At 40.8% G+C, this 72,089-nt stretch overlaps 2 protein-coding genes across 7 annotated transcripts in view; both read left to right on the top strand.

The window, feature by feature from the left end:
• meaf6 (MYST/Esa1-associated factor 6) overlaps positions 1-5,315 on the top strand; it is a 16,103-nt gene extending 10,788 nt beyond the window's left edge. For 2 of the 5 annotated variants that reach the window (XR_009508680.1, XR_009508681.1), the window contains exons 6-8: positions 403-436; positions 606-707; positions 4,472-5,315. Coding sequence is in view for 1 of the 5 variants with exons in the window: in XM_059954368.1 (XP_059810351.1) it covers positions 403-436; positions 4,472-4,480 (43 nt within the window). In the remaining 4 variants the exon portion in view is untranslated. The other 3 variants (XM_059954369.1, XM_059954370.1, XM_059954368.1) reach the window with 2 other exon arrangements.
• A 6,137-nt stretch (positions 5,316-11,452) lies between these two features.
• On the top strand, positions 11,453-67,323 carry LOC132383423 (uncharacterized). Of its 2 annotated transcripts, XM_059954366.1 has the most exons (10): positions 11,453-11,624; positions 17,463-17,559; positions 18,219-18,385; positions 19,968-20,015; positions 29,348-29,438; positions 30,525-30,706; positions 33,990-34,140; positions 45,292-45,466; positions 50,093-50,332; positions 63,942-67,323. In XM_059954366.1, exons 3-10 carry the CDS (start codon positions 18,308-18,310, stop codon positions 63,997-63,999), a joined length of 1,023 nt encoding a protein of 340 aa, XP_059810349.1. In that variant the 5' UTR covers positions 11,453-11,624; positions 17,463-17,559; positions 18,219-18,307; the 3' UTR covers positions 64,000-67,323. The 2 variants fall into 2 exon arrangements, with proteins under 2 accessions (XP_059810349.1, XP_059810350.1); XM_059954367.1 differs by lacking the exon at positions 17,463-17,559.
• The last annotated feature ends 4,766 nt before the right edge of the window (positions 67,324-72,089 follow it).

Here is a 72,089-nt window from a genome sequence, read left to right as displayed (position 1 = left end):
TTTCTTCTTCTCCTGTGTGCTACTTTTTCAACTCTTTGGCTTTAGTCCTGTCAGTTTCAGAAAATGTAAAGCATAACAACTTTTGGCCCTAACTATAAATTTGATTTATATAATTGACAGAATTTATCATATTCTCTTCTCTCAACATTGTGACCCAACTTTCGATTTCGAAAGGTGACAATGAAATAGCTTTAAACATTAAGTTTGTGCAAGATGCTGTTTTAGTTCCAGGGCTGGTAAGAGGCCAAGAAATAAACTGAAATAGAATAACCATTTAAAGAGAAACAAGTTATAAACTGAAATAAATGCTTTGATGTTCTGGTTGTTGCTGTTAATATCAGTGGATGGTAAGTGTTGTGATTTTTCAAGTAACAGTGTCAAATATTCTTATTTTACTTATAGGATTGATATCAAGCTGAATAAAAAGCCAAGAAGTGTAAGTACAACTTGTATTATTTTTCTTGCCACATGTTTTACAATGTTGTGGAGTATCTCTGTCATTTAAAATGAGGGAGTGAATTGATTTCAGATGGAAGTATCTGAAGGTGAAGCATGTTACCTAGTTTATAATCTAACAGTTGGAGATAACAATGCTTTCTCTGTAGCCCAGTAGTGAATAGCGGTGGATATTTAAGCACCTCAGAAGTGGACAGATTTCAAAGGTAGCGGAACACCCCAGCTTTGTTGCAGAAGACCAGGATGAAGAAGTACGTGAAACTGCCCTGGGCAAGGAGAACTGATCAATTCACCTCTGTTGTTCCTGAATTTCCGCTGTGTTTCACAGCTGGTCATCTGCCAAATTCAGTTCAGTCTGTGATACCGAAAAACAACTAGAAGCAGTGGATACCCCAGAACTAGTTACAGTTATAGCCACATTACAGCAGAACAATTATATTTATGATATGAAATGATGCCCAAGTATGTCCCATCCAGAAAGCCAGAAAATCAAATCCAGCTAATTATTGTCCCATTGGCAAAGGTATCAGCAACATTGTTGTCTGCCACCATTTTCTCACTAACAGATCTAACTAACGCTACCTGTTCTGCCAGCATGCGTTATTTCAGGCTATGATGCAGAGGAACTTAGTTCCAGAGGTAAAGTAAGATGTCCTTGGTATTTTGGCATAACTCAATTGAGTAACATGAAGGAATCCCAAGTAAAACTGAAGACATTTGAAACCTAGGGGAAAATCCCCTACTGTCTAGCATTGTATCTGGCACATAGGGCAATAGCTTAGTAGTTTTATTTAATATCAGAGAAATGTATGCAATATACATCCTGAAGTTCTTGTTCTTCACAGACATCCACGAAAACAGAAGAGTGCCCCAAAGAATGAATGATAGTAAAAATGTTAGAATCCCAAAGCCTCTCTCTCCTCCCCAACAATTGTTGTAGCAATTGAAATGGATCATTTCATTGTTAATGCTATCTTCTGTCAGAAAGAGACTATTCAGTCCATTTAAAGAGCAAACACGAGGAAATCTGCAGATGCTGGAAATTCAAACAACAACACACACAAAATGCTGGTAGAACACAGCAGGCCAGGCAGCATCTATAGGGAGAAGTGCTGTCGACGTTTCGGGCCGAGACCCTTCGTCAGGACTAACCGAAAGGAAAGATAGTATCTGTTAGTCAGTTAGTCCTGACGAAGGACCTCGTCCTGAAACGTCGACAGCGCTTCTCCCTATAGATGCTGCCTAGCCTGCTGTGTTCTACCAGTATTTTGTGTGTGTTGTTATTCAGTCCATGCTGTTTTTTAAAGTATTCTGTTAACTCCACCCATTTCTCTGCAATGTACTCAACACCCTATTGGCTCACTTGCCCTGACTCACTTGTACAAGGTCTGTTAGCTAGGTAGCCAGCAATCAGCAGGTCTTTGTAATGCAGGAGGAAACAGGAGCAGTCGGAGGTATTTCATGTGGTAACAGAGCAATGTGCAAACTCGCCCAGAGTCAGAAATCAGGATCAAGAAATAATCATAACATCTTGTGCCAGAGAATGAGCAGAATCAGCAAGGCAGAATCTGTCAAGCTCTTTAAAGACTTACCATCACCAAATCTTCCATTATCAATGTTCTGAGGATTGCCAATAACCAGAAGTTTAATTGGATGAGCTTATATAAAGACTGAGTCTGCAAGGGAAGTTCAGTGACTGGGTATTTTGCAGAGTATGGCTCCCACAAAGCACAAGCCAGGAGTATGATGGCATACTCTCCAATTTTTCTAAATGAGTGCAACAGGATGAAGAAACTGCTACCATCCAGAGCAAAGTAGCAGCATGATAGGCTGCCATTCCACCACCCAAAACAATTCCCTGACTCTACCAAAGCAAGCTTTCATTTTGCATATTGTATCTTGGACAGTATACCTCAAACCTATTGTCTGATTGATTCTAGAGTAAAGACATCAGCCATAAGGGAATGTCAAAGTTTGTGTGTTACCCTCCAAACTGGGAAATATGTTGCACTTTTGTCATTAGGTGCAAATACTGGAAACCCTAATCCAATCTCACTTGAGGACCATCAACAGCACATGGATAGCACTAATAAATATTAATTATGCATTTTAGGTTAATTTAGTGAACAAAAAATGCAGTGGCATGCAAAAGATTGGGCACCCCTGGTCAAAATTTCTATTACTGTGAATAGTTAAGCAAGTAAAAGATGACCTGATTTCCGAAAGGCATAAAGTTAAAGCTGACACATTTCTTTAAATTTTGGCAATATTACTTCTTTATTTCCATCTTTTACAGTTTCAAAATAACGCAAAAGGAAAAGGGCTCAAAGCTATGGCTTGTTCACAATCATCGTTAGGAAAGGCCAGGTTATGCACATTTCAAAGCCTTATAAATTGACTCCTCAAACCTTGTCTCAACATTCGGCAGCCTTGGGCTCCTCTAAGCAGCTGCCTAGCACTCTGAAAATTAAAATAATTGATGTCCACAAAGCACGAGAAGGCCATAAGAAGATAGCAAAGCGTTTTCAGGTAGCCATTTCCTCAGTTCGTAATGTAATTAAGAAATGGCAGTTAACAGGAACAGTGGAGGTCAAGTTGAGGTCTGGAAGTCCAAGACAACTTTCCGAGAGAACAGCAGGATTGCTAGAAAGGCATGTCAAACTCCCCGTTTGACTGCAAAAGACCTTCAGGAAGACTTAGCAGACTGGAGTGGTGGTGCACTGTTCAACTGTGCAGCGACACCTGCACAAATATGACCTTCATGGAAGTGTCATCAGAAGAAAACCTTTCCTGCATCCTCACCACAAAATTCAGCATCAGAAGTTTGTAAGGGAACATCTAGACAAGCTTGATGCATTTTGGAAACAAGTCCTATGGACTAATGAAGTTAAAATAGAACTTTTTGGCCACAATGAGCAAAGATAAGTTTGGAGAAAAAAGGGTGCAGAATTTCATGAAAAGAACACCTCTCCAACTGTTAAGCAGGGGGGTGGATCGATCATGCTTTGGGCTTGTGTTGCAGCCAGTGGCACAGGGAACATTTCACTGGTAGAGGGAAGAATGAATTAAATACCAGCAAACTCTGGAAGCAACATCATACCGTCTGTAAAAAAGCTGAAGATGTAAACAGGATAATGATCCTAAATACACCTCAAAATCCACAGTGGACTACCTCAAGAGACGCAAGCTGAAGGTTTTGCCTTCCCTCACAGTCCCCCGACCTCAAGATCATCAAAAATCTGTGTATAGACCTCAAAAGAGCAGTGCATACAAGACAGCCCAAGAATCTCACAGAACTAGAAGCCTTTTGCAAGGAAGAATGGGCAAAAATCCCCAAACAAGAATTGAAAGGCTCTTAGCTGGCTACAGAAAGCGTTTACAAGCTGCGATACTTGCCAAAGGGGGTGTTACTAAGTACTGACCATGCAGGGACAGTATGGTCAGTACTTAGCCTGAACAAGCTAATTAAGGTTAATTAAGGACCTTGGGAAAAGTCTGAGTGCTCAAATCTCTTGGGCTTGGGCCCAAACTTTTGCATGGTGCTCCTTTCCTTTTCTTCACTCTAAAATTGTACAAAACAAAAATAATAAACTAATCTTGCTTAAAATGATGAAAAGAATGTTTCATCTTAACTTTATGACTTTTGGAGATCAGTTCATCTTCTACTCACTTAACTATTCACAGTAACAGAAATTTTGAACAGAGGTGCCCAAACTTCTGCATGCCACTGTATATAATTTTCCACTGACAATGAAACATAAATTAAGTTGGAAAGAATTAATTTGGAACCAGTTTTTACATAATTAGATGTGCTGTTAAATTGGTCTTTCACTGATAAGTGCAAGTCACCATTTAACATGCAAAGTGAATATCCAAACTTCAGTAGAAGTTCAATGTAAAATTGTTCTTTCACTCTTAGGTCATTTTATCTGATCTGGATAATATGCTTAGTTGTGAAAATATGTTGGGTATTTTGATTCTTGATGTAATTTTTAAAACTTTATCATTTACATAGGATTACTAAAGGACCTTTGCCAGTTGCAGATGCCAAGATCAAAGTTTAAGGAACATGGACATAAAACATTAAAATCGAGTTGCTTCAGGCATTTGCCATGATTTTAACAGATCTCTACTATATGAAGGCAGCCTTGCCTCCTCCTGGTGTTCGAGGCCACACATTGCGTCTTTATCAGCTACATCTGATTTGTGTTCATTTGGACGTCACTGATTACAGCCCATTTGTTTGTTATTTGTACAAGTAAGGCATCCATTGGGTTTTATAACCAATTTAAATTGTCATGGGGTGAGGGGAAACTGGGGAATTAATTGGTCGATTTTATGTCTGTTGTGACTCAGTTTAAATATTTGATGTTACCTGTGACATTTATGTGAGATTGTATTCTACATAAAGTGTTGTGTTTCATTTGGTAAAATTCAAATTTTAAATCTCTTATTGGAAGTTCCTGTTTCACTTTGAGTACAAATGGTGGTTTATTTTGCTTTGTCCTGAAATTAATTTGAAATAATTTCTTCTGTGCTGGATTGTGCCTTGACAGATTTTGTATGCAGGCACATTGTTCTCATTTTGGGGTCAAAGCCTTGTGTAGCTGTGAGTGTGAGAAAAGCACAGAAGGCCATAATCTCCAGATATTTCTAAATGGACTCAATGGAGTTAGATTTAATAGCAACATGTGGTTTTATTTTTTTGAACCCATTATATTTTTTGTGCTTTGGATATTGTATGTATAAATATTACCTTTTTAATTTGTACAATTATGACATTTTTTGGACACATGGCTTTATTATTTTTTTTAAAGAAGGAAAATGGATTTGTGACCATTTTGTATTAAAGAACTTAAATATAATTTGTTGTTTATTCAGTTATTGAACGTTTTTCATCCTAAAATCTGATGGGAAATACTTGACCTAGTTGATAAGTATAAACTTACTATGTCAAAGGATAGCCAGCTGGTGGTATTGTGGCATCCGCATTGGACGTCAAGGTGAGCGGTTCCGGGTTTGAATTCGGCTGGCTCCTTGCACGCTTTCCATCTGTGTTGGGTTGAGCAGCAGCAATGTCATAGGCTGACATGAGCTTCAGCAGTGGGTGTAGTTTGCTTGAATAACTGGATATGTACAATAGTTCCCTGGCCACGAGTGAGATGACAGGTGTAATTCTATCTCTTGAATGCCTAATCTTAGCTGATTCTTTATTACAGACTGATGAGCATTGAAGTGCAGAAAATGTATTCTTTTGGGGATGGATTTTGGAGTCTTGTGGGGTCTTGTTGTTTAGCTCAATGTAAAAGATAACATTGCATTGTTTAGAAAATTAAGCATGCAATTTCTCCCAAAGTACTTGACACTTTATTCTAGAATAGTTCAACCTATTAGACTGAATAATTTTTCTCATTGCTGGTTTTGAGTTTTGCCATAAGTAGATTGTCCATCATGTTTGGCTCTGTGGTGGTAACTGCATTCTGAGATTTAATATATAGTATAAAAGAAAAATTACTATATTGAAAGCATTGTTTTCGATTTGACAGTACCATCACTGTAGGGGTTAAGAACAGGGCTAGTGGCTTTTCTCCGTTAAAGGCTTTGTGTGAAATGAACTTTTAAAAATTACAAATATGTTACCCTACATTACACACTTAACCGAGTTTTTTGATTGAACACTAAAATATTTAAAATAGCATAAAAGTTGGAATATTTTAAACAAAGTAACGAATAACCTGCAACAACATCAACCTCAAATGAAACATCTTCCATGGCAATGGAAAACAAATCTGTGAATATTCAATTTTAGTAAACCATAGTTACAGGAGATATGTGCTCGAAGAAGTCCATTTTGAAGACCTCCACAACTATTTCTGATGTGGTAGCCCTGGACGCCATCCTTAAACAGCCTGTTAGGATCAATGTTCCCATCACTCCTGATCAGTAAGAAACAGAAAAGGCCATATCTTTTTTTTTAAAAAAACAAGACCCTTGGAGCCAATAATTTGAGAATTTCTAAAACTTGGGTGGTAAGGAGTCACAAATCCTCATAGTCCACATCTTAGAAGAGAATAATAAATCATTGCTAGAGATGAAACTTCTGACTGTTGATTAAAGAGGTCCCTCTTCTGTTAAATAGAAGGGAAGTCATTGCCAGGGTCTTCCTCAACTATCTTCCACTAGCCAATGAGCAGCTCCCTGAATCACAGTGCGTAATCCATCCATTTAAAGAAATGACAGATCTGCACTTCCCTGAATTACAGATTCAAGAGGTATGCAGGAAGCAGTAGCAATCATTGTTTATAGCTCTTTTAAGCCTTATTAATGTTTTTGACTCCAATTAGAAAATATGTTGGAGCACGATCTTCAAATTAGATACATTACCCACAGAAATGTGTACCTTTTCATTTTGATGGTATGCAAAATGTAATCCTAATCAACATGCCTGTGACAGCAATCTAAATGAAGACTAGTGTCAAACAAAGCAGCATTATCCATCCTCCCCTCCCCCAATTTTATGTCAATGCTACATCTTTCCTCTAAACAGCTTGCAGGAAAAGAGCTAATCAAGCTACAGTATTGTATGTGTGCATTCTGTATCTGCAGATCAAAAGGTCAATCTACCAAACTGCCCCTGATCTACCATATTGCCTTCCAAACAAAAAAAAGTTCATGAGCACGAGCAAATCTGCAGAAAAGTTCATGATCTGGATTACTTCTACACTCAGTGATCACTTTATTACATTCACCTGTACACCCTAATTGGCCAATTGTGGCAGCAATTCAATTCATAAAAGCATGCAGAATATGATCTGGGATTCCCCATGCCTAATGCTATTGGCCCATGGCATAAAGAAGTTTGGAAACCCCTGGAAGAGGTTTAGTTGTTCAAACCTCGCATCAGAATGGGAAGAAACGTGATTTTGACTGGTGGAATGATTGTTGGTGCCAGATGGGGTGGTTTGAATATCTCAGAAACTGCTGATCTGGGATTTTCAAACATAACAGTCTAGAGTTTACAGAGACTGGTATGAAAAACACATCATTCAGTGAGCAGCGGTTCTATGGGTGAAAACACATTGTTAACGGGAGAGGTCAGAGTGGTTCAAGGTGACAGCAGCTCAAGTAACCATATGTCACAATAGTGGTGTGCTGAAGAACATCTCTGAACTCACCAGACATTGAAGTGGATGGGATACAGCTGCAGAAAGCCACAAGCATGCACCCAGCAGCCACTTTATTAGGTACAGGAGGGACCTAAGAAAGTGGCCACCGACTATATCAGGAGCCACCTCTTGAGAAAGGCAGACTTTGATGAAGAAATTCACCATTGTCCTCAGTACTCCAGCACAGCTTTTGAGGAAAAGGACGTTTGACATTCACGACCTGGGACTAAGCTAGTGGCCTACAGGCCAACGGTGATCCCTCTCCTTTATGCTTCATATTACCTGTTACAACAATGGAAAATCCGATTTAATGAATTTAAAAGTTAACTTATCTCATGTACATCGAAACAAACAAAAATCTGTCACTTTGCTTCAGCAACCAACACAGTCCAAGGGTAGGGCCGTGCTCAGCCCACAAGCATCAGTGTGCTTACGACGCCAACAAAACGTGCCCTCAACTTACTAACTCTAAACGTACATCTTTAGTATGTGGGAGCAAACCAGAGCGCTAGGAAGAAATTGATGCGGTCAGGAAAACGTGCAAGCTCCTTACAGACGGCAGTGGGAATCAAACAGCTTTCAGTAATCGCCGGTGCTGTAAAGCGATTAGGCTAAATGCTACTCTGCTGCGCCTCACTTTGATGATGTGAGCTAGTGTCAGTGTAATGTCTCAGGCCAACATGCACAGCAGTGAGGTTTTTATTGCAGTCCCAGTTCTGACAGGCAGGCCACGTTGTTTGCAGAGCCAACACCAAAATATCAAAACAGGAATACTGAGCCTAGTTATGTCACAGTAAGAGATTACTAGGAATATATAGAAAAGGCTTCGAGGGTGTACTCAAAGCCTTATAGAACTTATAAGAGAACAGCACAGGAAAATAACCCTTCAGCTTATGATGTTATGTTAAGCTAATTAAATGCTAAACTAATCTCTTCTGCCAACACAATGCCCCTTCATTCTCTTCATATTTGTACAAACCCCATTTCCAGAAAAGTTGGGATATTTTCCAAAATGCAATAAAAACAAAAATCTGTAATATGTTAATTCACGTGAACCTTTATTTATCTGACAAAAGTACAAAGAAAAGATTTTCAATAGTTTTACTGACCAACTTAATTGTATTTTGTAAACATACACAAATTTAGAATTTGATGGCTGCAACACACTCAACAAAAGTTGGGACAGAGGCATGTTTACCATTGTGTGACATCACCTTTCCTTTTAATAACACTTTTTAATTGTTTTGGAACTGAGGATACTAATTGTAGTAGATTTGCAATTGGAAATCTTGTCCATTCTTGCTTGATATAAGACTTTCAGCTGCTCAACAGTCCGTGGTCTCCGTTGTCTGATTCTCCTCTTCATGATGCACCATACATTTTCAATAGGAGATAGATCTGGACCGTCAGCAGGCCAGTCAAGCACTCGCACTCTGTGTCTACAAAGCCACGCTGTTGTATCCTGTGCAGAATGTGGTCTGGCATTGTCCTGCTGAAATAAGCATGGACGTCCTGGGAAGAGATGTCACCTTGATGGCAACATATGTCTCTCTAAAATCCTAATTTACGCCTCAGAGTCAATGGTACCTTCGCATACATGCAACTCACCCATGCCGTGGGCACTGATGTACCCCCATACCATCACAGGTGTTGGCTTTTGCACCTTTTGCTGATAACAATCAGGATGGTCGTTTTCATCTTTGGCACGGAGAACTCGACGCCCATTTTTTCGAAAACTAGCTGAAATGTGGACTCATCTGACCACAGCACACAGTTCCACAGTCTTTCGGACCATCTGAGATGAGCTCGGGCCCAGAGAACTCGCCGGTGTTTCTGCATAGAGTTGATGTATGGCTTTTTCCTTGCGTAATACAGTTTCAAATTGCATTTCTGGATGCAGTGTTCTGGACTGTGTTAAGTGACAATGGTTTTCCGAAGTACTCCCGAGCCCAGGTGGCTATAATTGTCACAGTAGCATGACGGTTTCTCAGGCAGTGCCGCCTGAGGGCTCGAAGATCACACACATTCAACAGTGGTTTCCGACCTTGCCCTTTACGCACTGAGATGTCTCTGAATTCTCTGAATCTTTTTGCAATATTATGTACTATAGATGTTGAAAGACCTAAATTCTCTGCAATCTTGCATTGGGAAATGTTTCTTTTGAACTGACTAACAATTCTCTCATGAATTTTGGCACAAAGGGGTGAGCTATGACCCATCCTTGCTTGCAAAGATTGAGCCTTTGATGGACGCTACTTTTATACCCAGTCATGATACCTCACCTGCTACCAATTAGCCTGCTTAATGTGGAGTCTTCCAAACCGGTGTTACTTGAATATTTTGAGCAATTTTCAATCTTATTTTAACTCTGTCCCAACTTTTGTTGAGTGTGTTGCAGCTTCCAAATTCTAAATTTGTGTATATTTACAAAATACAATTAAGTTGGTCCGTAAAACTATTGAAAATCTTTTCTTTGTACTTTGGTCAGTTAAATAAAAGTTCACGTGAATTAACATATCACAGATTTTTGTTTTTATTGCATTTTGGAAAATATCCCAACTTTTCTGGAAATGTGGTTTGTATATTTAAGAGCCTCTTAAATGCCTATATCATATTTGCCACCAATACCATTCCAGGCAGTGTATTCACATTTTGACTCTGAGAAAGAAACTGGTTGTCTGTGCTTCTCATAATTTTGTAAATTCTATTGGGTCTTCCCACAGCTTCTGCTGCTCCAAAGAAAACGTTAAAGAAATGCCCCCTTAAAGAAAATATAACTTCCATGTCAACTTAAAAATCTTTGGGCATTGACCAATCAAAATGGAGAGGAATCATCCACAAAACATGAGAACATCAGGTCCACACATCAGGAGAATGTACAAACCCTCCTCAAGTGGCTGAAGGAATTAACTACCTCACAAACTGGCCATTGGCAAAAAAAAAATTACCAGATTAACCAAGTAATTATCTTCCATCTTTTACAAAACAAAGAAGGGAGGGTTTCTTTGGCCTTTGACAAGCAGAACCTGCAGAACTCCAAAAGGCATGTTTGACTAGTGTGAATCTGCTAAAACCTCCATGCCAAATTGAAGGAAATACTTTATCATGCCTGCAGCAGGAGCTTTTTTTTAAAGGGGTACAGTTTCAAAGATGAGGATACAAGTGGCCAAGAAGATTATACCCCATTTTCCTTTCCAGTGAATCTTCCCTCACTGGAAAGAAAGATGGTTCCACCATCTTCAAGGTGCACAAAGTTTATTCACTGCTGCCTTTTTCATCCATTAGAATATTGGCTGCTGAATGGATATATCTATTTGAATTAATACATACGCAACATTATTTGTATCAAGTTAACTTATCTCTGCAATTTACAACTAACAACAAAAGTAGTAAAACAACTTGGACTCCAAGATGAGTTTAAGGTTGAGTGTGCTTTTGTTGTATGCATATCTTACAATTAACATATTAACTATGGGGATGTATAGCTTTAAAAGGATCTAATGGTGGAGCTGTTCACTGTCAAATTAAAGCTCATAAATGTATTTGAATTAGGCAAAGCTACTGAACAATGAACAAAGTTACTTGAGGCCTAGCAATATTTTAGAAACAGAATAAAAGAGAGTATTTAAATATTAAGAGGATTAGACTGGTAAAATTGACAACATTCCAAGATTTATTTGGTCAACAAAGCAGTATTTTCATGAGACGGATTAAAATAATGTTTAAATGTCAAGAACTGGATTACAATCTGTTTCCCCTTGCGTTTGTTTACACATCAGATCGGCTGTGCAGTTACTAAGAGAGACATGACAACATTAGGTGGTATGTGTACACAGTTGGAAGTCTCATAATATTAACAGATTGAGAGCTGGACTACTGCTGATCAGAATGATCATGTACTCAGGCAAAAAGTGACTTTGCAGTAACCTGCATGGGATTCTGATATGAAAGAATAAACAAGATTTGCTCACGTTTCCATTTTTGTTCAACTGAAATTGAAAGGTAGGAATTCTTATTTTGTTTTAGGAGATTACACATCTTCATCCTGCCTGGATGAGGATTGAAGTTACCGGTAGAAATGTGGTATTGGGGACTTTCATGTCTTTTGTTGTAGTTTTATATTCTATTCTCATCAGCATCTCCCTTGTAAAACACCAGCACTTTATTGTATTACATATTGTATCAGTTGCTAGCAGGACATTTGCAGTAAATGAGATAGCTCACTGCTTAGTTAAGCTCAAAAATACAATGTATTTTGTTTTGCTAGTATCCCAGCTGAAAACATGAAGCAGTGGAATTAAATGCTACAGTATATAGAGTACAAATATTCTGCATGTATTGTTTTAGTCAAAGTGCTTATTGTTTTTTTCAATATACCAGTTAAGATCTTAACATCAACATAAGTTTAGCATTAGATTGATTATCATATGGAAATGATCAGATAAGATACTTCTTCTTTTGAGATATAAATGACAAGTTTTTGCTAATACAGTATATCTGTAAGTGAACATGTTCAGGACATCGGAAGAAGATAAATAGGAATTCAGGGCTACTTGAAGAATGTCAAATTGTGTGCTGGTTTATATCTGTCGTGTGCATCAAGATAGGGCAGTTAGGGGGGAGGGGTTAAGGGGAGGGGGTATGGGTTATATACATTGATTTTTCATTCTTTGTAATCATTTAAAAATGCAATAAAAAAAGTTTAAAAAAAAAGATTCAGTGAAGAATGTTTATTTGAGTGCCAACCAAGCAGATCATGCCCCACATGATCAAGTGCAGCAAGATAGTGATAAAAACTGAATGCCATATATAGCATTGCAGCTTCAGAGAAACTTCAATGCAGGTAAATGAATAAAGTGCAAGGGCCATTATGAGGTAGATTGAAAAATTAAGAAATCATCTTTAGCATTTGAGAGGTTAATTCAAGAATCTGAAAACAGTGGCGTAAAATCTGTTCTCTAGTCTGGTGATGTCTGCTTGGATCAAATAAGCTTTACTTAGAATTTTACATTTAGTTTTTCCTTGTCAAGAATTGATAAGTGTAAATATAAATTTTATTCTTTTTAGTTAAATCATATTTGTCATTTTTTTGTTACCTTCTGATTTAAAAGTTATTTTTTAGAGGAAATCTGAAAGTGTGATGAGGGTGGTAGGGGCCTAGGGAGTCTCGTAGGTGGGAAAAGAGGCAAATAAAACAGGAGTGTTATGATGAAATCACTGTGTGGATGTTTAAAGTTGGACCACGGCTAACATATATTCTTGAGCCAAACCTGTCACTTCTCCACTTGCCTCCTACCCAATGTCTCAACAATGATTTAATTTGTCATAAAATATAAGGTGGCTATTAAATACAGATAATCCTGTATGGAGAAATCCAATTAATTTTACAGATCTTTGAAAGCAATGCAAAGCATGTTAAGAGTTAAATGTAAGTGCTGCCAGCACAGTCAAGAAGAGAAATTTTGCTTTCAGTTCTTTAAAATGTAACTAAAATGAGTTACAATAGCAGTACACCAAATTGCTGTTGATTTAACTCCTCCAAGTCAACAGGGAGTGGAAAATAACTTGTGTGCACTTGTGTTTTACCAACAGCACTAACTTAGTCCAAACTTGTTTCTGCGTGTCCCATTTCTGCATCATATCTAAAACTCTTCCCTTTGGCAAGACCTTTCTGTAAAGGCATCAACCTTATTGCATCAAACTTGTGGTACTCTTGTATATTATATCCATAAATTGAATTTTTATAAAACATTTGAAGTATACCATGTTGGAAAATAAGAATGAACTTACAGTCAGAAAGTTCAAAACATGCCCATGAGTAGTGTACCGCGCCATGCACTGTAAGCGGCACAGTAGCGTAGTTGTTAGCGCAATGCTTTCCAATTCTGGTGATCATCAGTCAGGGTTCAATTCCCACTGCTCTCTGTAAGGAGTTTGTATGTTCTCCCCATGACTTCGTGGGCTTGTTCGGGGTGCACTGGTTTCCTCCCACTTTCCAAAGACACGTAGTTGGGGTTAGCCTGCCATGTTGCCACCAGAAGTGTGGTGACACTTGTGGGCTGTCCCCAGCACAGTCTTTGGATGGTGCGGTCATTGCTGAAACACATTTCACTGTCTTTCAATGTTTTGATGTACATGGGATAAATAAAGTTATTTTTTTAAAAAGCCATCAGCAATTAATCAGCCATAGATAGCAAAAAAAAAAGCAAAATAGAAATCCAACTTACTTATCAGGAATTATATTAGCCCTTGATTTCTTTTTTACCAAAAATAAGTGTAAGGACTGAGATAGGTCAACAGTCTTATGCCTTACTGGATATGCTTTACTGGACTTTGCAGCAGCAGAGTATTCCTTCCCCACCAAGCCAAAATCCATTTTAGACTGTGTAAAGATGTAGTGAATGGGATTGAATCTACAGCGTTCTGATACAGAACTGTGAGATACCTGCTAAGTCGCAACTGGTTCTTTCATTCTTTTGTTTTTTTTTATTATTTGTGGTGTTTAGTCCTTGCTGGCTAGGCCAATATCCAACCCAAGTGTCCTTAAGGTGATGAGGAATTCTGAAGAGTCAGCTAGATCTTAGCAATAGGGACTTGGCAAAGTTAGTACCGTTGACTATGTAAGGAAGTAGAGTTTCCCTTAAGGGATATAGTTATTTTCTGCCATTTGTGTGGCATCAACATTGGCCAATTCTGCTACATGCAGCCATTGACTGCTTCATTTACTGAAGAACTGCAAATGGAATTAGCATTGTGGGATCATCAGCAAACATCTATGATAGAAGGAAACTCGTTGATGAAGCAGCTCTAGATAGTTGGACCAAGGGCACAATCTTGAAGAACACCTGCTGGAATATCCTTTGGCTGAGATGCTTGACCCTCAACAACTACATCATTGTCTTTTGAGCAAGGGATGATCCTAATCATTGGTGAGTTTTTACTCCTAATTCCCATTGACTCTAGTTTTACCAGTCTCCAAGATGTCACACTTACTTGAATGTTATCTTTATGTTAAGGGAAGTTTCACCCAGAACCCCCTCTCCTCTGGAATTCAATACTCTATTCACATTTTGCCTTAGGTTATGAGGAAGCATGGAGCTCAGTGGTCCTAACAAAATCCAAAGTGATCATCAGTAAGCAAGTAATCTATGAATCATAGCACTATAAACAACACATCCCTTAATTTTTCTGATGATGGAAAGCAGACTGATTGGGTTTAATAGCTTGAATGGGCAGCGTAGTGTGTAGTGGTTAGCACACCGCTTTATGGTACAGGTGAACCGTGTTCCATGTCCACCGCTGCCTCTAAGGAGTTTGTATATTCTCCCTGTGACTGCCTAGATTTCCTCCAGGTGCTCTGGTTTCCTCCCACAGTCTAAACATGTACCAGTTGGTACTTAATTGATCATTGTAAACTGTCCTGTGATTTGGCTACAACTAAATCGGGGGATTGCTGGGCAGCATGGTTTGAAGGACTGGAAGAGTCTATTTTGTTCTGTACTCATTAGATAAACAAGTAAATTCTGCCTTTTCATGACAACGACATACCTGGGTGTGTACTGATTTATTGCAAACTATTATAACTGTACCAGAACAGTGTGATTGTAGACACGTCTAGTTCCAGAATGTAAATTATCAGGACTCTGATGTTGCTCACAGAGTCTTTGCTCAATCCAGCGTTCTATATAATTTCTTGCTACCACATGGAATAAATTGCATTGCCTGAAAATTAGTTTTGTAATGGTAGAGTTCTCGAGATGAATCTGAGATGACTCATTTATGGTGCTTCTGGATAAGGTTGGTGCAAATTTCAGTCATGTATTTGGCATGTACCAGGTGAGTTACCTTGAAACCATGGAGTTCCCCGAAATTTTCTCTTAGCTTCTAATTGTTCACCATCATGCTGAGAGAAGTAGGATTGAATACATTGGCTGTGAGATTGCTAAACTCTATTAGACCTTGCTTTTGTAAATGAAGGTATATACAATACTTAGTTGTGTCTCTACTAGACTGGTACGTCTCACTATTACTTTCATTAGCTTTAGTATGCAAAGCAACTTCTCATGTGGTCCTCACCAAGGTCTCCTAATGTGGCTTCATTTGGCTTTTTCAAAGTGACGTACCATTACTCTACTGGGGTAAGGGAAGTCTAGTCTTCAGAAGCCATTTTGATCCAAACTTTCCTTGAGCTATATCAATTTGGATACTAATATATATTTTTTAATGTAAGTGACGTTGATAACTTTACTTTTTCTAACCTTCCCTATTTTAACATGTTTGAGTGGAAGAGGAGATTTTCAGCTGTCTTCCTCCTGCGTTCATAAAGATGTGTTGAAAGTTGCCTCCCCTAGATAATCCATATCATTAAGCCACATTCCGTTCATAGTTTTGCCTCTAATCCTATTAATCATGACTGAATGCAAGAGTTTAAACAATATGGGGAGATGGAAGTGGAATATTTCTGTACCACTTCAGTTACTTGGTAATTGGTAACTACAACAGTGAAGTGATAGTCATCCAGCAGGGTGAGCTATGCTCAAATTCAATTCTTTTGTGACAGGTACACAATAGCTCACTTACAAACAAAATTTTAGTGGCTTATAGCAAGGCTTTGGTCCAATTGTGAAAATTGTTGATTCCACAAATGTAACCAAAGTCCCAAAGAGTTGGCTAAAAACTAGAGGGAAGAAAAAGTAAAGCAAAAACTTTTGTCCTCTGTTAATATAAAATTGAATTTCAGAATTTCAACTTGCATGTACTACTTAGTTTCTCACAATATACACAATGTGCTGGAGGAGCTCAGCAGGTCAGGCTGTGGATGGGAATAAATGTGTCAACGTGTTGGGCTGAGACACTTCATCAGGACTGGAAAGAAAGAGAAAACAAGTCGGATAAGAAGGTGGATGGAGGGGAGGAAGAAGTAGCAAGGTGATAGGTGAAACTGGGAGTGGGGAACGGGGTGAAGTAAAGAGCTGGGAAATTAATTTGTAGAAGAAATAAAGGGCTGGAGAAGGGGGAATTTGATAGGAGAGGACAGAAGACTATGGAAGTAAAGGAAGGGGGAAGAGCACCAGAGAGATGATGGGCAGGTAAGGAGAGAAGGTGTAAAGATGGAAACAGGAATAGAGAATGATGAAGAAAATGAGAGGGTAATTATCTGAAGTTTGAGGAATCAATGTTCATGCCATCAGGTTGGAGGCCACCCAGATGGAATATAAGTTATTGCTCCTCCAACCTGCCACCTTGTACTCCCTCCTCCCCTCCCTCCACCTTCTTATTCTGACTTCTTCCCGCTTCCTTTCCAGTCCCGATGAAGGGTCTCAGCCTAAAATGCCAACTGTTTATTCCCTTCCATAGATGCTGCCTGACCTGCTGAGCTCCTCCAGCCCGTTATGTGGACTGCTCTAGATTTCCAGCATCTGTACTACCTCTTGCGTCTTACAATCCCACATTTTGCAAATACAACGGAAAAAGAATTTCCAGACTTCTACAGTTTTCTAGTTGAGAGCAAGGCATGGTGTCTGTGTCCAAGTCTTTAATGGCTAATTTGGGCTTTCTGACGTCCTGAGGAAAGATGTTACATTGTTTCTTTCCTATGTGGTCTCAGAACACCATCTTCCACTGGAAGCTCAACTCCAGCACTTCAGCTTGGCTGAGTGTAGCATAGGGTCTGGGTGTAAGATAACCCCATAGCACTACTTTTGGAAGAGCAGCCAGAATTTCCTTTCAATTTTAATCCTTCAATAAACAGGTAATCTGGCCATGATCACAATTCTTTTTGTGGGGGACTTGCTGTGTGCAAACCAACAGCTTCATTTCTTACGTTGCATTTTTAAATAGCTTCTCACTGAAGATAAGAAAAACAGCAAATGTTGGAATCTGGAATGAAAACAACACTCTAGAAGAACTCAGCAGGTCAGCTGTGAAGGCAAAAATTGTAAGTCAACATTTCAGGTCAAGAACCTGCATCAGGACTGGAAGCAAGAGGCAGTGTGTAGCAGAACGAGGAGGCAGTGGGGCTGGGATAGTGGCTTGTAGGTGCCAGGTAGAACCAAATGTAGATGGGATGATGAACAGATGGAAATGGAGGGGGTAGGGGTGTGAAACTAGTAGGTGGTGGGTGGGATCAGCTGGGGGTGGGGATAGTGGATAGATGGAACCAGGTTGGGTCAGGGAAATGGGAGCGGTGAACAAAAGGAGAAGACTAGGTGTTTGTGGGTTATCTGCAATGGAAAACTCAATGTTAATGCTATTTAGCTTGTAAGCTACCTAAGAGACCATGAGATGGTATTCTTTCAATTCATATTTGGCCTCTCTGTAGACAGACAGGTTGGTTGGGGAATAGGAAAGAGAATTAAAATGAAATGCACCCAGAAGCTTGAGATGATCAGTACAGGACCCACTAACTGTGAAATACATTTGGATCTCCCAAGAATGTGAAGGACAAATCTGCTTTCATTCATTTGCACCTCATTAAGGAACTGAGAGGCTACCCAGCATAATTATTACATAATTATAAACCTGGATGAACATGTTTATCTTACAATTTGAATTAGTGTTACATCATGCTGGACTTTGTGTTTACCTTTCTTTCAGCTTCAGATTCCCCATTGTGAAAACGATACTGCTGACATTTATCAGTCTGGGAGTAGGCGCATAATTGAGACCACAGATGCCCGACAGACATGGCTCTCCATTCCACATGGTCTGCCTTATGGAAGATTCTCAACAGGGTCTTAAACTGGTGGAGACTGATGCTGGTGGTACTGATTTCCTTTATCTTTCCAAATTTCAGTTTCTAATGTGGCTATAAAATATTTTACTAAAATAGACCTTTTCTTTTTACATCTTTTTATGTTCCTATGTCCTGTTTAGATAGTTGGTCATTTGTCTGTTTACAAAAACATTGAGAACAGAAACAGGATTCACTTATTCAGCCCTTCAACCTTGCTCCACCATCAAGACATGTCATCATTGAAATTCAGTGCTCTAATCCAGGGATTCCCAACCTGTGGTCAGTGGACCCCTCAGTTAATGACAGGAGTCCATAGCATAAAAGCATTTGGGAATCCTTGCTCTAATCCAGCTTTCTCCCCCTAAATCTTCATATCTCTGTGGCCCTATGAACACTAACTGACTTTATCTTGAGTATGTTCAATGATAAGGCATCCAATTGTTTTCTGTGGTAGAAAATTTCCACAAGTTCAGCACTTTCTTGGAAAAGAACTGCTTCCTCATCTCAGCTTTCTGATTTATCCCTTAACCTTAACTATGACCTCTGGTTCAGGACTCTACAGCCATCTGGAATATTTAATTCATTCAGCCATATTAGAATTTTTTAAAGATTTCTATGTGATCCCCTTTAATTCTTCTCAACTCTAGTGATTATATACTTAATCGACCCAATCTCTCTTCATAAATCACATACAAATATGTCTTGTCAAATGTCTTTATTGGTGCAGAAAGCAGGTACATTAACAAAACAAAATTATTGAGGTTAATTAATGAAACATGGATTTGTTTTATTGAACATGCTTCATTAATCATTGCATTTATGACATAATTTCTGATGATTATCTACAGCAGCTTTATACAGTTTGAATGTTCCTCAGAGATGTGTCGTGGCTCAGATGTTATGCTGTATTTGATGGTAATGTGGTCAGATCTCATCTGAATTACTGCATTCAGTTCCAAACACTGCAACTCAAAGATGTTGAAAATCCATAAGCTGCAAATGCTTGGAATCTGAAATTAAAACTTCAGAATTACTCAGCAGGTCAGGCAGCATTCCAGTATCTTCCAGTTATTGGCCTTGGAAAGCATGCTTTGTAGATACATCAAAATAATAACTGGTCTGAAACTTAGTATCCAAGGATGGAATTTGGACTTTGGAGTTTGGAATCTGGTGGAGGGACCACTGAAGAGCATTGCACTGCCACTTTAGTTCAGCAACATGAGTGGATCTGACTGTACTCTCCTGACTTTAGAAGTTTGACAGTTAATCCAATTCTTGCACTCAAAATGTCAAAAGAGTTGGTGGAGTATATAGAAGGATTTTATTTGCTCTGATGGCCAAACTAAAATCAAGGGAGCATCAATGATCTCAGGAAACGTTGCGAATCTGGAGCTTCTCATTCGAAAATGTTCACACGTCAGATACTTGAACATTTTGTAAACAGATTATTTTTGTTGTTGGGGGGCATGGAGTGGAATGGTGCTGAAGGTTATTGAACCTAGGCAAAGCCAAAGTCATAATTTAACTAGCAGAACAAGATCATGAAGTCAAGCCATCTACAATGATCCCCTGAACTTTATAAATGTCAGTATTCTTTTACATGTTCACAGCCCAAACTGAAACCAACGATCGAGCCTCTCTCCTACTGGACAACTAAAGTGAGTACTTCTTATTTTTAATGGTGCTGGTTCAAATGAATGGATAGGAAATAACATGTGGAATTTTGCATTTATTGTTAAATCCGGTGGTCATGATTTAAAAGGGAGTGGACATCTCCTAGTTTTAGCTCCATGATATGACTCACGATCATGTCCACCAGTTTACTCAGTTTGAGTTGCTTGTCGGATCTGAAGCCAACCGGACTTCAATAAGGATTTTCTGAGGATAGTATGTGTGTGCTGGAATAGATGGTCAAATGTTTAAAGATAGCTACACACAAAATGCTGGAGGAACTCAGCAGGCCAGGCTGCATCTATGGAAAAGATTAAACAGTCGATATTTTGGGCTGAGACCCTTCATCAGCACTGGAAAGGTGGGGAGGGATGGAAGAAGTTCCAGTAATTGCCTCCCTCCCCATTCCTATTTCCCTCTCTCACTGTATGTCCTTACCTGCCCATCACCTCCCTCTGGTGCTCCTCCCCCTTCCCTTTCTCCCATGGTCTCTTACCCTCTCCTATCAGATTCCCCCTTCTCCAGCCCTTCATCTTGTTCACCAGTTAACTTCTCAGCCCTTTACTTCACCCCACCCCCTCTCCCTCTTTCACCTGTCACCTTGGCACTTCCTCCTCCCCTCCCCGCACCTTCTTGCTCTGACTTCACCCCTCCCTTTTCAATCCTGAAGAAGGATCTCAGCCTGAAATTTCGACTGTTTACTCTTTTCCATAGATGCTGCCTGACCTGCTGAGTCCCTCCAGGATTTTGTGTGTGCTGCTTTGGATTTGTGGCATCTGAAGATGTTCTTGTTTTTATTAAATAGCTTTGGCCTGTGTGCAAATGGTCAAGTGTATATCGAGTGATATGATATTTTGCTGTTGTGTGGCATTGGATGGAAAATGCTGTTGATAACTACAGTATGGTGTTGGCAAGGGTGAGCAATATTTAGGAAAGGAAGGATTAAATAAAGGTGTCGGTGAATGAGAACTGGAGAAATGGAGAAAGTGTAAATCAAAGAGAAAAAGATTATAAGTTGAAAAGATTAATGTAAACTGTACAACTACATCTGTTTGATTTCACTGTTATCTAGTTTACTGATGTCTATATTGATGGGAGTAAAGGTGTTTTCTGTTTCCATGTTAATGAGATACAGTACATAAAGATAAAGATTTGAGATTTCCACAGACAGATAATTCAGGATGGATTAAATTTAAAGAAAGATTAGCTCAACAAAAATAGTGGTTACAATGTCAGAAACGATAAAAGGGCAGAGTAGATGAAAGGAAATTTTCTTTACGGAATGTCAAACAGGAGACCAGGCTCAGAACCAAGACATCTTAAAAACAAAGAGGAAGGAATTTACGTCCACAGAGATTTATGACAAGTCAGTGGTTGAGCCAGAAACTTTGTCCATGTTTAGAATTTGAATGAATGGGTGGATGTTTTGTTTTGTCAGAATATGACCTTAGACCAGGTAAGTGTGATTAAAAATTGCTTGGTTAGCTAAATAGTCTGTACAGCTAAGCTGTATTTAGTTTGTAGTTTATTACGTGTAGTAATAGTTCACCTTTATAGTCAACCTCAAAAATAATGGCAGTGTTGCTTGCTACACTGTTTGCAATAGTGACTTTTTTATTGCCCATGGTGGGTTAAAATGTAAAAGACATGTTCAGGTGAGTTTAACAGGTGTCATTCATTCATCAGCATAGCTAACTTTATTTAAACTAGCTGGCTAGCTGCTAAGGAGCTACTCTATTGATGTCCTACATGCTGAGGCTGACCTCCCTGTAGACTTGCTTAAAGTCATAATATAATAAAAAATGACTCCATGATAATATAAGTACATATTTTAATGTCACATTTTCTGCATATATCCAACTTGGTTTACAGATTAGACAAAATCACTAAGCAAAGTATTACATACACCTTTGGGGGTCAAGGGGGGTGGGGGTGGGGAGTGATATGGTGGGGCGGGGGTGCTACCTCCCTGAAATGAGATTTTGTAGGGTGGGATGTCTGTGTTTATTTCCCTCTGTAAGTGCTGCCTGACATACTGCATTCGTGCGGCATGTTGTATGTTGCTCAAGATTTCTAAAATCAGCAGAACCTCTTGTGTACTGGTGCTTCTTGGCTGTCACCGTGTAATCCTTCTCAGCTCAGTACCCTGACCTATTCAGTGCTAATTGCCAATCTCATGAAGCACAAGACAAGTAGCTGTGCAGGTGACTCAGGCTTCAGATGAGGTGTTTCAGTCTACTTAATGGTTTCAGAGCTGACTAGCAGGGAATGTGTCCCGAGGGTATCTTCGGTTAGGGTTGGTGTTACACTGCGGAGAGTGGGTGATGTTCATGTGATTATGCATTTGACTGTGTGAAAGTGAATGAGCAACATTGTAAATATTAGGAAATGAATGGCACTTACCTTGAAGTGTTCAGATATCTTGTATTCTGTCGCTTCTTAATACTCTTCGATTGAATGGAATATAAAATGGGACGTACAGTATATTAAGTTCAATGGATTTTGAATATTATATTCAAATTGAATATTAAATGAAACATTGAACTATATATTTGATGTACATGTGATGAATATATCTGAATCTGAAACATTGCATAGGTTCCTTACTTATTGCCGGTTATGTTGCTGGTGTTCAGGGCAGCAATGAAGGTCCTCCATCTCTGGTGGTGTTCAGGGCTTCCTTCATCATGTCAGCAGCTTCCTCTCAGTTTTCACTACTGTCAGTCGTGCAAGTCCCAGGTGGAGACTCAGGAATACCGTTGCACTCAGACGTAGAAGGATTCTTCATTGCTGTTTCCGTAACAATTTTATTTTACCAGTCAGGGTTGTTAGCCCTGAGCTGAACCCCCGGACCTGAATGACTGGTGGACCACTCTTAGCCTGCCTCTGCTCTTTAACCGGTTTGGCATGGGTGACCCTACCAAGAGCCACCCAAGATAGCTCTCCGGGTCATTGAGGCAGGCAAGCCTCCAAACCCAGTGACGAGGTTGTGGTCCTCTTGGAGGTTTGTGTATGTTGCATTTGAACAAATGCCCAGTTTGAGTTCAAACAGTATAATGTGCTGAAAGATTCAAAGAATATTTGTAAATGAGTTGCATTGCATAATAGACAAAAATTTGAGACATGCACATTTGGATCATCTACATTCTAAGTCATTGCATTGGATAATTGTTCCTAGATAGCTTTCTGAATTGTGCTCTGCCCTGTGTTGCAATCAGAGGGGAAAACCAAGTCGTGGCTATATCATCTGCCCTATCTGGATGAACAATCACCCACTGTGTAGTTGCACACAGGATAATTTTTCAGCCCCAGCCATTTTATGTGTCCTCAGAACGGAGTTATTTTATGTGCTTCCTCAACCCCTTCTGTTCCTTCAGCCAGCTGAGCAAATTATTTTTGCCTTTAGAAAGTGCTTGAAGAGTTGAAAAATAAACTTTAAAGTATTGCATTGGCTGAAGTCATATATAATAGGCATCTGTTAGTCTCGAGAGACCATGGATTTGCGCCTTGGGAAGTTTCCAGGGTGCAGGCTTGGGCAGGGTTGTATGGGAGACCGGCAGTTGCCCATGTTGCAAGTCCTCGTCTCCATGCCACGGACGTTGTCCAAGGGAAGGTCAAGGGCCAATACAGCTTGGCACCGGTGTCATCGCAGAGCAATGTGTGGTTAAGTTCCTTGCTCAAGGACACAACCAGCTGCCTTAGCTGAGGCTCGAACTAGTGACCTTCAAATCACTTGGCCACGTGCCAACACTAAATCATAAATAGCCTATGTATAATTACTTACCCTCAAATGACAATATCTCTGTAAATTATGAATAGAAAAAAATGAAAATGCTGGAATTCTGAGGAAAAGATTATTTATTTATTTGTTGTGTTATGAGTGATGAACAGACCTGATGGACAATGGCGCGCAGAGTTAACCATTCCCAACCCCCCTCCTGAGAACTACGAACTATTGCTGTTGCTATGCTGCTATTGAAAGAGAGATAAAGCCCAGGCAAGAACATCTGCTGCAGATAAGAGGGGGAGAGAGACTGTTGATTTATTGTATTTTGACTCTTCCTGGATTATTTACCTTCCACTACAAGGACTGTACTTTGCTCGTTAACATTCCTCAGGAGATAGCAGGAGTGGCCTGATTTGATGAACATGGTCATTCAGAGTTGATGGATAGCTGAGACCCCGTGAGTGGGGATAAAAGACAAGTCTGGAGAGACACCCTTCAGACACACCAGTGGACACTGACTGAGTGTTGGGAACCCACAGAAAGGTGGGGGCTTCGGAGACCGAACCAGGAGATCGGTCAGTAAAGCTCACAGTGTTACAGCAGGGCCAGTGGGGACTTGTGTGTGTGTGTGTCCACTCATGCCAGAGTGATGAGTCCACCACAGAAGGATGGTCTAGCTGAAGACCAGAGGGGTCATAACTGAATGGCCACGACTACACGACGGATTAAGAAAGCCACAAAAGGTTTGTTTGCCACAGCTGTTGCTGTTACATCTCGCTCGCTCTCTCTCTCCAACGATTTCAATACAACAACCATAACCACCTCAGCATTTATGAACTGAACTCTATGCTTTCCTATGAGAATTTGTTTACCCCTAGACATCGATAGAGCTTGTTTATTATTGATTATTATTATTTCTACACTTTTAGGTTTATTACTGCTAACTTGTTTTATATGTATATTTGCATCTTTGATATTGTATTGTGTAGTTCACTAATAAACACTTTTAGTTTGGTACCACCAGACTCCAATGGATTCTTCTTTCTCTGCTGGTCAGACACCCAGTTACGGGGTATGTAACAGTTGAGATAGGGTACTTTGGGCCTTTTGAGACACGCCACTGAGCAACCCCCGATTTAACCGTAGCCTAATCACAGGACAATTTACAGCAACCAATTAACCTACCAACCAGTAGATTGGGGGGTGAAACAGTAGCAAATGGAGGAAACCGATGCATTCTGTGTGGAAGCATTCAAACTCTTTACAGGCAGTGGTGAGAAATGAACCCGGGCGGCAGGTTCTGTAAAGCATTGTGCTGACCTCTGTGCTACCACGAATACATGGCGCTAGGAAAATCTCAGAAGGTGAAGCAGGAGAAATAAAGTTGACCTTTCAGGTCTAGGACCCCTTGCCAGAACTGAGTAGTAAGAAGCATGTTAAGGAGAACAAGTTAGACTAAGTTGTGGAGAAAGTGGGGGAAGGCAATGGATGGACCAAAGGGGATGTCCCCAATGGGGTGTACTAATAAACAGCAGTTAATATCAGGTTAAGTTAATTTGTAATGTGTTGCTAACGCTGTCCACTGGGATATACCCGTCAGGACAGATCATTCAAAAAAGAAAAGAAAAATAATGGTGGGCAAATACAGCCAATATTTGAGTACACAGAAAGAAAGAGTAAATTATCTAGAGTAGGAGAATATGACACTGGGTACTGCAGCCAATCAGGTGTTGTTCCTCAAGCCTGCATTTTAACAATAGAGGATGGCATACACAGCGAGATCCAGGGAACAGATGTCCCTGTGCTCACCCATTTCATGGCAATCCAAGGTCACAGGCACTTCCCCAGAATGAAGAATACACAAGGAAAGAGATCATTCACGTGCCTCTGATGGTGAAATCAATGGCACAAGAGCAATTTTTGGTCAGTAAAGCATTTAGCATTTCATTCAGGAAAAGATCAATTGCAACAGCTTCATCAAACTGGTTAAGATGAGCTACAGTAAGTGTGCAACAACTCTCCAGTAGTCAGAAAGCTAAAAACATCAATAAAAAATACTTCTCTGAGGTAAATTGTGTCAAATTGTCACTGCAAACAGTGAAGGGGGCAAGCGATGGTGAGGTGAGTACGGGGCATAAACTGAGCTGGTGTGTTGCAGATGGATTCTGACGCCCGTACAGCTGGGCCAGGAGTGAGGTTGAATTGCTGTAGGCACAAAAAGGAGAAGTTAGGGCTTGTGCAGAGGAGATTCAGTGCCCGTACAACTGGTCCGAACGGATTTGAAGAGCTCAAGAGCGGCTTCGGGCTGGGCAATGAAATCTGGGGCTGGAACAAATCATTGGGTGGTGTGGTCTAGGCTTGGAGCCTTTCACAGGAGTGGTGCCTGGGTCTTAGTGCAAGGTATGATACACCGTTTAGACAATTTAAATGCCAGCCCAAATTGGAGGCGAGAGCTGATTTCACTCACTCTCTAGGGCGCTGGGGCCTTTTGCTGTTCCAGTGCTTGGTCAATTTAAATGCCAGCTGAGATAGACTGAAAAAGACTGGTCGGGACAAAAGCCAATTTTGCTCGTTCTCTGTGATGGTCATCTCCATGGCGCTGTGGCTATAAAGACTGCCCGGCTGCTGTTCTTTGCACCTGAACTGATGAACTGATAACTGAGGCTTTGGGCCTACTCCAGGCTGCTCTAGGGTTTGTATTTGCGGACTCAGTTTTGGTTCAGGATGCTGTTGTTTGCTTCTATTGTTTGCATGATTTATATTTATTTCATTCTCTTACACATCTCGTGTTGGTCTTTTATTTTTATTTTATTCTTTATTTTTCTTTAATTGATTTCTCCTGGGTTTCTTTCTTTGTGTCTACCTGTGAGCAAGCAAATCTCAAGGTTGTATAATTTGTACATTCTTTGATAATAAACGTACTTGAATCTTGAATAACCGGACAGAAAAATTCACAGCGCCTGGTAATTAAGACTTTTTTGTTCAGGATGATAAGGAAAATTCAGAGACTTCTTCAGCAATTCCAGATGATTAGTAGATTAATACCTTGGAATTTAAAAATCGGAGCCTGGTAGATGGAAGGCTTAACGTGATTGGTGGATGTATTTGGAACAAACAATTGGATCTTTGAAGGTTCTCAATCATCCAGGACATTGTGTATCAAGCAGTCGTAAATCAAGACAACAGGAGGGCGAATACCTCAGCTGTATATCTACACCTAATGGACAAGGGACCCTCCTTTGATGATATCACCATGAACATTTTGGACAGGGAGGACAGGTGGTTTCAAATAAGGGTTAAAGAAGCACCTGTGTTAAACTGGAAAACCCATTCTTGGACAGGGGTATGACACCACCTATCAGCTACTTACAATGCAGTCCTAACATCTTTACCCTGGCATCTCCATAGCCATTCACACCTGCATTCATGCAAAGGTAAGACTAATGACCCTCTCATTACCTCTACGTCTCTTAATGACACTCACGTGAGTGCTATACCTTTAAAAAACTCACAGAGTTTATAAACCGGAGAACCACCCACCATGGATCAGAACTGAAGATGCCTCTTGGATGAGTGGTGAAATGTCATCTAGACAACACAACAAACAAGGGAAAATCTGCAGATGCTGGAAACCCGAGCAACACACACAAGATGCTGGAGGAGCTCAGCAGGTCAGGGATCATCTATGGAAAAGTGTGCAGTCAACGTTTTGGGCCAAAGCCCTTCAGCAGGACTAGAGAAAAAATTGCTGAGGAGTAGATTTAAAAGGTGGGGGGAACGGGAGCGGGAAACACAAGGTAATAGGTGAAACCTGGAGAGGGAGGGATGAAGTAAAGAGCTGGGAGGCAGATGGTCATGGAAGAAATAAAATGGGCAAGGAGCACCAGAGGGAGGTGATAGGTGGGCAGGGAGATAAGGTGAGAGAGGGAAAAGAGGATGGGAAATTGTGAAGAAAAAGAGGGTCGTGGTGGGCATTACCAGTAGTTTGAGAAATTGATATTCATGCCATTGGGTTGGAGGCTACCCAAATGGAATATAAGGTGTTGTTCCTCCAACCTGAGTGTGGCCTCATCACGATAGTGTAGGAGGCTATGGATGGACATATGGGAATAGGAAGTGGAATTAAAACGCAAGTCCATTTGCTTTGATTTAGGACTGCTTGATAAACAATTAAGCAACTTGAGAGCTGTACAAAGGGCTGTAATAAAAGCCAATCACTCCATAGAACAGTGACTAGAATGATAAGGATCTGGTTCTTAAAAGCTCTGAATGAACAAAGTGCAGGAAGTAGGCTTACAATTTCTGCCTGTTTCCAATTCAAACTCATTAATATTGTGTACCTGTTTCAATTAAACACTGTACAAGCAAGATTAAAAGCAGGTTTCTTGTCTCGGTCTAATTCACCAGTAGTTGCACCTTGCACTATTTTGTTTCCAAATATAATAATGTATCATTTTGTGTAATTATATTGGTGTTTATATGTTACTTTACAACTTTATATTTTGGTTTACAGTAATTTACTGTCATAACCTTGAAATGACAAGGAAATCTTATTGCATTTAACAAACATAGATTAGCCATGCAAGTATATGCAATCTGTATACAGTCCAGCACTCAAATAAAGTTTACGGTCTGATGTTGCTACACCGCTAGGATATGGAATAAAGATATGACAGAAAATACTATCAGATATTTTGTGTCTCTCTTCAACAGAAGAGGACAAAGAAATCCACCTGGAAATAGCAATGGCAACCATTTAGAATAAGCGATGAACTATAAAGAAATTGGCATTAGTATAAAGTATATCAGAGAATGTTCTGGCCTCGAGAGGTGCAGATTGTATGAATGTCACTTCCTGTATGTAAGCTGTTTTTTATATCATCTCCTGTGTGGGTTAATTTGGATTCAAATTGAAGCACATGATGGGAAGACATCTATCTCCATCCTCTCTTTATTTGTCTTCAAAACAACTATATAATTTCTTAATTAAAGCACTGAAGGAAGATTCTGTTTTGGGGTGATTTTTGAGAAGCTGGTTAACTCACTGCATAGCTTTGTACATACGTACTGTGAGGGCAGTAGAGAGGAGTTAATCAGATTTGAGTTAGTGCAGAAAAGTTAAGCTGATCTTGTTGTTACTAATGGAGCAGGCGTAATGGGCTATTTCTTGCAAATAGTAAAATATTGGCGGATACAAGAAAGGGAAAATACTTAATAACAAAGAATATTACATATCCATTTATAAGTGACAATTTTGCAACCTAAAAAGGATATAGTGCGGATGCTAGAAATCTGAAAGATAAAAACAACAAGATGCTGAAAATGTATAGAAGGTCAGGCAGCATCTGAGGAGAAAGAAACAAGGTTATTGCTTCATGCTAATGACCTTTCATTATAAACAATTCCTTCCAGAAATTATTTTAAAGGAAAAATATTTATTACTTCTTTCCAGTCTATAACAAATCTGTAGGGGTTTAAATCAATGAAATCACACAGTTTATTACATTGCTTATTAATTACTGATACATGTTGGTGAATGATGTTACTCATAATTTGCAAAAAGAATATCTGACGAACCTTTTTGTCTTTCAGGTTGAGTTTCAGGAGCCAATTCCAATCTCAACAAATGGAAAACTGTATGCAAGCCTCACCATCCCCTCAGAGACTGGCCACAGCCAGATAGGTGTGAATTTTATGATAAAAGTACAAACACCATCTGATTAATGAAGTCTACCTTAGGAAAATGGTCTTTTTCTACTCTTTGAAATTGGGCGAGAACTTACTACAGAATTATCAATTTGCAATGTCTTGAATATAGTTTTGCTTCTAACAATCTGAAGGATTTGAAAAACTCATCTCAGGTTTAAGATGCAGAATAGTGTGGTCTCTTAATTTTTCAATATAGATAGAAAATGCAGGAAACTCATAGCAAGTTGGATTGCATTATTTCAATGGAGGAAGAGGATTCACATTTCAGGTCATTGTCCTTTAATCATGATGAGATCTAAAATAGTCACTTTGATTATCTCTTTACATTAATCTCTGACATGCTGAATAGTTTTGCACATACATGTGATGTCTGATTGGTAATCGCTCCCTGTCTCTAGCTGAGGAATTTAAGTACATTCCCTGTTTAATTTCTTTCTCTGGTGGTATCATAATACTTTATTAAAAGATTAGCTGTATTTGTCACATGTACATTGAAACATCAAAACATAAAGCTGAATGTGTTGTTTTGTCAATGACCAACACAGTCCAAGAGTGATTCTTGTGATGTTCACTCCAAGGAACTTGAAGCTCTCAGCCTCAGCTCTGTCGATGTAGACAGAGGTGAGCACCACCCATTCCCTTAATGAAGTCAATAACCAGATCATGGGCTTGGCTGACATGGAGGAAAGATTATTGTCTAGATACCATGTTACTAAGCACTTCATTTCCTTCCTGTAATCTGATTGTCATTTGAGATACAGCCCAAAATGTTACTTGTAGATCAAGTTTGAGTAGTTCCTGCTTCCAGGTATTACCACATTGCAATGGATAACCTATTTATGTATTTTAGGTCATATGTAATATATAGTTGTGGGAGGTACCTGTTATGACATGGTTGAGCTCCCGCGTGCCAATTAAACCTGAAGAACTGCTTTCAAAGTGTTATTTTTGGAAATGTATAAATTGAACAATAAGCTCAGTCTTGTGTATATATAGTTTATTCAGAACAATATTGTTTTTTTTACTGGAAATTTAAGTGACTTGTATTTGTTTAACATAGCTGCAGATCAGATTATTCAGAAGTTCATTAGACTGCAAGAAGAAAGCAAAGAATCAACAAAGAGAATTATTATGATTGAAAATGACATTGAGTCTATTAAATTAGAAATAGCCAAGATTCAGACAGAATGGCAAAACCGACAGCAAGAAATACCAACAGAGTACAGTAGGACCAAGGGTCAGGTAAATAGAACATTTAATCTTTTTCTTCTTTAAAGTGTCTCGATGTTGCACTTTTTCAATTAAGATCGAAATCTACCCGCTGAAAGCTATCAGTAACAATTGTACAACAAAGCACAGATACAAGAGTATTTTTATTGAGACCTGTTTTATGCAAGTTAAAACCAAACTATAGGCTGGAATGGCAACCATCCCTCCCCGCAGGCAAAAGCACACACACCTGGAAGTGTACATCAAACACGTAATTCAATCGTGATCAGGACTAAATGACTGGACTTTTAAAGTAAAGACTGCCGGACTCATTGATTATGCATTTTTATGATGAATTGTGTTAGTAACCAATTTCACACTGACATGATTCAAAGTTTAGAACAATAAAGTTCAATGATTTTCAGATTGAAGTAACTGTGCAGTACTGTGCAAAGGTCTGGGTCACATATACAGTTGAAATCAGAAGTTTACATACACCTTAGCGGAATACAGTTAAACTCAGTTTTTCACAATTTCTGACATTTAATCCTAGAAAACATTCCCTGTCTTAGGTCAGTTAGTATCACTACTTTATTTTAAGAATGTGAAATGTCAGAATAATAGTAGAGAGAATGATTTATTTCAGCTTTTATTTTTTTTATCACATTCCCAATGGGTTAGAAGTTTACATACAACTTGTTAGTATTTGGTAGCATTGCCTTTAAATTGTTTAACTTGGGTCAAATGTTTTGGGTAGCCTTCCACAAGCTTCTCACAATAAGTTGCTGGAATTTTGTTCCATTCCTCCAGACAGAACTACTGTAACTGAGTCAGGTTTGTAGGCCTCCTTGCTCGCACATGCTTTTTCAGTTCTGCCCACAAATTTTCTATCGATTGAGGTCAGGGCTTTGTGATGGCCACGCCAATACCTTGACCTTGTTCTCCATAAGCAATTTTGCCAGAACTTTGGAGGTATGCTTGGGGTCATTGTCCATTTGGAAGACCCCATTGTGACCGAGCATTAACTTCCTGGCTAATGTCTTGAGATGTTGCTTCAATATATCCACATAATTTTCCTTCCTCATGATGGCATCTATTTAGTGAAGTGCATCAGTCCCTCCTGCTGCAAAGCACCCCCACAACATGATGTTGCCACCCCCATGCTTCACAGTTGGTATGGTGTTCTTCCGCTTGCAAGCCTCACCCTTTTTCCTCCAAACATAACAATGGTCATTATGGGCAAACAGTTCAATTTTTATTTCATCAGACCAGAGGACATTTCTCTAAAAAGAAAGATCTTTTTCCCCATGTGCACTTGCAAGCTGTAGTCTGGCTTTTTTATGGCAGTTTTGGAGCAGTGGTTTCTTCCTTGCTGAGCAGCCTTTCAGGTTATGTCGATATAGGAATCGTTTCACTGTGGATATAGATACTTGTCTACCTGTTTCCCCCAGCACCTTCACAAGGTTCTTTGCTGTTGTTCTGGGATTGATTTGCACTTTTCGTGCTGAAGTACATTCATCTCTAGGAAACAGAATGCTTCTCCTTCCTGAGCAGTATGATGGCTGTGTGGTACCATGGTGTTTATACTTGCATACTATTGTTTGTATAGATGAATGTGGTACCTTCAGGCATTTGGAAATTGCTCCCAAGGATCATCCAGACTTGTGGAGGCCCACAATTTATTTTTTCTGAGGTCTTGGCTGATTTCTTTTGATTTTGTTTGTAAACTTCTGACCCACTGGAATTGTGATATAGTCAATTAAAAGTGAAATAACCTGTTGTGAAATAAAAGTTGTTGGAAAAATTACTCGTGTCATGCACAAAGTAGATGTCCTCAACGTCTTGCCAAAACTATAATTTGCTAATATGAAACCTGTGGAGTGGTTAAACAATGAGTTTTAATTACTTCAACCTAAGTGTTTGTAAACTTCTGACTTCAACTGTATACAGCTGGGTTGCCTAAGACATTGCTCAATCTATTTGTCAATGTGGAATGGAGAGCAAGTCTGTAAAGCTGGCAAGACCAAAGGATGTTAGGAATGGTTAGGAATGGTGAGGGTGGAGTGCCATGGGAGGTGTGTGGGACAGGTGGCAGTGCCAGGAGCAGGGGATGGTATGGTGTAGACACACCCAGCCCTGAGACACCAGGCAAGATCCTTTGATTCCAAACAATTGGATTATTATTCATTGCAGGATTTCTCTCTGGTGCTTCCTGCTCCCTTCCCCCCTCCCTGCACCTTTCCCCAACCATGATTCCCCTCTCCCTGCACCCTGCAGAATCAGAATCAGGTTTATCATCACTCACATATGTCATGAAATTTGTTTTTTTTTGTGCCAGCGGTACAGTGCAATGCATAAAATTAAAACGGTATTGTGCAAAAGTCTTGGGTGCCCTAGCTATATATACATGCCTGAGACTTTTGCACAGTACTGTAAATTTGAAAATACAAATTAATATTGAAACCAAACAAAATTTAGGTCAGACTATACTAATGAGCATTTCTGGTAAGAATCTTTATCCTGGCATCTCAGCCAATGCGTTAACCCATCTTTCCCTTTCAAGTAGTGGCTGCTTTTATTGCTCTGCTTTCATTAATACTGATGTAACCCTCAGGCTCATTCAACTGGCATTCGTCTAGGGGAATCAGCCTTCAGCGCCGCCAAACTGGGTAATCATGTTTGTGCAGATGTTGTGTAATGTACCCCCAGTTACAAACCCACAACGCAAAATATCAGACAGTACACCATATGCAATTAAATGTTAGACTTTATGAATCTTAATCTGAATATAGGGTTAGTAATGAAAATAAACAAAACAAAAAAAAAGGGCCCAAGTCAAAGTCAAAATTACGTTGGAGCTCACTCAGTAGGCATTCTTCCACCATCAGTCTCCTCCGAGCATTGCCGACCTTCAGCCCCTCAGATCCCAGTCCACTCCGTCCAGTGGTCTACCAGCTCTCCCCCCATGCGCCTTCCCTCTTCATCTCTCCTCGACAGAAGACTGCGAGAAACCCAGCTCCCAGACACACAAGAAAGAACAACATTTCTCCCATTGGATAGCCACTGAATTCCAAAGTCCCGTTATCTCTTGTCATAACCCAAACGTTGCCGCTACAGAGAAACCATTACCTTAACAGTGGAACATTACATAGAAGCCATTACATTAGCCTTTGCAGTGAAACCTTACAGCGTGTTACAATGATATTAAGTTATTAGACAATCAAGCTCAGGAATAAAGAGCAGTTGATTACTAGGAAATACCTCAATGGAGGTAATCGGAAGTTAACAAGTTCCTTTTATTAATTGTACCTTTCAGCCTTATGTTGAGTGCAGTGATCAGAGAATGAGGACCAGGGACATGGATCTTCCTTGGGCGTACAAGATGCCGAAAGAAACCCAGGCTCAAAACTTCACATGCCGACAGAGGAGAGATTACTCCATAAATGATGAAGTGGACTACCCCTGCAGTGAGTTACATAGACCTGGGATTCTTACTTCAAATAACTAAGGACTAAGGTGGATAGAATCAGAATCAGGTTTAATATCACCAGCATGTGTCGTGAAATTTGATAACTTAACAGCAACAGTTCAATCCAATACATAACATAGAAGACTAATAATAATAATAATAATAATAAATAGATTATAGTATATGTATATTGAATAGATTAATAATTGTGCAAAAACAAAACAATATATATTTAAAAAGTGAGGTAGTGTTCAAGGATTCAATGTCCATTTAGGAATTGGATGGCAGAGGGGAAGAAGCTGTGCCTGAATTGCTGAGTGTGTCCCTTCAGGCTTTTGTACCTCCCACCTGATGGTAACAGTGAGAAAAGGGCATGCCCTGGGTGCTGGAGGTCCTTAATAATGGATGCTGCCTTTCTGAGACACTGCTCCCTAAAAATGCCCTGGGTACTTTGTAAGCTAGTGCCCAAGATGGAGTTGACTAGATTTACAACCCTCTGCAGCTTCTTTTGGTCCTGTGAAGTAGCCCCCTCTATACCAGACAGTGATGAAGCCTGTCAGAATGCTCTCCACGGTACAAATATTGAAGTTTTTGAGTGAATTAGTTGACATACCAAATCTCTTCAAACTCCAAATGAAGTACAGTCACTGTCTCACCTTCTTTATAACTGCAACTGCCCTCTTGTCACCATCTGAGATTCTACCTGCAATGGTTGTATAATCAGCAAATTTATAGATAGTATTTGCGTTATGCCTAGCCACACAGTCATGGGTATAGAGAGAGTAGAGCAGTGGACTAAGCACACACCCCTGAGGTGCACCAGTGTTGGTCGTCAGCGAAGAGGAGATGTTGTCACCAATCCGCACAGATTGTGGTCTTCCAGTTAGGAAGCCAAGGATAGTTACTGAAAACAAATTGAGTGTTAGCAGTGCTAGACTAACACATCTGTTGCTTCAAATACAGATTGGGAGAGTATGTACTGCTCACTAATTAATAGGACTGCATGCCAGGTTTTGTGCAATACAACTTGCCCTGCATATCTCCTTTGAACTTGCCCCCTCTCATGCATGTCCTCTAGTATTAGACATTTCAAGTTTGGGAAAAAGATATTGACTGTTGGCTCTGTTAGTGCCTCTCAACAGACAAAAGCAATGGACAATGTGAGTGCTTTTCTCTTTCTCCTCTTTCTCACGCATTGCTTTCTACACATCTTTGGAACTCTTCTGATTTTGGAAGTTGCAGATGGTATTGGAGCCTCACTTTCTATCTCTCTCCCCGTCACAAGCCAATACCTGTGCTTTATTTGAGGGAGCCGGAAACTGCCACCTGACCAGGCCGTGGTAGCTGAGCAACAGTGTAGGAACAAGAAGATGCTGATCATGAAGAAACATTTCATACCTATAATATAGTGAAACTACAGATAGAAGAGAAGATAGCTTAGGGGGTTGTATCTGCATGTGCGGAGTCATGACGCAGAAATGTCAAACAGGGTGGGGAACTTCATTAGGACACTTCTGGGCCTAACCCAGATACATAATGAAGACTGATATCTCAGCTTTTGTTGCAACACAAGCAGATGCCACTCATTGGGATATATCCTACCCCCTCAGGCTCACTGCTCATGCTCGTCTATCTCAATATAGAAACTTTGTAATTGTGAACTGTTGTTGTGGTCATGGTTAACCTGCATTGCACTTTTTCAGTAGACGGTGCACTTTATTCTGTAGTCAGTCAACAGCTAGAGCCTTATTGTCATTGCTGAGGAAAACAAGTTGACAGTGCTATTCCATTCACTGAAAAATAGCTCACGGTCAAGTCAATTACTAAAATCACAAAGACTAAATCTAAAACTATGTCCGGGTTATTTAGAATAACAAGTAAGTTACAAATGAATTAAAAACAACCAACTCAAAAATTAAAAGATGCGGGGTCAGTTCTGTTATTGTTTTACCTTGTTCTCCCTCAAAGCACTGTGAAATGATTTGATCTGCATAAACGGTATGCAAGACAAGCTTATCAGGGTGTCTTGGTACATCTGGCAATAATCAGAATCATGTTTAATATCACCGGCATATGTCGTGAAATTTGTTGTCTTTGTGGCAGCAGTACAATGCAAAACATAATAATAGACAAAAATGTGAATTCTTGTAAATAAATACTGCACCTATATTAACTAGTTAAATTAATTAAGTAGCGCAAAAACTGAAGTAAGTAAAGTAGTGAGGTAGTATTCATAGTTTTAATCCCCATTCAGAAATCAAATGGCCAAGGGGAAGAAGCTGTACCTGAATTGCTGAGTGTGTGCCTTCGGGCTCTTGAATCCCCCTTCTGATCGTAGCAGTGAGAACGAAGCATAATGTGGGTGATGGGGTCCCTTAATGATGGATGCTGCCTTTTTGAGGCATCACTCCTTGAAAAAAATCCTGAATGCTATGGAGGCCAGTGGCCAAAATGAAGCCCCGGCAGCTTACTTCGATCTTGTGCAGTCACCCTTCCCACACCAGATGGTGATGCAGCCGGTCAGAATGCTCTCCACGGTACATCCACAGAAATCTGTGAGCGTCTCTGGCGACATATCAAATCTCCTCAAACTCCTAATGAAATATAACAGCTGCCATGCCTTCTTTGTAGCTGCATCAGTATTTTGGGTCCAGGATAGATCGTCAGAGATATTGATACCCAGGAACCTGAAATTCCTCACTCTTTCCACTTCTGAACTCTCCATGAAGACTGGTGTGAGTTCCCTTATCTTACCCTTTCTGAGGTCCGATTCTAAATCCAAAAGCACAAGCTTTTCACTGTAGCTTGGTACATGTGACAATAATAAACCGATGTACACCTGTGTAATATAACCAGAATGTCCACCATTATGGTTTATGGCCGTATGGTTTCCGGAGACTTGGTGACTTGGCTGCCACAACCACCACATGAGATGGGGCAGTCTCAGATTAGTGATCACAAACCGAGGTCGTCCCTGTGGATCATGCAGAGGACCTCCGACACCTTCTACTCGAAATGTCTCTGATGATCAGAAACTCATGGGCCCAACTGAAGCGTGTTTAACCAATGTAAGAGAGTAAAAATCACATAAACAGGTTATTAAATAATGTAAGTTATTTTAAATATAGGTGTAAATTAACAAAATATTGAGAGATTGAAACATATTGCTTGGATTACCATACCTTTACAATGTAGATCACGGCCATGTTCATAACAAGGGGGACATGAGATATACCAGCCCTTTCTAGTATAACGCTGGAAAGGAAAGTCCGGTGGCACAAGCCAGTGTGATTAGTAACAGCCCTTGGATTTTGTAGTGGGTCCAGGGTACAATGGAAGGACAGCCTGAAAGGGTTCTGAAGCTGCACAGCCCAGGTAACTGAAGTGCTGATGGATATATTCAACATCCCTCTGGAACAATCCATTGTCCCCTCAGTTTTCAAGGCAGCAAACATCACTTCAGTGCCAAAGAAAGTGACAGTCACCTGCCTAAATGGCTATCATCCTGTGGCATGAACATCAACCATTATAAAATGCTTTGAGGGGCTGGTCATGAAATACATTAAAGCCTTACCCCAGGCTACACTGGACCCTTTCCAGTTCACTTATCACTTAAATCGATTCACTGATGATGCAATAACCTCTCATCTCCACTCTGTCCTGTCCGACCTGGAAAATGAGGTCTCATATGCCAGACTGCTGGTTATAGACTTCAGTTCAGCATTCCACATCATCATACACCAGAAACTGGTGTGATATCTGTCCTCACTGGGCCTCAACACCTCCTTCCTTCTTAAAAGTAAGGCCACAGTCAGTCTTCTGGGCAGCAATGTCTCGGGTCTCATTACGCTGAACACTGGCACTCCCCAGGGCTATGTGCTGAGTCCACTGCTGTTCAGACTGATGACGAGTGACTGCGTCACAGGATCCAGCTCAAATTATGTCATCAAGTTTGTGGATGACACAACAGCGGTTGGCCTTATGAAGAATGATGATGAGATGGAGTATAGAGAGGAAGTGGAGCAGCTGGTGGATCGGTATGAGAAGAACTACCGAACTACCGAACCAGGAGCCTGAACGTGGTGAAGACAAGGGAAATCATTGTGGACTTCAGGAAGGTGCAGATAAACATCCCCCTCTGCAAGTACATGGCTCCTCCATAGAGACAGTTATGGACCAGTTCCTGGGATTTCACATTGTGGATGACCTCACCTGGTCTCTTAATATCACCTCCCTGAATAAGAACAGCAGAGCAGCACCTCAGCTTCTGAAGAAAATTGAGGCATGCAAGGCTCCACCCTCCCATCTTAACTGTGATTTACAGGAGCACCACTGAGACCATCCTAACAAGTTGCATCTCCACCTGGTATGGGAACAGTTAAGCATTGGACCAGAAGTCCCTACAAAGGACTGTGAGAACAGCTGAGGGGATCATTGGAGTCTCTCTACCATCCATTGAGTTCATTTATCCGGAGCGCTACATATGCTGGGCCCTCAGTATTATTAAAGACCCCAGCCATCCATCCAGCGGCCTCTTTGACTTTCTACCATCAGGCAGGAAACCACGATGCATAAAAACAAGAACAGTCAGGATGAGAAACAGTTTCTTCCCCCAGGCCATTAGGCTTCTGAACTTCCTGCCAAATTGCATTCAAAATGTCACTGATTAATCTGTTCCATACCTTGCAATATTTAATATTAATGCACTTCAGTTTGTTATTTATGTGTGATTTATCTGAAGATTTTACCTGAAGTTATAGTATGCTATGTGTACTACTGAGCTTTACACCCTTATTTTTCATTCCTATATACATTATATGGTTATATACAAGTATATAGTTAAATGACAATAAACTTGGCTTGAGATGCAGGATCACCTGATGTCTAGTATGTTCTGAACCAGTGTTACCAGGCACAGGTGGGTGAATCTGGACTGTGCTGAGGGGCTATAGTTAACTAGTGGCTTTGATATATATCAACAGCCTCCTATCAGCACAGTCAGGCTCCAGACCTGGGTGTACGGTGAATGCTGAGACTTACCTCAACAAGGGTCAGTTCATTGTCATGCAAGATGAGACTGCTCACCCTCAGCCACTGAAGCCATTATGCCGAGGGATTGCTGGGTGTTGCCACACAAATTTTTAACAAGTTAGTAGGATTAAAGAAATGCCACTCTTGTAGTGGCCCTAGGAGCATTAAACCCTTGCTTCTTTCAACACTCGTCCCCTCGCCACTCTCATACCATCTGTGGCCTTGTCGTTGTCCACCAGACAGCGGAAGACAATGCAGCCTAATGCCTGTCTGTTTGTTGCTACAGAAAGAGAAAGCTAAAGATTTTAAAGATTAAACATTTTAAAAAAGATAACGATTAGCTTTGCTTGTCTTCTTCTTTTCTTTGGTTGTCCATTGGAATCCAATGACGACACCCACTCCTTTAACGATGAGATTTTTGATGACTATACAGTCATATCCTGGGCCCACAAGTTCTATTGCAGGTGGGACATGTATATGTGGTAGTGGTGGTAGTGATGGCAACCATGGCTGCATTTCTCCTGGCTCTCTTCTGCTGTCTTCTGGTTGTTCTTTCCATCTCCAGAATACGAACCCCATCCCTACACAGCTGTCGCCAAGTGTTACGGTCAGCAGCAACATCCTCCAGGTCCTCAGGTCTGATCTTGCACTTCCTTAAAGCATTCTTCAGCTGATCCTTATAGTGCTTCTTCGGCCTTCCAGCTGAGCATCGACCATGATGTAGCTGGCCGTATAACACTCTGCGGGGTAGCCGACATGAGGGCATCCTTATCACGTGCCCCAGCCACTGCAACTGACGCTGGGTGACCATGGCCTCAATACTTCCGCAGTTGGTCTTTACAAGTATTTCAATGTGAGGCACCCGCTTGACAAACATACATTGAAACATACAGAGGAGTGGATTGTTTGATTCAACGACCAACACAGTCTACAAGTGTTGCCTTACTTCCGGCAATAACATAGCATGGCCAACTCAGTAACCCTAATCTTAACTATTCATACCTTAACACAGGCAGAACATAGAAACTCCTTACAGATCAAACCATGATCGAAGGTCAGTGGCTCTGTAAAGCACTGTGCAATCCATTATGGTACTTAGGATAATGCTCCAAAACATTGTACATTTACTACAACCGATACTGCTGCAGCAACCAGGACATGTAAAGGCAGAAGATGCTTAAATGATGTGAATCATAAATTTGTTTACTTTGTATTGATTTTTATTTTTGAATTGTGAGTGAAAATATACTGTAATGATCAGTAACAAGGGGAAATAGCAAGGAAGCTTGGCAAATAGAGAAGTGTGACTGCATTCAAACAAAGAGTTATTCTGGCCAGAATGAGGGATTCTAGTTTGCCTTCTCCCACCTCTTTCTCTTGCTCTTTGGTCATTGGCTGTGTGGCTGATGGTAATGCTGCACCTCTCACACTGTTAAGGCTGTGCCACATGTAACACCCCATCACTAGGAAGAAACAGTGTCCATACAGTGCTAAACAGGTCTTATCATTTTATTTGTTGGTAGGTTTAAGTACATTTTTAATGCTTTGACTTTTTAGCACTTTAATTGTAGTTTTAAAATACTTTAACTATTAGCTTTAAAGTTTTTTTTTCAATGCCTATGAATGAGCCAGTGCTCATTGTGTTAGCCACCAACTGCAAACATCCTCCATTGCTTCCCAAATAGCCGGTACGCAGGGCTAGATTTCAGCCCAGCCACCAGCATTTTGGTCTGATTTACCCATGCAAAGAGATCCTGAAACTCAGTGCGAGTGTTGGGCTGAAGCCAGTAGCATCATCGTCTATCATGCCAGCTTGTGTGTGCCATCTGCCCTTGTACAGAACCCGCTGAGTCTTTATGGAGTGCATCAGGGTAATCAAACTCTTCACTGACCTCTTCATACCAAGGCTGGGAAACCTGCCCAGTGATCTTAGTGCAATGATAATAATTTACTTGAAATCACCGGGAGGAAACTGCATCCGCACAGTGCTAGACAGATCTTATCATTTTATTTGCCGGTAGGCTTAAGTGCATTTAGGATTTTTAGTGCTTTGATTTTTTAGCATTTTAATTGTAATTTTTAAATACTTTAACTATTAGCTTTATAACTTTTTTCAATGCCAATGTACGTCCAAAAGAAGCCAGCGAGACTGTAATCCGCCTCAAAGACATTCTATCACAGCAGATTTTCACTAATCTTGCACTGCGCTGGGCCACACTGATACATGAGGGCCATAAGACCATAATATACAGGAGCAGAAGTAGGCCATTTGGCCCATCGAGTCTGGTCCGCCATTTCATCATGGCTGATCCATTTCCATCTCAGTCCCAATCTCCTGCCTTCTCCCTGTATCCCTTCATGCCCTGACTAACCAAAAATCTATCAGCCTCTGCTTTAAGTATATACCTAAGGACTGGCTTGGTTCTTTCCAAAGTCTTTTGAATTGCTTTGAAAAGTTGTTCCCAGAGCCAAGCCATTCCCTCAAAACACGACATGACTGGGAAAATTACTGGTACACATGCACCAAGAGTGCTCAGGGGACAATTCTTCTCGAATTGAGAAAACAATATGAATAATTTACAGTTCAGTCATGGCCTCCTCCCTAAAATCTTCCACATAGATCATTCACACCTTTATCTTCAGTGTAAGATTAGCTTTGCCAGAGGCTATTAAGATATGTTTTATTGAAAATATATTTTTCAGTTATAATAAATATAAACAATAATTAATGATAAGTAATAAATACAGTAAATATGACTGGACATACCATTCCCTACAATGGTTGTCCTATCCAGTGTATTCTTTTACAATGCATCATTGCCATATTTCCTCCTTAAAGCACTCATGAAGAATTTGAGAAGAGGTTGCATGGGATTCAGACTCCTGGGTTCCAGTGCAATACTCTGGACTGTGGTCCTCTCTCACAGAGGCTGGGCAAAGGCTGACTATAAAGCTTACTGTGACATGAACTAAGCAAGTTCCTTCCAGGCTGGAGCCTGGAGATAGATTCAACACCTCACAGTCTGCTATGAAGATGGTCACAAACGCTCTCTTTTCAAAAATCAGCATCTCCATGCCTTCCTGACCAGAAGACCACAGGTCAAAGTGACCACTTGATTTTACAGAGGTCACAGGCTATTGGATTGTGCAGAAAGGCTGTAGATCCAAGAATGCAAGATGCCTGAAACCATCCAGGATAAACTGGTCTGCTCACTTGGCAGCCAGTCCTCGACCTAAACACTCACTGTGGAAGAACCATGACAATGGTGTGAAGCAGCTACCAAAACAACTCCCTCCTCAGCAACACTTTGGGTAAAATTTTACCATGTGCAAAGCAGAAGTTCAGGAAAACATTTCACCACCATCTTCTTAAGAACAACTCGAGATGATTAATAGATCCTGACCTTTCCAGAGATAACCACTTCCTAAAGGGAAACAAAAAGAATACTTCTGGGAGAATATGTTGCTTTGAGGGAACTGTATGTTCAGATTCAGATTCAGTTTATTGTCATTTAAAAACCACAAATGGAATGCAGTTAAAAAATGAGACAACGTTCCTCCAGAATGATATCACAAAAACACATGACAAAACAGACTACACCAGAAAATCCACATAACATTTGGCAATCCCCAATCCAGAATCCGGAGAGGCTACTGCGTATTAATATCACGCTACCATCTTAGCGCGTTCCCTGGAAAGGAGCTCCAATCCCACCAGACAAACAAGACCAAAAACTAAAGCTACAAGACTTGCACAAAACCACGTAGTTACAACATACAGTTACAACAGTGCAAACAATAGCATAATTGATCAAAAAAAACAGACCATGGGCACAGTAAAAATAGTCCAAAGATGTGTACTGGAGCTGAAGGGTAATCCAGAGTCCCAACGTTTGTTAGTGTGTGACCATATGGCACCAATCAAGCCAGTGTCTGGTATTCCTACAACAGTTACAACATCTTCATACTGAGTGGCCCACTGTACCATCTGCATCAGGGCCAGCAGGAGACCATGTGTAGCATGAGTTTTCAGTGAAGAACTCTTCCATCAATATCATCATTTCTTTCCAGTTCAAATATTTATCTCCTTCCTTCTTGAGAGTTATAATTATATCTTCTCCTGACACACTTTCAGGCAGTACATTCCAGCTCAGGCCAACTTACTAAGTACTTTTTCTCCCCTTATGCTGTTTCCAACTAACTTAGTTCTATGCTCCTTGAACTTCCCGTTATTAGAAACAGTGCCTCAGAAATTCTGTTGAGACTCACACGTTTTGTCAAACTTCTTCAGGTACCAATAACTCACTTCTGGAATTTCATCCACATCCTCTGTGCACATGATGTCCTTGAACAGAATGGCTAAAATTCATAATGCATATAAACACAGCATTGATCATGAATAGTGAAGCAAGTATTAACCAGCAAGCTAGAAGTTCATTGACTGGGTAAAATAGCTCAACCCTACCTGGACTGCTGCTGGAACTCCCAAAACATATCACTTCTCATATCAACACACACAAAATGCTGGCAGGATGCAGCAGGCCAGGGAGCCTCTATGGAAATGAACAAACAGTTGGCGTTTTGGGCTGAAACCCTTCTTCAGGACTGGAACGGAAGGGGGAAGAAGCCAGAATAAAAAGGTGTAGGAGAGGGGAAGGAGGATAGATAGAATGTGATGGATGAAGCCAGATGGGTGGGGAAGGTAAAGGGCTGGAGAAGAAGGAATCTGATAGGGGAGGAGAGTGGACCATAGGAGAAAGGAATGGTGGAGGGGACACAGGGGGAAAGCAATAAGCAGGTGAGAAGACGTAAAAGGCCAGACGAGAATTTGAGGAAGGGGGTGGAGAAAGGAAAAAAGTTGTTTATCAGAAGGAGAAATCAATGTTCAGGTCATCAGGTTGGAGACTGCTCAGATGGAACATAAGGTGTTGCTCCTTCACACCAAGAGTGGCCTCATCTTGGCACTCCTCATGTGTCTGGTTTAAACTCCATCTGCTATTTTGCAACCCATTTCACCCACACTCCCATATCTCTCTGCAGCCTAACTCTGCCTTACCAGCTTACACAGTCACCAGCTCTGCTCATCGTCATATGATCTGTGAACCTACTGATCATGCCAACCACATCCACGTCTGAGCCATTCACATACATTACAGACAGCAAGGGTCCCAGTACTGATCCTTGTGGGACATCACCAGTCACAGGTGTCCAATCGCAAAAGCAGCCCCCCGCCATCACCCTATTGCCAAGCCAATTTTGGATCCAGCTTGACAATGAGACCCGACGTAGACTGGAGATCGCTTTGTTGAGCACCTATGTTCCATTTGCCAGAAGAAGAGGGATCTCCTAGGGGCCACTCATTTTAATTGCACTTCCCATTCCCATTCTAATATGTCACTCCATGGCCTCTGTACTGTCACGATGAGGCCCCACTCAGGTTGGAGGAACAACACCTTATATTCCATCTGGGTAGCCTTCAACCTGATGGCATGAACATCGACTTCTCAAACTTACAGTAATGCTCCACTGCCACCCTTCTTTGCTATTCTCCATCCGCTTTTCTCTCTCTCACCTGATCTCCTTGCCTGTCCATTGCCTCCCTCTGGTGCTCCTCTCTCCTTTTCTTTCTTCCATGGCCTTCTGTCCTCCACTATCAGACTCACCTTTCTCCAGCCCTGTATCTCTTTCGCCAACCAACTTCCCAGCTCTTCACTTCATTCCTCCCCCTCCTGGTTCCACCTATCACCTTGTGTTTCTCTCTCCCCTCGCACCACCTTTTAAATCTACTCCTCATCTTTTTTAACTCCAGTCCTGCTGAAGGGTCTTGGCCTGAAATGTCGGCTGTACTTTTTTCCAGAGATGCTACCTGGCCTGCTGAGTTCCTCCAGCATTTCGTGTGTTTTGCTCTCAATTTTTATGATGAGTTTATATAAACAGATAACATTGCAAAAGCGGAACAGGACCTTATGCTGGAAATCTTGTGGAAAATAGAACACATGTGCCATAAGATTTTTATGTTATTGTGGATTATTTATTGAAGCTTTTTGTTTCTTCATTGAGTACTTTTAGAGTTCATTGCTTTTGTAAAATCCTGCTTTCCTTGTATTTGTATTGACAGATTTCCTACCACAATCTAATAAAAGCAGCCAAACAGAGTTGATACCATTTACAGGCGGACTCCCTGACAAGCACTATATCACTGAAATGCCCCTTTACAGCCTTCCATGTGGGTCCACCCGTTTCACTTCTGTGACAAGCTACCACTCCTACAGACATGGATCTCTGCTGTACAGGTAAGTTGGCAAAGGAATGGAAACATAGGAATTGCTGGATGAATGTTCATTGAGTCTGCCTATTGTCACTGTCATGAGTATGCCCACCCTGAAGAAGTTTAAATCTTCTCTTCGATGGGAGTTCAGTGAGTCCCGCTCTCTGTGATCTCTGCTGCCCTTCGACTTTTCGAACGTGAGCTCACCCAGGCCTTTTCCACCTATCAGCTCCCGGCTTCTTACTTCATCCCCTCCCCTTCCCACCTGGCTTCACCTATCACCTTATATCTTGTCCTCCTTCCCCTCCCCCTACCATTTTATTCCGGCATCTTCCCACTTCCTTTCTAGTCCTGATGAAGGGACTCAGCCTGAAACACATAACTCTATGTCCATTTCCATAGGTGCTGCCTGACCTGCTGAGTTCCTCCAGCATTTTGTCTGTGTTGCTCTGGAGTTCCAACATCTACAGAATCTATTGCGTTTCAAATGCAAATCTTTCTTTATTCGGAAATCTGATTAAAATATTTTTTGCCATGCTCCACGTGCATTATTGTCGCCCTGTTAGGATCCTGGTTAAAGAGCAGCTAGCAAGTCCGGCAATAGGAAATAGGTACAGTAGTTGACTTGAGCTGCATAAATCAAATCCAGAAGTATTATTAACTCAATGCAATGCATTAAAAATGCTAGAGCAACTCTGTAGGTCAGGCAGCACCAATGCAGAGGAATAAACAGTCGATATTTCAGGCCAAGACCCTCCCTCCTGAAAGATTTCCGAATCAGAATCAGGTTTAATATCACTGGCATATGTTGTGAACTTTGTTAACTCTGTGGGAATACATGATAAATACAGAAATAAGCTGAATTACAGTAATTACAGAATTACAGTAATAATAATTAATTAAATTAAGAAAAGTGGTGCATAAACAGAAATTTAGAAAGAAAGTAGTGAGGATGGCAGAGAGGAAGAAGCTGTTCCTGAATCGCTGAGTGTGTGTCTTTAAGCCTCTGTGCCTCCTTCCTGATGGTAACAGTGAGAAGAAGGCATGTCCTAGGTGGTGGGGGTCCTTGATGGTGGAAGCCACTTTTTCTGAGGCACCACTCCTTGAGGATGTCTTGGATACAATGGAGTCTCATAGCCATGATGGAAATAACCAACTCAACAACTCTCTGAAGCTTACTTCAATGCTGTACAGGGGTTCCCCCCACTGCATACCAGATGGTGATTCAGCCAGTCAGAATGCTCTTCATAGTGAATCTATAGAAGTTTTCAGGTGTTTTCAGTGACAAACCAAATCTCTTCAAATTCCTGAATAAATATAGTCACTCACTACCTTGCCCTCTTTGTAGCTGCATCCGTATGCTGAGACCAGGTTAGATCCTCAGAGATATGAACACCCAGGAATATCAGACTGAAACTTACTTACTTACTGCCCATTACACCTCTGGCACTTAGGGCAGCAATGAAGGTCCTCCATCTCTGGTGGTGTTCATCGTGTCAGTAGCTTCTTCTCGGTCTTCACACCTGTCGGTCATGCAAGTCCCTGATGGAGACTCAGGAATACTGTGGCACTCACATGTAGAAGGATGCTTCATTGCTGTTTTCGTAACAGTTTTGTTTGACCAGTCAGCATTGCTAGCCCTGAGCTGAACCCCCGAACCTGGAGAACAGGTGGACCGCTCTTAAGTCTGTCCTCTACCCTTTGACCTGTTTGGCATGGGTGACCCATACCAAGAGCCAATTCATAAAGCCCTGACTCCAGCCAACATACGCCTCCGGGTTATTGAGGCACGCAAGCCTCCAAACCTTATGACAAGGCTGTGCCCCTCCCGGAGGCTGGCCCGAAATGTCGACTGTTTATTCCTTTCCATAGATGCTGCCTGACCTGCTGAGTTCCTCCAGCATTTTTGTTATTTATGTATTGAGATACAGTGTGGAATAGGGCCTTCTGGCCCTTCAAGCCATGCTGCCCAGTAATCCCCCACTTATCCCTAACAAATCACAGGACAATTTACAATGAACAATTAACCTACCAACCAGTACATCTTTTGGATTGTGGGAGGAAGCTGGAGCACCCGGAGGAAACCTACGCGGTCACGGGGAGAACGTACAAACTCCTTACAGGCAGCAGTGGGAACTCTTTTGTATGTGTTGCTCTGGATTTCCGGCATCTGCAGAATCACTTAGCTCAGTGTTATACTTACTGAGGCAGAGGTGATAAACCTGGTATGATCAGATCCCTTCTATGGTGTGATAATTTTAATGTATGCCAGAAATAAGAAGCAAAAACTGATCCTTCCTGTCCAGAGTCTCTATGAGTTACTGCCATTGACATTCAGGTGCTAAATGCCTATTAGCAAGACACAGATTGATTCAGCAGATTAGGAAGGATGGTTAGGCTCCATAGCCCCCATATCTTTGCTAAACGTATTCATAATGAACCCAGTAACAGCACTGCATGTGCGCAAAGTAGAATGGAATTTTAATAACATTGCTTTGATCAACATTGTATTACGTGATTTCAGTTCTAGGGCATGATATTTACTTAATGGTATGCATTGCAGTTGAAAGAAATGCCTTGTGCCCTTTTCATTTAATTTCTTGACAGGATTGACAAGAAAAATAGGGTACCTATACAGAAAGCTAATTAACTAGTTTCATGGAATTCAACTGAAGGAACTTTGGAAACATCTATAGAATAAAATTACTGTCAATGGATAATGGTGAACTTCCTCAGTTGTTATTGATCCCAAAGGAAATTACAGTGTCACAATAGCATTACAAGTGCACAGATACACAAATAGAAGAGAAGCAAAAAGTAATTTTTAAAAGTTACCTTAAAAATAAGATGTACAAGGTCTACAAGTCAGCGATTACAAGACTAACAAGTTCCCGCTGATAAGATGGTAGTGCAAAACTTACTGTATATATTATACAGTAATGGGAGCACATTCATACTGTCCAGGTAAGAATTGATGGTAGTATTGCATAGGGTGTCTGCGATAGCAGAGTGTAGTAAACAGAGCTCTGGTAAACTAAGGTTAATAATAGTCTAATCGAAGGGGGTCATCACTTCCGCATTATAGAGCCTAATGGCCAAGGGTAAGAATGACCTCGTATATCGCTCTTTGGAGCAGCATAGCTAGCTTAGTCTATTCCTGAAAGTGCTCCTCTGTTCAGCCAAGGTGGCATGCAGAGGGTGAGAAACATTGTCCGGAATTGCCAGGATTTTTCCGGAGAGTCTTTTGTTCCACCAGTGTGTCCAGTATGACTCCTATGACAGGGCCAGCCATTCTAATCAGTTTATTGTGCCTGTTGGCATCACCTGTGTGGATGCCAAGACCCGAGCACGCCACCACATTGAAGGTAGTATTGGCAACAACCGACTGATAGAACATGTGAAGGAGAGGTCTGCATACTTCAAAGGATGTTAGTCTCCTCAGGAATATTGTGCCAACTCTGGCTGCAAACTAGGGAAATGTATATTGTTGTTCTTTCACCATCACTGGCTGAAAATGTTGAAACTCCTTATATAACGAGAACTGTCAAAATAGTCTTCACAAGGAGGAACAGTTCAAATAGGAAGGTATGATAATTGGAGGTGGACAAAGGATGCTCCTTATTTACTTACTGCCTGTTATGCTGCAGGCACTTAGGGCAGCAATGAAGGTCCTTCATCTCTGGCGATGTTTAGGGCTTTCTTCATCATGTTAGTAGCTTACTCTTTGCTTTCACTACTGTCAGTCATGCAAGTCCCGGGTGGAGACTCAGGAGTACTACCACACTCAGATGTAGAAAGATTCTTCATTGCTGTTTCCATAACAATTTTGTTTTTGCAACTGAGGGTTGCTAGCCCTGAGTTGACCCCCAGAACTTGGAGGACTGGTGGACTACTATGAGTCTGGCCTCTGGCCTTTAGCCTGTTTGGCATGGGTGACCCTACCAAGAGCCAATTGATCGAGCTCAGACTCCAGCCAACACAGCTCTGCAGATCATTGAGGCATGCAAGCCCACAAACCCAATGACAAAGTTGTGGTCCTCTTGGAGGTGAAAGCAAACAGGAACCTCTCTAATCTGTGTTCAGTGAACCCTCTGTGGTATTGTGGATCTTATTGTAATGTATGAATTGGATATTGTAATGATACTCCCCAAGATGTGTAGATGCAGGAATTTTAACCAGTCAAGTGCTAATATTCTTCCAACAGCTATAAACGGTGTCATGAGAAAGCCAATTCAGAAGGCACAGGCAGACAAAAGCTTAACTTACTGAATATCATTCGGATTGATCATGATGGTTCGACTCAATGTTCTGATTTTAACCCTCTAAGAATGGGAAAGGCAGAAGGAATTAAAGAGATTAGCTAGCTGAAAAGTAGAGGAGAGAGTGAGGGAGAGGATTCACGTTTGGTCTGGAGTGAAGTGAGTGGAAGGTGTGTGTGTGAGAGCATGTGCTTCTACCCATAGAACTGATGGGTGAAATTCACTAGAGAAGAAAATTGTAAGAGATATAAAGGGTTTACTGAATGGGCTACCATTAAAATGTCTGATAGCCTACACCATTGTGAATTCTGACTCTCTACAGAGTATATCCTTAGGTTTTTTGAATAGATTTGACCTCTGGTTATTACATGTGATTCCATTCTCTCTCCTAGATTTAACACTGCTGTCAGAAGTGTTCAACCCTTGAAAGCATATGCACCCCACTCTATCTTAGATTTAAAGATCGGGCACAGAGTGAAGATTATCTTGCCAATTGGCAAAGTTGGCACAGGTGTGTTAAGGTATATGGGTATGTTGCCTGGTGCACCAGAAGTCTGTTTCGGCGTGGAACTGGAGTTTCCTGAAAATGGCCTACATAATGGAGAGTTTGCAGGGCACTGCTATTTCCACTGGTGAGTAAAGCAATCAGCAAACTTTATAAATGTGAAAATGCTTTCTATTGGTTTATATTTTCTTCTCACTTTGTTTGCTTTGGCAAATTGCAGGATTATGCTTGTCTCAATCCAGTCTTGTTTTAGTCATTAGCTTCCATGACTTTGTAATTCACTAACTATATAGAGTAGCGATTGGGGCAAGGAAAATTTTATAAATAAGACATTCTAATCCAAGTTTCCCCCGCTATCTGGAGGTAGAGCATTCCTATGAAACCGTTTGTAAGCCGAAATGTCATAAAGTGAAGAAGCAATTTCCATTAATTTATATGGGAAAAAATTTTGAGCGTTCCCAGACCCAAAACATAACCTACCAAATCATCCAACTAACACATAAAACCTAAAATAACACTAACATATAGTAAAAGCAGGAACAATATGATAAATATACAACCTATATAAATTAGAAATATTTTATATACGGTGTAGTTTCACTTCACAGAATCAGGAAGACAGCAAGCGAAAATTGATTTGGAGAAAAAAAATTGGCACGTATGTGCATGTGCACGTACACACATCCGCACACAACTGCCCGCACAAGGCTTCACAGTCATGGTAGTCTTTCCCAGGGTAAACACATGTATACAGTGTGTGTCTTTTTTTTTGTAAAAGCGAAAATCCTCTTTGGTTAGCGAAACCAGGTACTAATGTAGGTCTTTCGTAACAGTGAGCTGTCATAAAGCAAATGTTCAAAAAACGAGGGCCACCTGTACTTTAAAGTCTCTTTTAATTTCAAAGTTCAAAAGTTCTAAGTAAATTTATTATCAAAGTACATATACAGTGGGTCACTATATACAACCTAGGGATTCAATTCCTTATGGGAATTCACAATAAAGTGAAAGAAACAAGTTCAAGAAATACAAGAAATGCAATAGAATCAATGAAAGACCGTACCCAACAGCACAGACAAACAACCAAGGTGTAAAAGACAACAAACTGTGCAAATACCAGAAGAGAGAAATAAGTAATAATAACAAATAAATACAACAAATAACAAATAAATAAGCAACAACAGTTGAGAATATGAGATGAAGAGCCATTGGACCATAGGTTGAGGGAACAGTTTAATGATGGAGTGAGTGAAGCTGAGTGAAGTTGTCCCCTTTGGTTCAAGAACTAGATGGTTCACGGGTAATAACTGTTCATGAACCTGGTGATGTGTCTGTCCTGAGGCTCAAGTAGCTCTGTCCTGATGGCAACATCAAGCAGAGAGCATGGCTTGAATGTTGGGGATCCTTGACAATGTACGCTGCTATCCTGTGACAGCTCTCTATGTAGATGTGCTCAAAGGTGGAGAGGACTTCACCCATGATGTGCTGTGCTGTAACTACTACCTTTTGAAGGCTTATCCATCCAAGGACATCGGTGTTTCCGTACCAGGCTGTGATGCACCGATGAATATACTCTGCACTACACATCTACAGAAATTTGTCGAAGTTTTAGACAACATGCTAAAACCTTATAAACTTCTCAGAAATTAGAGGGGCTAACATGCTTTCTTCATTATGGCACTTACGTGCTGGACACAGGATAGATCTTTTGAAGCGGCAACAAAAACAAAATTAAAGTTGCTGATGATCTCCACCTCTGATTCCTTGATGAGGACTGACTCACAAACCTTTGGTTTCCTCATTTTGAAGTCAATAATCAGCTCCTTGGTCTTGCTGACATTGAGTATATATCATTAAGAGAATACATAGGGAGTATAAAATGGCTTTGAGTAGGAGTAATATAAAAATGCCTAGAATATTAAATCAAGGATGTAATGTTGAGGCTTTTTAAAGCACTGGCGAGACCTCACTTGGAGTATTGTGAGCAGTTTTGGCCCCTTATCTCAGAAACCTAACAGGGTTCAAAGGGTTCAAAGGAGGCTCATGAAAATAATTCCAGGATTGGATGGCTTTTCATTTGAAGAGCGTCTGATGGCTCCGGACCTGTATTCACTAGAATTCAGAAGAATAAGGGGTGACCTCATTGAAACCTATCAAATGGTGAAAGGCCATGATAGAGTGGATGTGGAGAGGATGTTTCCCATGGTGGGAGAGCCTAAGACCAGAGGACGTTGCCTCGGAACAGAGTGGCATCCTTTTAGAATGGATAAGAGGAAGAATTTCTTCAGCCTGGGAATGGTGAATCTGCGGAATTCTTTGCCACAGGTGGCTGTGGAGGCCAAATTCTTATGTATATTTAAGGCAGAGGCTGATAGATTCTTGATTGGTCAGGGCATGAAGGGATACGGAGGGGGGGAGGGAGACAGGAAAACTAGATCAGCCATAACAAAATGGTAGAGCAGATGATGGGCCAAATGGCCTAATTCTGCTCCTATATCCTATGGCCGTATAGTGTAGGAAGAAGATGAGTAGCAGGAAGGGGACAAAGGCTGCAATGCCAGATATCCTAGCATATTGCTTTTGTGTTGTGTCTAAAGGGTCTATGACTCACTTTGTAAGCTCTGGGAGAGCATTGCAATTTATCTTAGGAGATTTGCAAGTGTCATCAACAAACACCAGGAAATTGTCATCTAGCCTCATTTTATTGTCAAAGTGATCACGAAACATCAGCTAGATTAATTGAGCTGGTTTGTTTATGTAAGTGTTTAATATGGTATTATTTATATATTTATTGTGATATGGAAAGGCCCTTCAAGCCATACTCTCCAGTATTTAACCCTAGCTGAATCACTAGGGAAAATTTACAATGAGCAACTAACCTACCAGCCGGTATGTCTTTGGTCTGTGGGAGGAAACTGGTGCACCCCGAGGAAATGCATGCGGTCGCTCATATCACTGTTACTGTAAAGCTAGTCATGATGCTGTCATACCACCCCCAATTAGAAATGGGTATGGGTGAATGTATGTAAGACTCTGTAGTTTATTATTACACACTGTCATCATGTTCTGTGTGTCAGGACAGTTCAGTTAATTGCAATTGAGATAGGATGAAAGAATGTGAAGTCCTGTTGTTAACTAATATTATTATGTTGACTTTAAATCATGAATGTTCAGTTAATGGATGACTAAGGGTACAGGTTTGTATATGCTGTAGTAGCTTTGATCTTGCATTTTTTGCCAGTTTATTTCTGAAACTACTACAAAACACTGCCTTCTCAAAGCAAGATGTTTTCCAATATTCCTGATACAACTGATACCGTTGGAAAGTGCAGCATTTGAAATAAGAACGTTATGAGGGAACTCTCCTCTTCATTTGAACTAAAATCTAATGGATCAGTGACATACTGAAGGGGGTAAAATAAATTATCTAGAGAAATGAGGAGATAATTTCAGACTCTGAGATGGTATTACATGGACATGAAGAGGATGCTCACAAATTGCTGGAGGAGCTCAGCAGGCCAGGCAGCATTTATGGAGAAGAGTAAACACTTTGTGTTTCAGGCTGAGACCCTTCAGCAGGACTGGAGAAAAAAAGATGAGAAGTCAGAGGAAGGAGGTGGGGCAAAGGGTGGGAGAAATACCAGGTAGTAGGTGATAGGTGAAACTGGGAGGGGGAGGGATGAAGAAGTAAAGAGCTGGGGGGTCGATTGGTGAAAGAGATAAAGGTCTGGAGAAGGAGGGAATTTGATAGAGGACAGAAGGCCATGGAAGAAAGGGAAGGGGGAGGAGCACTAGAGGGAGGTGATGGGCAAGTAAGGAGATAAGTTGAGAAAGGGAAATGGGAATGGGGAATGGTGAGGGGGTGCCAGGAGGGAGATCAGTGGGAAGGGACAAATTAACTGCCACCAACCTCATAGTTCCCTCATCCTGCACCTCCTGTTTCTACTACCCCACTAGCCTCTGTATCCAGCACATAACTCTCCATAACTACCGCCCTCTCCAATGGGATCCCACCGGTGAGCACACATTTCCCTCCCTCTGCTCTTTCTGCTTTCTACAGGGATTGCTCCCTACGCAACTCCCTTGTCCATTCATCCCTTCCCACTGATCTCCCTCCTGGCACTTATCCTTGAAAGCGGAACAGGTGCTACACCTGCCCCTACATCTCCCCTCTCACTACCATTCAGGGCCCCAAACAGTTCTTCCAGATGAGGAACACCTTATATTCTGTCTGGGTAGCCTCCAACCTGATGGTATGAACATCAATTTCTCTAATGTCTGGTAATGGCCCTCAGTCTTCTGCTCGCCTTTGGCCTATTGAGTCTCTGCCAAACATTTAGCATATATTTGTATTAATCCTACTCGAAGCCATCTTATACTCCCCACATTCTCATCAGCTCTCCTCAGTTTTTACACTCACCCAAAAGCAAATTACAGTGGCTAATTAATGCACCAACCTGCTTGTTGTTGGAATGTGGAATGCAACAGGAGCAACTGGAGGAAGCCCACGAGGTCACCAGGAGAACGTGCAGACTCCACGGAGACAACATCCATGATCCAGATTAAACATGGTTTGCTTAGTCAGTGAGGCAGCAGTTCTGCTAAATGTGCCTCTACATTGCCGTAACTGCATAGGAACGCTTGTGTTAACTTTGTTGTCCAGATTGTTCACCAAGATAGTATTTAGAATAAGAAACCTTGAAGAATTATCTGCCTCAAGCTCAATGTTTATGGGTTGAAACTCTGCATCAGTACTCCTGATGCAACAGATACTACTTGACCCACTGAGTTTCTCCTGAGCAGGGGTGCAGTGCTGGTCAGAGTGCATCCAGCACACCTTTAAGAAAAAAAGCCGAACTAAACAAGCTAATTGATTAGGTGCTTTCCAGGGTGATTTGAATATCTCAGAAGCTGCTGATCTTCTGGGATTTTTACACGCAACGGACTCTGGAGTTTACAAAAAATGGTGCCAAAAACAAAAACACATGCAGTGAGCGGCTGTTCTGTGAGCGAAAACATCTCATTAAGTCCACTCGCTGGATGTTGTTTTTATTTTGACACCATTCTTTGTAAACTCCAGAGTCTGGTGTACGTGTAAGTCCCAGGAGATCAGCAGATTCTGAGATATTCAAATCACCCTGGGCGGCACCTAATTAATTAGCTTGTTTAGTTTGGCTTTTTTCTTAGATGTGTGCCGGCTGCGCTCCAGCTAGCACTGCACCACTGCTCCTGCATATTGTTGTTCCATATTCCAGCATGTGCAGAGCCTCTTGTGTCCACAAATCAAACACAGAGTAGTCATGCTGTCATTTTATTTAAAAAGTCATATTTTCTACATCTGATAAAAACTGCGTCTTTGTGTCTTTGCTTCATGCTTGAGTGCTTGGTGGCGGGTACCGAATCTTTTTTTTGACAGTGTGGGTAGGGGGGGACCATTGCTTGCTGCCGCTTACGTGCGGGAGGGAGCGGAGCTGGGGGGGGGGGACTTTGGGGTTCTAACGTTTAACTTCCATTCATCCTTTGGGGCATTCCTCTGTTTTCATGGATGGTTGCGAAGAAAAAGCTTTTCGATATGTATTTTGTATACATTTCTCTGACATTAAATGTACCTTTGAAAGCATTGAAACTTACTTAGCTTTATTCTGGTCTTAGACATAATTCCCCATTGGGCCAAAATCTGATGGTTTGTTGGTTTTTGGTAATGCTGGAGATTGACTGTGCAAATTAATCAGATTTCTCTTCTCCCTTCTCTCATCTTAGTGGCTCCTCCTGTGGTCTATATATTTGTCTTTCAGTTGGTGAGGTGAATTTGTGGTGTACTGCACACACACCATGAAACCTTAAAGTGACGATAGATATTTTTTTAGAAAGAATGGGATGCTCCCAGTGCAATTTTGTTGCTCAGACACTTAACAAGATGTACTGGACTCATGAAAGCATATCCACCCGATTGTTTGTTCTCAATTTCTAGCATTTCCATTCCTCTATTTAATTTTATCTTTATTTTATGTTGAAGATACTTACTTAGTCTGAAAATACCAGAAGGTCAGGCAGGACTTTCAAAGAGAAATAGGATTCAAAATCATGATCGGAACTGGCAAAATACAAAAAGAAGGCATGTTTGAAATTACAGAGAAGGGACGTGGTGGAGAGAGCAGGGAATATCTGTATAGGGTGGAGACAAGACTGCTCAAAGCACCACAAAAGGTGTTGATATGTCTACAAGAGGATAATTATTAATCACCAGTGAACTGTTTAGAGCAAAATGAGGTGTCAAGAATGGGATTACTTTTAATTTCTCATCTGAACAATAGAGAAAAAGTTTCATTGAACAGAAATGGAATCCTGTTCTAAAGATCATTTGATGAGAGTTCTGAACCTCACCCAGAAATGAAATGCTTATTATTATTTCATTGTAATTACAGTGGATTCCAGTTAATTGGGACACACCAGGACCAGTACATTTTGGCCTAAATAAGCAGCTGCCCCAATTAGCCGAAGTTTCATGGAAATAGTTCAAAAAGTATAAACAAAGAGAAACTGCCATTTAACTGAGTAACAGATTATGTATTTAAATGAAATACAGAACAAATTATAACATTACCAAAACTACTACACTACTATAAAACTGTGTATTAGTTTCTAATAGTTATCAACAGAGGAATTCATTCAGTATTAGCTGACATGCTCATTTGATTGGCTGTACATGAAGAAAATCAGTGCAGACACCTCGTGTAGGTAGTGGACTGCTTTCAAATGGTTCTTTTGAGGGTTGCAACCCCCAATCTTCATTTTAATTGTAACATTCAAGATGACTCTCGATACCTTTAAAATTCTTCATATTACTACTCCCGGCTGTTGCTGGCACCTCAAAGCCGAATGGTTGGAACTGGAGTGAGTAAAACAGTTCTGAATTGTCTTACCGTTTATCACTTACCAACTATGAATTACAAAAAGCTTTGCTTATTGATCACAAACAGGCAAGTGATGCTACTTACAGCTGTTTGCTTTAAGCATGCTGTTCTGTCTAATGGCCACATAATGTGCACATGATAGATGCTAGTTAGAAAAAGTTCAGCAGCAGGCTCCTGTCCCAATTAAGCAGCATAGTGTCCTAAAAAAGAATCTTAGCTATTTTCTCAATTTTATTTTGTTCATTTAGAATTGGCCCAAATAAGCAACTGCCCTAATTAACTGATAATTAATTGTCCTAATTAACCAGAATCTCTCCTTCCAATGTAAAAGATACCTTCTGAATTTCCTTTGTTACTGTCGGGTCTAAAATTGAAAAGCACTTCATTGGCTTTAGAGTGTTTAGGTAGATCTTGAAGCTCTGTTGGTTGGAATATTTTCCTTTCTCTTTTTCTCTTTCTCTTCCTATTTTTTTTCCTATCCATACATTTCCCTCCTCTCACAGTTTAGCACCATTCTACTTCTCTTTAGATAGTTACTGTGGTTTTCTTTTGTTTGACCTATTACTGTCAAAAAAAAATCCCAGGTTTGCCAGTTCTTAACCAATTATAGAATACAAGTGTAGTGTGGTTGGATCTAAGTGATGAGCTCTTTATTAGTCTCCATTCTCACTGTGGGTTGTCATTAAAAGATCATATGCTCTGATATACCCTTAGAAAATATACAAATATGCTTATTGAAATGATGGTGCCTGCAGGACTTCACTATTCTGTCTGAATCTTTTATTAAGGTACACTGAGACCAAATCAAATTGCCTTCCTGATCAATCTTGCTAAATAAGACAGTACCTTGAGTACCACATTTAAGCAAAGGGTAGCACCCAACTCAGAGTATAAATTTGACGAGTGTGTGTAATTCCATCATTAAGATCTACCCCAACGGCTGAAGGATAAGATGATGCAGTTGTGGGAAGACCAGATCTACGCGAATCTTGGAGGAGCTCTCAAGCTGAAGGCCACTGAGTATTGCAAGTGGGCAGTTAGGCATGTGTGTGATAGGCATAGAGGCTGAGCAGCCTAACAATCCGAATCAGTTGTTTAATGGTGGCCCTACCTGCTGGAGCTCACAAAGAAGTGAAGGATGGAGGACTGCTGGTAGCCATGGTCTCATGAGAAACTGGTTCAAGGAAACTTGAACTATTGCACTTTGGAAGGAAAAACCAAGGTAGAACATACAAGGTAAATGGTAGGGCACTGAGGAGTGCAGTAGAACAGAGATTATCTCGGAATACAGTTACAAAGTTCCCTAAAACTGGCATCACAGGTAGATAGGGTAGTAAAGAGAGCTTTTGGTACATTGGCCTTTATAAATCAAAGTATTGAGTATAAGAGTTGGAATGTTATGTTGAGGCTGTGTAAGGCATTGGTGAGGCCGACTTGGGAGTATTGTGTGCAGTTTTGGTCACCAAATTACAGGAAGGATATTAATAAGGTTGAAAGGGTACAGAGAAGGTTTACAAGGATGTTGCTGGGACTTGAGAAACTGAGTTACAGAGAAAGGTTGAATGTTAGGATTGTATTCCCTGGAGCATAGAAGAATGAGGGGAGACTTGATAGAGGTATATAAAATTACGATGGGTATAGATAGAGTGAATGCAAGCAGGCTTTTTCCACTGAGGCTGGGGGAGAAAAATAAAACAGAGGACATGGGTTAAGGGTGAAGGCGGAAAAGTTTAAAGGGAACATGGGGGGGGGCTTCTTCACACAGAGATTGGTGGGAGTGTGGAATGAGCTGCCAGATGAAGTGGTAAATGCAGGCTCACTTTTAAGATTTAAGAAAAACCTGGGCAGGTACACGGATGAGAGGTGTATGGAGGGATATGGTCCAGGTGCAGGTCAGTGGGACTAGGCAGAAAAAGGGTTCAGCACAGCCAAGGAGGGCCAAAAGGCCTGTTTCTGTGCTGTAATGTTCTATGGTTCTAACCCAGGGCCTGATCAGCATGTACCGTTTTGGTCATGTGGTTTACTTGTGGAGACTTTCATACTGTATGATCCTAGACAAAGAACAGGGTATCAGCTCAACAGAGGCTTTAACCTCTGCTGCTTGTTAGATGGCATTCTGGGTAAAGTACTGAAGATGCAATAAAAGGGCAGCTCTTGTGGCTAAAGGGAGGATTTAGCATCAAAGGGCAGAATGGTCACAGATGGATGAATGACGTAACTGCTTTGCGAGGAATTGTCACACCAGGATCTATCATCTTTGAGAACTTAAAATTGCAACAGAACCTTTCCCATGGAGAAATTAATTGTCTATTGCATAGAAATAATAACACAGAAGTTGGTTGCTTGTATTTATCTTCTGCAGGAGGAGTAGTCCAAATCCCTTGGAGAGCTCTTTTCGTACATCTATTTATCAGTTCAATCAGAGCTATTCTTCATATTAGAGGTTTTGGTGAGTAGGGATGTAGAGAAAATCAAAAATTAGAGAAACGTTCATGCATTTGCCCACCTGGAACTCCATTGTGTTCATTCAGCACTTCTTTTTAATATTACTTCTCTTCAGAATTCAAAGAAAGGTCCTTGGGTTGTTTTCAGGTTCTGATAAATATAAATGTGCTGTAATGTTCCGTCTCCTCCCCTTTCTTTTGTCAGAGTATTATTCAAAATATTCTTCCTGCAACCATTCTCTTTCACTGAAACCGTCTGTCATTCGCCCAAAACCTGCAGTGCCAGGAACTTCATTTGTAACAATGAATCATAGCTTCAAGACTTAACAAAATCTACATCCAGTAAAGTGCTTTTGAACCTTAGATACCCAGAAGGGGTGTCAGGGCTAAGTTTCCTACTCAGAGGGTGGTGGATGCCTGGAATACACTGCCTGGTATGGTGGTAGAGACAAATACATTAGAGGTTTTTAGATAGACACATGGATGTAAGAAAGATGCCCCCACACCCAGGGGGTGGGGGCTGGTGGGACATGGACATTGTGTTGGGTTTTGGCCCAAAACGTCGACTGTACTTTTTTCTATAGATGCTGCCTGGCCTGCTGAGTTCCTCCAGCATTTTGTGTTGCCAGCATCTGCAGATTTTCTCTAATTTGTGTAGGTAGGGTTTTTTTTTAGTTTCCTTTTGGTTGGTTTGGCACAACATTTTAGGCCCAGGGCCCTGTTCGTGTGCTGTACTGTTTTATGTTCTGTATTCTTATATTGCTTTAATAGAAGAGGGTCAGCTGTTAATTTGTGAGTAGACTAACTGCAATGAGCTAAAAAAAGTATTATATGATTATAACAATGGGAAATAAAATAAATGAGATGCTTTCATAGATATTTCATCATCTTCCATTTTGTTTCTAATATTATTTGGGGCAACTCACTGAGGTGAGGGAAATACTATGTTCCTCTATTTAGGTGTAATGTGGCTCTGATTCCTTTGCTTACGGTTTTGTAACTATTATATTTTTATCAAAATAAAAATAAAGCAGTGGATAAAACAGCTCCTACTTTTAGCAAAGCAGACCACTCCAGAAAAAAAAGCAGTGGAACTTAAGGTCATATGATGAGGTTCATGAATCTGAAATGCAGCTCCTTTTGTACGTTCGTGAAAAAAAATACATTCACATCATCAAAAGGTACTTACAAAAATCATTGGCATCTTAAATATATATCTACACCAAAGAGAAACTATCATGGTGAGTGTAAACCATTTTTGGAATTATTCTTGAGAAAACATTATCAGAAGGCAGAAAACCCATTGCGGGAGCCTGGAACCATTGGATACAGCCTCAGAATAGAGGGATGTCCCAATACAATAGAGATAGGGAGGAATTTTTAAAAAATTTAAAGCTCTGTAAAACTCTAGTTAGGCCACACAGAGTACTGTGTCCAGTTCTGGTTGCCTCACTATAGGAAAGATGTGGAAGCATTGGAAAGGGTACAGAGGAGATTTACCAGGATGCTGCCTGGTTTAGAGAGTATGCATTATGATCAGAGATTAAGGGAGCTAGGGCTTTACTCTTTGGAGAGGAGGAGGATGAGAGGAGACATGATAGAGGTGTACAAGATATTAAGAGGAATAGACAGAGTGGACAGCCAGCGCCTCTTCCCCAGGGCACCACTGCTCAGATCAAGAGAACATGGCTTTAAGGTAAGGGGAGGGAAGTTTAAGGGGGATATTAGAGGAAGGTTTTTCACTCAGAGAGTGGTTGGTGCGTGGAATGCACTGCCTGAGTCAGTGGTGGAGGCAGATACACTAATGAAATTTAAGAGACTACTAGGCAGGTATATGTAGGAATTTAAGGTGGGGGGTTATATGGGAGGCAGGTTTTGAGGGCCGGCACAACATTGTGGGCCGAAGGGCCTGTAATGTGCTGTACTATTCTATGTCTATTTTCTATGTTTAATTTCTGAAGCCAGAGGGTAGTGATTCTGTGGAATTCATTGCCACAGACTGCTGTGAAGGCCGAGTCATTGGGTATGTTTAAAACAAAGACTAGTAGATTCTTGATTAGTAAAGGCATCAAAGATTACGGGGAGGAGACAGGAAAATGCTGTTGAGAGGCATAATAAATCAGCTATGATAGAATGGTACACCAGAGCTGATGGACTGAATGGCCTAGTTCTGCTCCTTTGTCTATGTATATCTATGGCCTCATGGTCTAAAACTCCTTTGGTTCAGGGACCAAACTTGATTGTACTGTGGACAAAGATTTTTTAAAGATATAATCTAAAGGAAATCTAAACATTTGCCTAAATATTTCTCATAAGTCCATAAGAAATTTTTACCTTCTGCTGACATTGAGAAGTAAGAGAGTATACTCATAGCCCTGCTATTAGCACCAGGGGCAAAGAAACAATCTGCCTCTAACTACCACTAAATGTCAGAGCTATTCCATTTTGTTCTACCCATACCTCCCACACTTTTTCTGCAGTTGAAAATTAATATTTCTCTCTTTCCCATTTCTGGCGAAGTGCCTCGAACCTGAGGGGTTAACCCCTGTTTCTCTTTCCACAGATGCTGCCTGGCCTGTTGCATGTTTCCAACATTTTCTATTTTAAGCCAAGCTCTTGCCGGTGGTAGTGGGCTTTCTCTTCATGTTAGTAGGTAATGATCTCCCTGTGCCGGAACAACAACCAGCAAGGAATTTTAAGTGAGCAGCACCAAACTTGGCCTGTTTACTGTCAGCCTTGTTTGCAGTGGTTGGGCTCTCCAGACAACACCAAGACAGTGCCTGGAGAGTACTTTTCAATACCCAAAATGTCACTGACTTCATAAGTGTTACCATCATCTCTGTCTAAAGCTTGAGTGGACTTGGTATTTTCTCCTTGGAGCGATGGAGGATGAGGGGTGAAAAGATAGAGGTGTATAAGCTGACGAGGGGCATTGATTGTGTGGATAGTGAGAGGCTTTTTCCCAGGGCTGAAATGGCTAACACGAGGGGGCACAGTTTTAAGGTGCCTGGAAACAGACATCGAGGGGATGTCAGGGGTAAGTTTTTCACACAGAGAATGGTGGGTACGTGGAATGCACTGCCGATGGTGGTGGTGGAGGCGAATACAATAGGGTCTTTTAAGATACTCTTAGATAGGTACATGGAGCTTAGAAAAATAGAGGACTATGTGGTAGGGAAATTCTAGTCAGTTTCTAGACTAAGTTACATGGTCGGCATAACATTGTGTGGCCAAAGGGCCTTTAATGTGCTGTAGATTTCTATGTTCTAATATTTTTATGAATGAATTAAATATGCTGCTGAAAAAAATAATGATTACATAAGGGACTGCAGACAGAACATAGAACATTGAACATTACAGCACAGTGCAGGTCCCTCTGTCCATGATGTTGTGCTAGCCTTAAAACCTACTCCAGGACCAATCTAACCCTTCCCTCTCCCATAGCCTTCCATTTTTCTATCACTCATGCATCTGTCGAGGAGTCTGTTAAATATTCGTAGAGTACTTGCCTCTACCACTGCCCCTGGCAGTGCGTTCCACTCTCTGAATGAGCAAAATTAGCTCATGCCTTCCTCCGATCACCTTAAAATACCTTGTCATTTTAGCCACTTCTGCTCTAGGAAGAAGTTCCAGAAGAGCCTCTTATTATCTTGTGCACCCAGCTTAGAATGTGAACTTGCTATAGAGCGACATAGGCCCTTCACACACAAAGTCCATGTTGAACATCCAACATTCATCTCCACTAATCCTCCTCTATTTCACTTTACTCTCCCTCAGTTCCATCAACCACCTCCAGATTCTACCAGTCGCCTACACGATAGGAGCAACTGAAGTTCCAGCCTGCATTTTTCCTCCCACGGTCCAAAGACGTACTGGTTAGCAGGCGAATTGGTCATTGTAAATTGTCCTGCAATTAGGCTAGTGTTAAAATAGGAGGGTTGCTGGGCAAAAAGGGATTACTCCTTGCTGTATCTCTAAATAAATAAATAAATATGTCTTTGGGATGTGACAGGAGACCAGAAAAAGCCCATGCAGGGAAAGTGTGAAATCTCGTTACTGATAATACTGGAGGTCAGGATTGAACCAAGATCACTGGAGCTGTAAAACAGAAAATCTACAAAATGATGCTGCTTCTCTTTGTGTTGAGAAATTTCTCTGTGCTGCCTCTTCAGTTCATGGTGTCTCAAGCTGAATCAGCATCTTATCTTCTCAAATTTTTTTATGGAATAGAAAAAAAATGAATAATGAACTTTAGGTCTGGTATAAACAGAATATTTTGCCATGTACACATCCTGTTAATTGAAATTCTTTTTGTTATACTGAACTGAATGATTTATATATTCTGACCAATTATTTCCTTTGTTTTGTTTTGTCCAAGCAGCAAGCCCAATCAAGGCATTTTTGTCAATTTTAGCAAAATATTGATGATCCTCGAGTGAAGATGGTTAATTAAAAGGAAAAGGATTCTACCTATTTAGCTATCAGAAGGAACATTACATCAATAACGATAAAAAGAATCCAGCCACTATCCAATTCAAGTGATGAGATGTGGTGGCCAACTCTGCAAAATGCTCCTGAACCATTCATCATATTGGTTCCATGAATTCCAACTTCCTTTATAACAGGGAATATATCTATTTGTGCTTGTTTTAAAAATCAGCTCTGATACGTTGTCTCCACTGTTAACGAGTGTGTAGCTTTTAAATTGATAGTATTCTCTACTTTTGGCTTTTCCATTGGAATGTATCTTTGTTCAAAATCTTATGCATAGTACACCGTGTGGGATTGTGACTTCATCTCACACATGAGGCTCTGCACTGGACTGTCAGGTTACACTTTAATTTGATCAGATTGACAGTATTTCGAGCTTCTGCAGACTCTTGTGTTTTTGATTGACTTCTTCACTGTGACGTCTCTTCAAAGGAAACCTACCCTGAAGAAGCTTAATTCTTCTCTTCGACGAGATTCTCTCTCACTGCTCCCCCTCTGTGATCTCTGCTGCCCTCCGACTCTTCAACCATGTGCTCTCCCAGACTTGCTATGACAGCCATGTCCTTTCTCCTCTGGTCCACTCTCCACTCCTATCAGATTCTTTCTTCTCCAGCTCTTAATCTTTCCCACCCACCTGGCTTTACCTATTACCTTCCAGCTAACCTCTTTCCCTGCCTTTTTACTCTGGCATTCCATTTCCTTCTCAGTCCCGAAGAAGGGTCTCAGCCTGAAATGTCTGCTGTTTATTCTTTTCCATAAATACTGTCTGATCTGCTGAGTTCCTTCAGTGTTCTGTGTGTGTTGCTTTGGAGAATGATGACTTTAATGACAGGATAAACTGAATGGTGGTGTTGTAGTGTAGATCCAACTGATGGATGAGGTTACCAGCGTGGTGCACCCGAAGAATTTCATACAGAGTGAACCAAAATTATCTTGTGAAAGAAGGTTTGCAAATAATATTTTTCTCTGTCTGCAAAATGTTTCATAGTCAACAATTTATGTACATTTTGAATATTAATATTATTTTTTAAAATATTAAAATATTAATATCATTTTCCAGGAGGCTCTAACACTTCTCTGACATTTACTTCTCTCTCCTTTTGGTCCTAATTTATATTTCATGCGATATAGGCATGTGCTCTAACTTCATTCCTGTTAACCAAAAATGATAGTCATATGACGTCAATAATGTGATGAGAACCTAAGAACAATGGAAGCAGGTGCATGTGTGGACTGATTGGCTCCTGGAGTCTGCTTCACCATCTAATAAAATCGTGACCAATCTAATATCACTTTCCCATTCTCCTCGACTCCGCAGTGAAGAAGAAATGCATTTCCAAAACTCCCCCAAAAACAATGCTATTTTAGCAGATCTGCACCCACAGAACATAGCGCTGAACCAAGCCTAGCCATTTCAACGCAGACCGTTGGGATGGTTGTGCAGCTCTGTAGAATAGTCACTTGCATATCCTGTACAGAGTTACCGGAGTCACTGGGGACATTCATAGCCCGGAAGGGAAATTGTGTGCAGTTGTTCCTTAGAGAATGTGAGAAGCTTGTAAAAGGGCAAATTCCATAGTGCTGCATTCAGATCTGATGTGTGGAATTCATGGCATAGCAACCAGTTATTCAGGCTATTAAATTCCCCCCCATTGTCTATGCTCAATGTAAGAGTATTTCCACCTCAGAATTTCTCAGGCCTCAAATTTTACCAACATATCTTCTTTTCTTATTTCTCCCTTTACATTTATTCTGCTGATTCTAGTACCATTCACAAGTTTGACATTCTAATCACTATAGACATATCTCCTGAATTCCATGTTGATTTTTTATATATGTGTCCTTTAGTCTTATCCTACCTTGCATGCATGCAGTCTTCAATTTGCTGTAGGTATTATCAGGGTGTAGCTTACTCACCTCTTGCTGGAAGAAATATTCCACTATTTGATCTTTTCAGATATGTGCAACTTTGTATTAATGCTATTATTCCAGTAATGTTTTGCACCAAATCATTGAACAGTATAGTACAGGGACAGGCTATGTGGCCTACAATGTTGTGCCGAAGCAGCTAAAAAGCAAATCAAAATACCCAAACACTAATCCCTCCTACCTACACCATGTCCATATCCATCCATCTTCCTTACATCCACGTGCCTATCCAAATGTCTCTTAAAAAGCCTCCATATATTTGCCTCTACCACTATACCAGGCAGCAGATTCCAGGTATCCCCAACTCTCGGAGTAAAGAAAAGTTACCCCTCACAGCCCCTTTGAGCCTATCCCCTCTCACCTTCATTTCATGCCCCCTGCTGTTAGACATTTCAACCCTGGGAAAGAGATATTCTCTGTCCACTCTTATTGTGCCCCTCATAATCTTACAAACCTCTACCAGATCTCCCCTCAGCTTCCAGTGCTCCAGAAATAATAACCCAAATTTATCCAGCCTCTTGTGATAGCTCATGCCTTCTAAACCAGACAGCATCCTGGCAAACCTCTTCGGCACCCTCTCCAAAGCCTCCACACCTTCCTATATATGTATTATAGATAGATAGTTTATTGATCCCAAAAGAAACTAGTGTCACAGTAGCATTAAAGTGCACAGATATTCAAATATTAGAAGAATTACAGTAAATCTACCCTTTATAGTTTTATGAGTAGTCTTCAAATGTATAGTTTGATTTTATTTTGAATCACTTAATTAAGTTCTGAAACAAATTCTAATGATTTTTTGTCTGTACCCTCAAAGATCCTTAAGATTTTATTGAGGATTTATGGCCTTTATTCTTCCTGTCAAATATATCAATATGCAGTATATAGTGAGACTTTATAGCAATGTGAAAGCAACTCTTAAAGGAAGTAGTGTGATATTTACAAGAAGTGCAAACTTCGTACTGGAAATGTGTGCTCAGTGTAGGACTGATACACAATAAACATTTATATGTATTTGCTTTTAACGGCTCACTCTTTCCAAGGAAGTAGTGGGATGCATGAAATCAAACATCATGATCCAAACTCGAGAGGAGTGCATCTCCCTTTGTGTGACAAAATATTTTATGACTGAGTTAACCAAGTTAAATCAAATAACTGGTCATCACTTAATAAAATTTAAAGCGTTAGTTTTGATTTCCCATGCGGACAAATTTAATGACAGTGAATTAGAACAGTAAATTTTAAAATATATATATATCAAAAACATGTTATCAAAATAACAATTTATACATTTTTAGTTTTTCATCAAGTGGTAGCTTGAAAATAAACAGATTTTTAATGGACTTTAAGTGATTTATTTGACTTATGTAGTTCTACTTGTCTTGGTTCTATTTGATACACTGCATGTTCTTCTGCAATAGATCATAAACATCCTATAAAGAAAGGACTTGCAAAAACTGAGATGTGATGAAGATTGTCCACATATTCAGAAACAGTTAGCAGAGTGTTGGTTGTCCCATGAAGTAGGTGCAATATTCTTGGATGTGGAGATCATTTTTACACATTACTGTTAAGAGAGGAGGAGGTAGGATTCCCACTTGTGTGCCAGGTATCTATGAGTTGGAAAGTCATAAGAGGTAGATTGTAGAGGTGATAACACAGAGAGAAGTATGATCAGAAGTCTTTAATAATTAATAAGACCTCTTTGGTCAATCTCATAAAGAGAGGACCTCAAAGCGTGAGGTAAGTCTAAATGAAGCAACAGATGCCCCGTTATGGTAACTTGTTATTCCATCATTTATTGAAGTACAGCAATAACACCACAGGGTGGAGTAAGAGGAAACAATTTTAAACTGTACTTCACACAGCTCTGGCGTGGAATGCTCCCGCAGAGCATTACCAGGGTCTTACAAAGCATATACTTCAGACAGAAGTGGTGCTACACTGAAATTGCTCAGTGGAAGATTTTATGGTAATGAAATCTATTGCTATGTGATTGTATGATACCATTTCAGAAAGAATGCTGACCCTATACACTCAATAGGGCTGTCAAACATTTTTTGCTAAAATAGGATAGGTCATGATTGTTCCATTGGCAGGAAAAATTCCAGAAGTCCTTGGTGGGATTGTTCCCAGGTAAGGTTCAATTAATCTGAACAGCGATGAGCAACCTATGCCTGCAGCTGTTCCCCAAATCTGCATTGTCTGTCACATGCGCCCTGTCTTTGTATATAACTGGCAGAGTCAATCAGCTAAGGACAAGTTGGGGGTTGTGTCACGTCGCCACCATTATTCCAGTACACTTGCTCTCTGCAGTGGTAAAAAGGTGAGCGGGGGGAAGAATCAAAAGCAGTAGTAAGAAGGGTGAGAAGAATCAATGGGGTGGTGAGTGTAGAGCACGATGTCCAAAGCAACATTGTTTTTCAATATTTATCCATATTTTAAGAGCTGGGCATGGCTGGTGAAGATGACAATTATTGCCCTAGAATGTAATGGCTTGCTACGTATGTTACTCAGGAGTCAATCACATTGGTGGGACAAGGGTCAAGTATTGAACAGTCAGACAAGGATGAATAATTTTCTCTACCTAAGGAATTTAGTAAATGAGGTGGATTTATACAACAATGGTTCAGTTTTTTTTTGCCATCATCATTACTACTGGCAGCATGGTAGCGTAATGGTTAGTGTAATGATATTACAGTGCCAGCGATCACTGATTGGGGTTCAATTCCCGCTAATGTATGTAAGGAGTTTGTATATTCATTCCATGAGTTTCTTCCCACATTCCAAAGATTTACAGTTAGGATTACTGACACCTACATAATCTTCACTGATCTAATTTTATCCAAACTACACGTTTCACTGCACGTTTCACTGTTTTGGTTTTTTTGTACTGTACCTCCCGCCACATCTGGGTCCTTGTCTTCCCCATCAGTAGACCACAGGCAGTGCGATTGGAGATAACATCTCCCTGCTGAAAATCGCCACTGGCGCACCTCAAGGACACCTGCTTAGCCCACGTCTCCATTCTCTCTATGCCTATGTCTGTGAGGCTGGGCACAACTCAAACACCATCTATAAATTTGCCAATGACACAGCTGTTGTTGGCAGAATTTCAGATGGTGACCAGAAGATGAACAGGAATGAGATAGACCAGTTAGTTGGTGATGTTGTAATAGCAACCTTGCCCTCAGCGTCAGTAAGACTGATTGTGGACTTCAGGAAGGGAGATCTATCCTGGGCCCATCATATTGATGCAATTACAAAGAAGGCAAGTTTGTGGCTATATTTCATTAGGAGCTTTGAGGAGGTTTTTTTATGTCTCTAAAGACTGTAGCAAATTTCTCCAGATGTACCATGGAGAGCATCTTAAATGGTTATATTCTAATGCAATGGAATTTGGGCAATAGGTTCAATAGGTACATTTAATGCCAGAGAAATGAATACAATATACATCCTGAAATTATTTTTTTTTTGCAATCATCCACGAAAACAGAGAATTGTCCCAAAGAATGAATGACAGTTAAAATGTTAGTACCCCAAAGCCCTCCCCATCTCCCCCTCCCATGCACAAACAGCAGCAAGGCAAAGACCCCCCCACCAGCAAAAAAAGCATCAGTGCCCCCCACCGAGCACTCAAGCGTGCTCATTAAGCAAAGCATCATTAAAGACATCGACTTGCAGTATCCTGAAGACTACTCGTTCACCTGGTATTCAACATACCACAGGCGCTCTCTCTCTCTCCCTCTAATAAAGGAAAAAGAGGTATCCCTGTTTCACAGCAAGAGGGGAGACATAACAATTTGCTGATTTATGGTGTTAAAAGTCAGTTGCATTGCTTTTCTAGCTCTGTGCTCAAAGAATTCAGGTCCCTGGACACACTGCCGGTAGTTAGCCCGCTGTTTTTGATGGTCTGTGTTCTCCCGCGATGCCTCGGTCGGTGGCACCGGCCTTTAATCAGCCCGCCTCCAGAGTCATGAAAATCTGGCACCTTGAAGGAGCACAAGTGTTCCAGGCTGCGTCCTTGGCATGTCAAAAAGTGTCCCGTCATGAAGCCCTGAGAACAGGTCCCACTCCTGCAAAGAACCAAAGTCAGAGGGTAACTCCAGGTCAGGGTCTTCAAAAGAACCTTGACAAGGAAAAAAAAAGGGTATCAAAGATAGAAATAGAAGTGTTTCAGAAGATGCAAGCAAAGGAGTGGCTGTTTCGTGCCATCATGGCTTTGCTCTGCCCTCTGGATATATCCAATATATCTGGTTCTTTTTTGAAGCCATAAATAGAAAGTATCTAAGGTGACACCATGATTGAATGCACAAAATATTGATAAAACTCATGTTTTACATACGAGATATCAGAAACTACAGTTGCTGGAATCTGGAGCAACAATATCTACTGGAGGAACTCAGTGGGTCGAGATGCGGCTTGACTCACTGAGTTCCTTCAGTAGGTTGCTGTTGCTCATATTTTACATGATTTGCCAGTAGAGTCGCCATGTGTAAAGTGACCGCACTACTGATTCAAAGTGAACGCTCATAACATTCTTTGGAGTTGGGCACTCGTGAACCCTGAAAAAGAACTGCAAGGCCAAAAACTACCTGGAATAGTCTCACTGCCCACTGTCTTTGCGCACTTGCATATACCTAGGCCAGATGTGGAGGGCTGGCTAAAATGAATCTCCTCCACTGGGAGTGGGAATGTGAGGCCTAACAGTTAGGCTTCAGCTACGATTATGTGGAACAGAAGCAGGCCCTTTGGCCATTCTCGTCCATGCTAACCAAGCTGCCTTCCTGAGCTAGTCCTATTTGCCTGCATTTGCCCAGTATCCCTGTGAATGTTTCCTATCCACGTACTGGTCCAAATGTTTTTGAAGATTGCAACTGCACTGGGCTCTACCATGTCCTCTGGCGTCCGGGCCTATAAATGATTCCGTTTCTAGTCTGCATCGTCCACATGCTATCGATGGATGAACTTGAAGAACAGGGGCCCAGGATGAGTGACTTCCTGCCTATTGTTGACATGACTAATTCACTTATACTATCCTTACTGGCTGTCTGGCTGAGCTTAGTCAACCAGCTTAGTTCCAGTGCAGAATGCGGAACTACTCATCCTCCAGAATGTGGTTTAGTTTACACAGGAAGTTGAAGTCATGAACTCAACCAAAGGACAAGCCACAGCACAAATCCCAATTTTAAAAGATCTATTTTATTCTCTTGTAAACATGAGGGGAATGCAATTCCCTGAAGGCTTCTAAGTATTAATGTCATGAAACTGGACTTCACCGATGTGGAGAAACCCCGAAGAACTGTAAAGTGGGAAGGTCGCTAAAGTAACATTCTAACAGGACTTTGTTTGTTCTCCCTGTGGGTTTCCTCTAGGTGCTCTGGTTTCCTCCCACACTTACATTTAGGGTTAGTGATTTCTGGGCAGTTATATGGTCATGTTTTGTGATGCCTGAAACTACTCAAAAAGAAAATCATAGGAATGCGGGATAACGTGTTTACTTAGTTTTGTTTCTTTAGTACGAAGTGACGGTGTAATGACGTATGGCATTCATGTACTTCTTAAATATAGCCCATATTGAATAATGTGAACAAAGAATGCCTATTCAGATGATATATTTACAGTATTACTCAAATATTGCTGAAATATTAAATACACTACACTCATCTCTGCTTAGCTATAAACTCCAACTCGATATAGGATGCATCTCAACTTAAATATGTTACATGTTATTCTCTAGTTATCTTATATATGGTATACTCTATAATACAATTGCTACATAGACATCCACAGCATAGTAAATTTTAAATTGTCCCATTCAGGCCTATGGAGGAGTTCTTCATCTTGTGGAATAATGATGGGGCAAAGAGGGAGGGTTACTCTGCTAGGCTGCTGAGACCTGTGGCCCTGAAACAATTCTAGGTTCTGGGGCTTCCTCTGTGGTGGTTGTAGGTGTCAACTCTGGGGCGTCAGGAAGTGGTCCTGATAGCTGTGGACACCAACAATTGACCCTGCTTTCCTCAACCGATCAATGCGTTGTTTCCAGATGACTTCAGATGCAATCTGGACTGTGTAGAAGAGTGGCCCAGTTCTGTCCTTAATTTTTAAA

The sequence above is a fragment of the Hypanus sabinus genome, chromosome 30 (genome assembly GCF_030144855.1).
Source record: "Hypanus sabinus isolate sHypSab1 chromosome 30, sHypSab1.hap1, whole genome shotgun sequence".
Classification (NCBI taxonomy): Eukaryota; Metazoa; Chordata; class Chondrichthyes; order Myliobatiformes; family Dasyatidae; genus Hypanus; species Hypanus sabinus.
The sequence above is the reverse complement of the archived record's forward strand: the minus strand, read 5'-3'. Positions and strand labels throughout refer to the sequence as shown.

What these genes read in the sequence shown, in the direction of transcription:
- LOC132383423 (XM_059954367.1), top strand. Translation starts at nt 18,308, where the DNA reads ATGGCTCTCCATTCCACATGGTCTGCCTTATGGAAGATTCTCAACAGG. An exon ending in GACTGGCCACAGCCAGATAG is followed by an intron (nt 29,439 to 30,524) that starts GTGTGAATTTTA and finishes TGTTTAACATAG; the next exon opens with CTGCAGATCAGATTATTCAG. An exon ending in CATGGATCTCTGCTGTACAG is followed by an intron (nt 45,467 to 50,092) that starts GTAAGTTGGCAA and finishes TCTCTCTCCTAG; the next exon opens with ATTTAACACTGCTGTCAGAA.